This window comes from Urocitellus parryii, chromosome 8 (genome assembly GCF_045843805.1).
Source record: "Urocitellus parryii isolate mUroPar1 chromosome 8, mUroPar1.hap1, whole genome shotgun sequence".
Classification (NCBI taxonomy): domain Eukaryota; kingdom Metazoa; phylum Chordata; class Mammalia; order Rodentia; family Sciuridae; genus Urocitellus; species Urocitellus parryii.
The window spans coordinates 148,062,127-148,134,215 of NC_135538.1; positions in this window are offsets into that span (position 1 = coordinate 148,062,127).

A 72,089-nucleotide genomic window follows, 5' to 3' on the forward strand; every position below is an offset into this window, starting at 1 on the left:
ATGAAGGAATGTTCCATCTCTCTTCTAAAAAGTGGGATATGTCAATATTTCTGATTAACAGGTAATACATAATATCCTCCAAATTAACACGGGCAAAGGACCCACACCAGTTCTTCCTTATTCTCTGTTCTTTTGTGTCTTTATTCTCCTCTTTAACCACATCTGCTCATTTGTCTTCTCTCTCTCTCTCTCTCTCTCTCTCCCCCCACCTTTCTCTCTTACTCTTCCCCTTCCTACCTTCTCTCAGACATAATGGTGCATTTTAAGATATTTTCTCCCACCTTTGAAAATGGATATTCCTAGCTGTGGTCATTACCTACTCAGTGTTGCAAGGTGAGCTGTGCTTCTCCTGTGCTCAGGAGAAAACAAGCCATCTTGAGGAAACAGCCACATTTTTGGAAATAATAATGTTCATTGCTAAACTACTCCTGTAAAGTTTTCAAAGACCTCTCCTTTACCTGATCTTGTTACTTGTCAAACGCACCATCATCTCCACATCAGAGATGAGAAAGATGCAGCGTCTGGGGGAGGCCCAGTGAAGGCATCCTGTGGAGTGTCTGAGCAAAAGTCCGAGACACGGCAGGGAGCCCTGGATGACCCTCCCTTTCCCTTCTTAGGTGGACAGTCCAGTCTCAGTCAACCGACTTCTTACAACAAAGGACAAACTCTGTCCACATTAACCCACAGCCCCCAGGACAGAGCCCTTGGCCACGCCGTGCATTTCTGGACTAGAAGGGCAGGAAGCCATGTGTGGTTGTTTCTGTCTCCTGCGTCTACTGTCGGAAAGCACTTCTCACATGCAGAGGGCGGGAGGTGCAGTGAATTGGCAACTTGCTGGAAGGGAGAAAGCACACACTTCTGCTTTGGGTTTGTTTTGTAAACGTGAATTTCCCCTACACACATCTGTAGGGACGGAGAGTTTTCTGTTCTATTGCTTTTCCCTCTCCTCATTTATCTTACACGGACTGCCATGCAGAAAACACCGTAAAACGCCTTGTCCTGCGGGGCCCTGGTTTGAGACACGCTTGGGGATGTGGGAGCCACATACACGAATACGATGTGAGCGGTGGCGCAGGACGCCGAGCGCCAAGTGGTCATTTTTGTTGGACTGCTTCGCAGGACAGATGGGCTTTTATGAGTTCTCTGAAGTTTGTTATTACAAATTGAAACTGTTGTTCTGAGGATTCTTTTCTTCCATATCCATTTTAATATCTCTGCTTGTGCTTGGTGCTTATGAAATGCAAAGACGGATCCCCTCGGAAAGAGGCATCTCGGGGCAGCAGCAGCCTCCCTGGCTGGGCTCGGCAGAAGTGTCCACTCCAGGTGCTCCCGACGTCTGGCTGTAGAGTGTCGACCACACCAGGAGGTATTATTGGTCAGGGAAGGTCACACTGCACAATCGAACACACCGCCACATCTCCTGATACACCGAGGTTTGTTTCCTGATCACAGGTTCCAATCCAGGTCGTAGGATGCAAGCCAGAGGGAGAGATGGCAGCCTTCTCCACGTGGTCACTCAGGGATCCAGGCTGACAGAGGGTCCACATTACCACATAAGCCTTTAGGGTCTGCTAGACCAAGAAAAGGAATACCCCGGAGAGTCAGAAAGGAATTTCCATTTCCCTATCTCCTGAATAACTCCTTTCCAAGGTTAACTGGCGCGGACTTGCCTGTCTTCTAGGGGAGGGGAAAGCACAGTTTTCTCCGATCAGGAAGGAATAATAGAAAGTGGAACACAATCTTTTTCCCAGCCTTATTTGATGTTTGCAGAGATGACAAGTTCACCATTCCTGGGAATTGCGCCAGGAGCACACACTTTGCAGTTGCCTCCATTATTCAAAGACAGAAACGCAGATAATAAGAGCAATCAGATGATAAAAATATTTTGGCTGCAAATTAAAATACTAATTTAACGTAACTAAAATTTCTACATGATAGTCACCTTTTAATAGTCATTTTCTTAAATAAAACAACCTTATATCTTCTAAGCACACAGTGACTAGTCAGGACCGAGCGTGAGATGCCCTGGGTGGCCAGGAGAGGTTAAGCTATTGTGAACAGACACATCTTGGTAGCAGGACTCGTGACATTCCAAAATTTAATTTCATGAAATTTTTGGTATTTCCTTAACCACTCCAGGCTGAGAAAGTTACTTTGGAGTAGTTTCTTTTAAAATCCATATTTCTACATACTCTTAAATATAGAAAAAAATATAGTCAAAAAATTTAGGTGCAGGGAAACCACTTGTCCCGTGCATTTCCGGTGGCATTATACATTAATACAATCCAGCCAAATATATCGAAAGCTTGGCAAGTGCAACATTGCTACCCATTTGTCGTGTTGGAGAAGTGCTCATATCTCCCCTCTGGGAACCTAATTCCGAGGAACACAGTAATCCCTTCTCAGTGGTCTCAGGTGGCACTCAGGACAGACCGTGGTTGGCCACTGCCCAGAACTGCTTTGATAAGGTCGTAACTTCATCAAAGTCAATAGTTTAGGGATAAAGATAGAGATTTTTTTTCTCCCCAAGGCTAGGCTATTTTGCATAAACCCTATTTCTTCCATTTTTCTGCAAATTACTGTTCACTGTGAGTTTTGGCAGCAGATTGGCCCAGAAATTTCATTGGCTGTTGACCCTCCAATTCCAAATACCCTCTCGCTGCTCAGAGGTCTGTCACTCCCACTCTTTATGTTTTAGGACCCAGTTTGGGCAGGAAGCTTGAGGCGAGCAGACCCTGAGGAATGGTCATGTTACCTGTTGGCGCATGTTTTGAGTCTGGCCTCCCACTTGTACATGAGGAATGCAGGCCACGTCTGAGCTTCTCATCTCCCTGCCGCCTCCACAAGCTGCTGCATAAGAAATGGCAATTATCCTTCTTCCCCGCTTTTGGTCATTTTTGGTTGTTTTTTAGGGGGTCTTTTTTTAGGGGGCTGGTTTGAATGGGCTTCTTGGAGAAAGAATGCTACTTTTAAATTGTTTATTTATCCCTAATCTATGGTTTTTAGAAAATTACTACTTCGGGTAGTTTGGGTCAGAAAGGTCTCTGGCTAAAAGCATCATTGATTCATTTCAGGTTTATTAAATTTAAAAGAAAATTAAAGTACTCTCCCCAATATCTATAAAATTTTATTAGAAACAAAACAATTTGTGATCTACTACAGGATGATGAGGCAACTTAAAAAACTGATATAAAGAGTGTGAAAAGAGAGTCTACAGAAAATCTTTGCCACCTGAACCTCAGATAGGGCATTAATTTACAGGACATACAAAGAACTCAAAAAGCTTAAAACACACACACACACACACACACACACACACAAACCCCAATCAATAAATGAGCAAAGGAACTGAACATATCCTTCTCCAAAGAAGAACTAGGAATGGTCAACAAGTGTATGAAAACAGGTTCAGCATCTCTAGCAATTAGATAAATGCAAATTAAAACCACACTGAGATATCATCTCACTCCACTCACACATCACTGTTTGGACTGCAAGTTGGTACAACCACTGTGGAAAGCAATATGGGTTCCTCAGATAACTAGGAATGGAACCATCAGTTATCCCACTCCTCAGCATATATCCAAAGGGTTAACATCAGCATACTACAATGATAGAGCCACATCAATGCTTATAATAGCACAATTCACAATAGCTAAGCTATGGAACCAACCTAGATGCCCTTAAATAGATGAGTGGATAAAGAAAATATGGTACATTTATACCATGGATTATTACTAAGTCATAAAGAAGAATGAAATTATGGAATTTGCCAGTAAATGGACGGAACTGGAGACTATCATGCTAAGTGAAATAAGCCAGTCCCCCAAAACAAAGGTCAAATGTTTTCACCCATATGTGGAGACTAACACACAAGCAGTGGGAAAGAATAGCAATTCAGTAGATTAGACAAAGGGGAATGAAGGGAAGGGAGGGGGCATAGGAATAGGAAAGACAATAAAATAAAACTAACGTAATTCTCCTATGCACACATCTGAAAATACCTAACTGAATTCCACCGCTGTGCCCACACACAAGAATGGGGTCCTAATTAGAGTAAGATACCCCACACTTATATAATTTTATCAAAAATGGATTCTACTGCTATGTATAACTAAGAAGATCCAATAAAAATATCTGTAACAAAAAGACTGTGAATAACCCCTTTATAATAAGGTAATTAAAAAATAAAAATAAAACAACAGCCACTTCCATTGAGCACTGACTCTGTGCCAGCCAAGCTCTTTGATGCCCTGTTCCAACTCTGATTTCAAAGTTCTTATCCTGGAAGATACTCACCCCTGAGCGGCGGAGGGGCCTCCGGTGGGTGAACCAAGGCTTGGGCAGCACCGCTTCCTCCCTCTGGGGCCTTCCTAAGCCACTCTCCATTTCTGTCTGGATTCTGAAAAGCTCAGGAGCGTTCTGCGTCTGGAGCAGGAGGGCGCAGGCCTCGCCTCTCCTCCTCACAGCCACAGCCCCAGTGCAATCCTGAGGTGGCGCTCAGAGGCCCCCTGTGAGGACTGCTGAGCCACACAGGGTGGTGGCTGGCTCTGCTGGGTCCCGTGGGACGTGTAAAATTCAATTTGCACGTTGATGCTTTTAAAATGATATAAAATGAAGCGAGAGGCACCCCAGAACAGGAAGAGTTCGAAGCAGGAGGGTTAGCAGGCGACCCGAACCCAGGCTTTTGGAACAAACCCAAACAGGAACACACTCACAGCATTTGCTTTCTCAACAGGATGATGGTCTGTAAGCTTCACTGATGGAGACAAATACAAACCAAAGTCAGAGGTTTCCTTCTGAAAGTATCTAGAGGCTCCTCTCCATTCTTTGGGTGCAGTTTCTTATGAGATTCTGTGAAGCTCATTAGTAAAATCCTGTTCTAATATTGTGCTTCTTTAAGCAGACTCTAAAACATCCTTAAAAAGAAAATAAAATCTATCCATGACAAAACTCGTCCCCATTTTTTAAGAATAACACTATATCATGTCCTGACCCTTAAATAAGGTTCAATTCTCTTATTGAAAAGAAAAATAAATGCCCATTTCCAATTGTGCTCCTGTTTTTAATGAAGGCTTAACCACCGGGGTCCAATACTTCACCCCAGAACACCCAAGAGTTTCTAATTGAGGAGACAAAGTGGAAATTCAAACTTGATGGTTCTTTGAAGTCCAGTACTTTTCAGTCAACCATGAGGAAGATCTGGAGCCTTAACAGTTGTCACAGTTTACAGAGTTCTTTCTAACGCAGGCCTGTATAAGGTAATTCAAATGTCTTTATCATATGATACATGAACATACTGACATTTCTTTTGACGGTTTTCCCAGAAAGAAAATCTTCATATTTTACATTGAAATGACTTCAGGTCTAAAATGAAGCATGGCAGACACCACAAGATTCTCACGTAGCTCTCAGGAAGCTGGAGGAGCTAACTCACTAAATCTCTGGGAAGGCAGAGAATGACAGCTGGGTGTGGTGGTGCACACCTCTGATCCCAGCCACTCAGGAGGCAGAGGCAGGAGGATCTCAAATGGGAGGCCAGACTGGGCCACTTAAGAAGACTCCCTCTCAAAATAAAAGAGGAAAGAGTGGCGAGTGTAGCTCATGGTAGAATACCTGCCTAGTGTGTGCAAGGGCCTGGGTTCAATCTCCAAACAAAACATAAGCACAACAAACATGGCTTTCAATGGAGAAGTCACAAAGCCATTGGAATAATTTGAAAGGGGGAGGGGTAAAAAGAGAGCTATGTGTGCATCACAAAATATTAACTATCAAGGAAGCTATTGTGGTTTCTCACTTTGGAGTCCCCAGTGCATGAATGAGTGGCAGACACCTAGGAAGCATGGAATGGCCATTTGTGGGACACAAAAATAAACATATGCCCAATGATGCATCGGCATGGCGGTGATCATGGGCGTGTGAAGGGTGTTACACACACAGGTGGTTCACAGCCAGAGCAGGGGGGGTTACTGTATTCTGTATTCTTATGTTTTTATGGTTCTTCCTAAAACAAACAAACAAAAAAAACCACTGTCCTTATTACCCATAGCAGTCAGTTATTTGCAGATACACCTAAGTAAATGGTGAAGAGTAATTATGAATGCATCAAAAAGCAGCAGACAAAGCCAGCCTCAGCAATGGCGAGGTGCTAAACAACTCAGTGAGACTCTGTCTCTAAATAAAATACAAAATAGGGCTGGGGATGTGGCTCAGTGGTTGAGTGTTCCAAAAAAAAAAAAAAAAAAAAGCAACATAGGTGATACAGTGAGAAATTCTCATTTCTTTTTAAGCAGCCAAGTATAAAGGAAGAAAGGAAACCTGAGCTTGTGTGTGTTTGGTGTGTGCCTGCACACTGAATGTTGGGCTGAGTGTTTTACAGACATTAACTCACTTGAACTCCACAATGCATGAGGAAGTCATTTAAGCTAATTCTTTTTATAGAAAACAGAGATTTAGATCATTGAAGTAAGCTGACCCCAAATCATATAACTCGTTCGCGGTAGATCTGGGATTTTCAGCCAGAGAGCAAGTCCAGGACGTTGGTTTCCAGCTCCTGGACTGGACCCCTTTGTTTCAGGAAGATAATCCTTGCCTGGGCTCTTGGCTAGAACAGGACAATTTGAATAGGGTATGAGAAGTTGGGAATAAAAGAAAATTCAAAGAAAACCAAAAATGGTAAAAATGAATTTCACGGTGGCTCACTGAACCCTGAACATTTTTTTTTTCTCAAAATGTGACCACTGGAATGTATCTTTGAGAAATAAAGAGCCATCTTTCTTTTCCCTTCATTTTGCATCCTTACAAACTCCATTTCAGTGTGTTCTCTGAACGTTCTAGTATCGCTGTGCTTTAATTAGCAGCTGTTTGCAAGTGTGATAGGTGATTCATGCTAGTCTTAATATTGTATATAATTGGATCTCAAAGGCAAATTTATCTGTCAGAGTAAAATTGATCTACAAGTAGTTCCCTCCAGCTAATACCTAAATTAGTTTCACCTGGACTCTGCCCTCCAATTCCTTCTGAATTATACCCAGGAAGGAAAGCTAACAGCTGGTGGAGAAAGCAGCAATTTTATCCTAAAGATATGAAGGTGAGTCCAAGCCGATTATGAAAGGAGCAAGAAAACTAAACATCTTTATGGGCCAGCATTGGGGAAATCAAGCTCAAAACCATTGTGTTTTAATATATTTACAACCCACTATTCAAAATGGCTACTGCAAAGCAATCCTGGTCAAGACTAATTGTGAGCAACAGAAAACTTTAAGGAGGAGGGTGTGGGATACCATTACAAGTCATTTTTATTTTAATTTATGTAAACATGAACTTGATGTATAGAATCTTTTTTCCTCAATTTCTCTCCTAATTTTAAACAACACCAGGAGACGTTTAAATCTACTTCACATCCTTTACAGGCCACGCACACAGTGGTTTTATATGAAATGGACGATGAGTTCACCTTACTCAGAGGTAGAACGGATAGTGGCCTCTGTGGCACGGGTTGAGGGTCTTCCTTTTCCCAAGTTATACTCCCAGGAGTGTCCCACTTCAGCAGGGGCTGCCTCTGAACCCTGTGCAGGAGCTGTGACCCATGCTCGGTGTCACATCTCCTGCACGACCTTTAGAACCCCAGCAGAATATCCATCTCTTTCTAGATTCTGACACCTATCCCGTGGGGCTTCCTGCACGGGTCTCACCCGACAGGCTAGGAATTGTCTGGAATTCCCTTTTAAATGTCTAACCCCAAGAACCTGCCAAAGATCTGGGATTTCCACTGTTCTTACTAAATGAAAAGAATGCGAGGAGGGGGCTTTCGAGACCCACTTCTAATGAATGGCATTGAGATGTTGGGTTGGGCACTGCATCTCTCTGATCAGATTTATTCATCTGTCAAATATAAGAGATCAACCTCACTGGGTTTTCCCCAAAAAGTATTCTGAAGACGGTGTTTTGTAAGAAGCTCTGCAAATAAAATTAATATGCACCCAACAAATTTGGAAAACACTCACATATTCCTCAGATGTTAGAGGTATATGGGAGAGGCTCTCAGAAATCTGTAGTTGAAAATAATACAATCAGGAATCAGGTTTACTTATATATACTGTTTACCAAAGTTTTCAGACAATGGAACCCTCTTTTAAGAAAATATATTAATATCTAAGCTACAAGGATTCCAAGGGAAACTACAAACTCCCTTCCGACACAAAGCCATCAGAGCTGATGGTCACTGGGTATGATCCATCAGCAGGTCACTGATCATATGGGAATACACGTGCAGAAGTAATGTACAAATTTCTTTCTAACCGAGACCCTTGAATTTATTTTAGCTTAAAAAAACAATTATTTAGCAACCATTATCCTGGAGACACTATACATTTGGCCCTTTGTGTCCATAGGTTCCAAATCCAAAGTTTCAACCCATTGTAGATCACACCTGTTTGAAAAGATATGTCATTTGTATGGAAGATATACAGGTTTTTTTCTTGTCATTTTTCTCTGAACAGTATAGCATCACAGCTGTTTACATACCATCTACGTTGTATTTAGTATTAAACATAATTTAGCGTTGATTTTAAAATGGACAGGAAATGTGTATAGGTTCTATGCAAATGCTATGCCATTTCCAAAAGGAATTGGGTCATCCTCATATTTTGGTATCTGTGGGGTGTCCTGGAACCAATTCCATGCAGATACTGAGGACAATCTTTTTTAGTCAGCTTTAGTGTCACTGTGGCCAAAATACCTGACAAGAACAATGTCGAGGAGGGAAAGTTTATTTGGGGGCTCATGGTTTTAGAGGTGTCCATCCGTAGTCGGCCGGCTCCACTGCTCTGTGCCCAAGGTGAGGCAGAACGTCATGGGGGTCGGCCACAGGGAGGAAAGCACTTCACTTGACAGTTGTGGGGTGAGGGGGACGGAGGAAGGGGGAGGGGAAAAGGGGCGGGGCGAGGAGAACCAGGCTTCCAGGGCATGCCCCTAGTGACCCACCTCCTCCAGCCATGTCCCACCTGCCTACAGTCACCACCAAATCAATCCATTCAAACCAGGATGGACTGAAGAGGTTACAGCCCTCACCATCCAACCACTTCACCTCTGAACATTCCTGTATTAGTTGGACTCCTTCTATCCAAACCACAACCTGAGAGACGGAGACGGATTCACAGTACTTTGCTGAAAGTAGTTGCTATCGAAAGAGGGGATCCAGGTGTGAGCTGCAGGAACAATCGAGGACTCCAGTGGAATTAGGGGCACAGTGCTCCGGAGACCCTGAGCGTCCACCCAGGTGGGGCGAAGCTTGTCAGGGATCAGAAAAAGAAGGTGAGAGTTGAAAGGAGGCCAGGACTGGTCCAGGGAGAGCAATGAGCTCAGCAGAGCATGCTCCTCCCAGCCATGGACGGAGTGAAGGAGACGGCAGCCAGCAGACCCTGGGGGGGAGAGATCCAGAGCATGGCCAGGAAGAGCCCCAGGCTCTCAGTGCTCTGGCCAGGCAGGCTAGGGGACAGCGGGAAAAGGCCCACAGACGGGAGACGGCTCTCCCTCAGACGAGGCTGTGATAAAAAACAAAATACGTGTAACAAATTCTGATTTCTAACCTTAAATATCCCGAAAGCTTGCTTTACATGATTTAGTATAAAAGGATGACATTACATTCAGCTGCTTCATAAAGAGAAAATTACCTTTCCTTTTCGTCTCGGCTTATCCATACCTTGAGGGGATCTAAAGTGTTTCATAGCAGGCTGTATAATACGTTGCCCTGAGGGAGATAAATCCAAAGATGAAGCCAAATCTAACTAGTGCAGAGGTCTGGCCTGATTTTAAAACACGATTTTCTAGGGAAAGAGAATGCATTTCGTAATATATATTTCTAGAGAGATAGCATTCCCATCAAAGAGACCTATATTATTGTAAATAGCAAGCAATCCCAGCTCTCCATATTCTCTCTACAATTTATTTGCCTCGAGTTGATAATAATAATAATGCGTTCACTTCCACAGCATCTCGAATCCAAGGATTTCTGAGTGCTTTGTAAATGTGAATCAATTCTTAAGTCGCTCCTGGGAGGCAGGTAAAAACCGTTACTAATATTTTATAAAGGAAATAATAGATGAGGGACTTAGCAAGTTCATTTCATCTGTTGATGCCAGTGCTCCTGGAGTGGAGATAGCCACGTAGGTGCACACACACACACACACACACACACACACACACACAGGAGTGGCCCTGCCTTCGGTGAGGCCACAGGAAGAGGCTGGTGTGTAAGGAAGTCACTGCGGTAACAGAGAAGGTAGGTGCAGGGTGCAGTCCTGATTCAGGAGACTTGAGCTTCAAAGAGAACAAGACTTTGGGTCTCAATCATGGAGGATGACAGGGGTTCAAGACACGGAAGGTGAATGACACAGAAGCACAAAGTCACAAAGATGTGGAATTGTGTGATATGCGTAAAGCATGGGCAGGGGTCTCACATGGCTACAAACAGAGCCACAAACGGCAAGGCAACCACCAGAGTGACACAAGCGCTCCATGTGCAGACCTGGTCACCTGTGCACCCGCCATTGCCACTGAGAGCAGGGGCTGCTGCTCATTCCTAGCTGCCGCGTGGCCCTGTGGGAACTGGACGGAGAAATGGGCAGGCGGAATACAGCTACTGTTCTGGACTCTGGCCTCACTGTGGCCACACGAGGCATCCCCGCTCAGCAGCACTGGCTTCAGACTCAGCTGCCAGAGCCAGGGCAGAACGGTGACCTTGGAGCAGGTAAGGAGCGAGCAGGATGCACTGGGAGATGAGAGTCTTGCTTCTCACCCAGGCTCTCACACTAAGGGAGGTCGGTGTTCAGTGGCTCAGAAATGGAGACTCTTTGTCCCAAACATCCTGAGATGCTGGGGTGGGCAGCACTCTCCCCTTGGCTCAGGAAGACTTTTCCCGCAGCAATCTCCTAAGCACTACTTGTGAGAGCATGTCACCAGCCATCCTCTCTGCTCTTGTCTCCTTAGTAGTAAAACTAAGGGACTGGGAAGGCAAGGGCCCTCCGACTACCATACAGCTCTCAGAGTAGAGGTGTTCGTTGGCATTTACCACCCAAGAGGTCCAGAGACAAACTTTTCATCCCAATACAGCTTTCTTTTTCCCAGCTCTATATCAGTAAATAGACTAACTTAAAGTGTGAAGAAATAGATGAGAATGTTCCCTTTAAATGCAGAAATTGTCCTAGTAGATGGAAAGCCAGACCCAACCCTATATTATTTAGAAAATGCATATTAACTGTATTATATAGGCAGGTTCAAAACAAGAAGATGAGGAAATACATTATGCAATCCCCAAACCCGAGTTCTGGCCACTGGTGTGGTGGCTATGACACCGGGTAATGTAGATGTCTGGAAAGGTGCGTCACAGGGAATGAAGGGGGCAATTCATCTAGAAGACAGAATATGCCCAGATGCTTATGCCCCTTAATATGAGCTTAAGAGGACATGAAGCAAACCAGGAGAATTTAAAGGAGAAATAAATTCACAATTATAGTTTAAAACATAATATTCAATTTCAGTGTTGTACATAACAGGTAAGGAGATAATCCTGAGTACAGAGAAGACTCATGAAACACTGTCAACTCACCTGGCCTGATTGACATGGATGGAACACGTGAGCCTAAGCCACCAGGTACACATTCTTTGTGTCAATGGAACATTCACCAAGATTAGCCATCTGTGGTTCATGAAACAGCATCAAAAATTAAAAATGATTGAAACATAAAAAATGTTATCACAACAAATGGAATCATATTAGCTAACAGAAAAACATCTGGAAAAATCCAAACCCTTTACCTTAAATAGTGTTTTTTTTTTCTTTTTTGAATCATCAGAGAAAAAAAATCCCAAGGTAAGTGTAATCCAAAGCTGGTTCCTTGATAAGATCATTAAAATTAATTGATGAAACTCTGCACTGGTCATGAGAAAAGACAGAAGACACGGTAACCTATGTTGAGTTAAAAATGGAGGAAAACAGAACACATGTGGTGGCACATGCTTATAATCCCAGCAATTTGGGAGGGTGAGGAGAGAGGATCACAAGTTCTAGCCAGCCTCTGCAATTCAGTGAGACTCTGTCTCAAAATTAAAAAAACTAAAAAAGAGCTGTGGATGTAGCTCAGTGGTAGCATGCCCCAGGTTCAAACCCCGGTACTAAAACAAACAAATAAACAAAACAAAACAAAACCTTCTCTGTGGGTGAAGTGGCACATACCTGTCATCCTAGAAGCTGACCTAGGATGACTGCAAGTTCAAGGCCAGCCTCAGCAACTTAGTGAGAACCTAAGCAATATAGTGAAATCCTGTCTCAAAAACTGAAAAGGGATGGGGTTGGGGTTGTAGCTCAGAGGTTAAGCACCCCTGTGTTCAATCCCTGAGACCAAACCAAACCAAACAAACCAACAAAACAGCACCCAGTTTCCATAGACATTAATACAACAATAAAAGGAATTTAACAATAGATGTATGCTGACAACTTTGAAGAAATAAATTTTTGAAAATAAAAAAATCCCCAAACTAATGCATGAAGAGAAAAATCTGAATATTCACATGTCTATTAAAATAACAGAAGGAATATTTTAAAATCTTCCCTCAAAGAAGGCTCCAGGACCATCTGACTTGACTGTGAAATTTTATCAAGGATTTTAAGAAAGAAAGAAAATCAATTCTACCAACTCTTTTAGACAATAGAGGATGAGGAAAGGAATTCAAACTCATTATAGTCCCAGTATACCAAAATAAGAAAAAAAATATTTATGATTTTAAAATATGGGTTAATAATTTTTGTCAACCTAGGAATAAAAATCTTAAAATTTTATAGAGTTGGCAGTATATAAAACATGACGAACCAAAACCAGGTATTTTTTAAGTCAGAAATGTAAGATCAATTTAACTTTTTATACTGGTCACATGATTAACCCAATAGGTCAACAGAATAAAGAAGAAATTCCAATATTATTTCATTATATGCAGAAACGTTATTTGAAAGAAATTAAGACTCAGTCACAATAAACTCTTGGCAAACTGGGCATAGAAAGGAACCCTCTTAATCTGATGAACAGCTTGTCAGAGAAACTACAGCTGACAGCATGTAGATAATTCCCCCAGATAATAATTATATACATGACACATCCTGCCCAAAATCATCTACGTGAAGCCAGTAGGAAGAGAACATGATCGAGGAGTGAGCACATTAAGGAAAAATTCAACCTGGAGCCCAGGCTATAGTCACCACCTGGCAAAGTTGCTAGGATGCAGGGTAGATGACCTCAGGGACAACAGGATGGTGTTCAGAGCAGACACAGCTGCTGGGTCATGAAGCGGGGAGGGGCTCTGAGAGGAGGCAGATGAGGGATCACCAGTATCCATACTGGTGTTTGAAAGTTTGTCTAAATATCTGACCCCCTGAAACATGTAGGCATAGGGAGACTCAAAGGACTGAGCTGACAGCTGAGCCATTGCTAAAAAAAAAGAAAAAAGAAAAAAGAAAAAAAGTTTAATACTTGAAACCAACCAAGTTAATTGCCTATCAAAACAAAACAAAACAAAAGCTATGATAAAGAATGAGACTTTTTAGGGAGTTGGGTAGTGGTGTTCCATTTTGGTGTTTAGAGATGGGTTCTCACTATGTTGCCTGGTTGGCCTGACCCCTGGGCTCAGACAGTCCTCCTGTTTCACCCTCCTGAGTAGACAGGACGACAGCCTTGTACCCTGAGCCTTTTTGAAGTTGTGTTTTCAACAGAGAAATGTGTCATCTGTTCAATGCTACCTACATCATGAGAAAGCAGCAGTTTGAGCTCCAAATTATGGAATCTAGGATTAAAAAGTCATGATACAGAAAAGGGCCAAGTTTCCAGCCTGGCCAAACTTGAGCACAGTAAATAACAAGTTTAATGAACTAAAAGTTTTCTTAATGTGTAAACGAAGTGACAAGACTAAACATCTGTGCCTGGCAATTTCAATCTCTCCCAAAAGCTACCCAAAACTCACAGACACATTGTACCATTTACCGGTCGGTATGACCATTCATCTTTTTTTATTAGGTGGTGAAATGGGGGAGATTGGGCAACAGGTACAATGTTATAGTTAAAGAGAATAATAATTTCTGGAGTTCTGTAACATAACACTGTGAATACAGTTAACAATGTTGTATCATACGTTTCAAAATAGGAGAGACGATTTTTGGATGTACTCACCATAAAGAAATGATAAAGGAGAAGTGACAAATGTGCTCATTTTCCTGTCAAAACATCACATCACATAAACATGTACAAATATTATGTATCCATCAGACAATAAAATCAATTCTAAAAAAATGAAATAAAAACCCTAGAGCTGAAAAAACTATAATATCTAAAATAAAAATGTATTTGATGGGTTTGGTAGATATGCCAGGGAGTTTATAAAAATGAACATAGATAAATAGAAATTTTCTCTGTGAAGAACAGAAAAAAATCAAAATAAAAACAACAGACGTAACAACTCATTGGTCAATATTGAAACACCTAACCTAGAGGCAATTGTCTTCTCGGAAGGAGTGAAGAGAAAAAATTACATCAGGAAAAGTATTTGGAGAATTAATGACCCCAAATTTCCAAAATTTGTTGAAAGATAGAATTTAATTTTAAGAGGCTTCATGAATCAACAAAAGATAAATAAAAATAAATCCACGATGAGGCCCATGATAATCAAACTAATGAAAACCAATGAGAGAAAAAAAAAATTTGAAAGCAGAAAGAACTTGTGACACAGTTCATACCAAGGAGCAGCATTATTAGAAACTGCTGACTTCTCATGACAAAATATGGAGGCTGGTTGACAGTGGAACAATAACTTTGATGTCCCTAATGAAGAGTACCCTAAATCCAACATTCTTATCCAAGGAGAATATCCTTCAAGAACAAAGACAAAGGCATTGAGCATGTTAATGATGATTGATGGAGATTCACTGTAAAATATATCCTCACTGAAGGGTGAGAAGGAACTTGTATTTGAAATGTCAGTAAGAAATAAATCAAATATAAAATTTGAGTGACTCAGTAGGCTGAAGAAGTTGGATTTCAAGTTTAAGGCCAATCTCAGCAAGTTGGCAAGACCCTGTCTCAAAATAAAAAATTAAAAGGCCTAGAGATATAGCTCAGTGGTAAAGCACCCCTGGGTTTAATTCTCAGTAAAACAAGACAGAGGAGAACAAAACACATCAGGTGCTATATGCTGTACCTTGAGAATGTTTCTTCATTTCTCCATTTCCTTTCCTCTTGGCTCCTGCTGTCCTTTCTAGGTCATTGTCATTGCTAACCTAAGTGATGGCACCAGCCTTCTCATTGGCTATAGTCTTCCATTCCTGGAGAGATCTTTTTTAGAAGAATTTAATCCATGGCCACATTGCTCTTCTAATTTAAACACTTCAGTGGATTCTCATCAAGTTAAATAATAGTCCAACTCTTTTGGTAGGCATGGATGGCCAGCAGCCTGGCTCAGCTAACTTCCCCTACTCTTACCCACTCACTCAGCATGACACAGCTCTTCTGAGCTTGTTTCTACCTGGGAGCCATTGTATTCCTTCTGCCACCAAGGTTGTTTTTTTTTTTTTTTTTTTTTTTTGTCTCACTGAATGGATTTTTCTTTCAGTTCAGGTCCCGATGCACGTGTCTCCTAGGAGAGGTCTACTCGGACCAGCCTTTTGAAATTAACCACCAACCCCACTTCATGCACCAGTTACTATTACCTGTTTTTTTTTAATAGTATTACACAACTTGAAATCATCTAATTTGTGTACTCATTTAGTGGTGTATGTCTTTTTACTTGCATGCAAATGTGAAGGTCAGGGACCATGTCAGGTGGAGCCACTGGCACATCCTGAGAGTCAGAACCATGCTTTTCCTGGAAGGCTTCCCATGGATATTTGTAGAAGGAAGTAACAAAGTTGTCAACCAGCACTTTGATGAAATGTAGGAAGGAAATCAAGTAGACGACACTCAAAAGGTGCTGTATTTTCTAATTATGAGGCTGTTGCAAGATACTGGGGTGGAGGTGAGGAGCTGGTAACAGCAGTCAAAATGAGAAGGGATTAGATTCTGAGTACAAATCTTGGGAGATAATATGTTTTAGTTTCTTTGTGCTGCTCTAACAAGATACCTTAGGAAAGGGGATGCTGTTGATCTGATGGCTGTCTTCTTTCTCTGTGGGTTGCTGGACACAAGTTCCGTTTTATGTTCCTAGCCAAAATAACCAGGAAAATGAATGATGAAAAGAAACAATCTAATCTCGGTTTATAAGGAGAAATTGCATATGATCCATTTTGAAACAAGAGAACAGTAGTTATTGCAACTCGAATCTGCAAATCAGAAAGTCTGACTTTTCTCATCACCTTCTGCTGGCCACTGAAAACAATGTAATAGTGATAATAAGCAAGCCTCGGTGATTTCTTGAGTATGAGTTTGGGCTAGAGAAAATGAATCTGCTTTTACTCAATTTTCAAATAAATCTCATGCATTTTGGGGGGGTTGTGATTGCTATTTGAGAAACACTGTTCTAGAATTAATAATAATATATAGTTAAGTTTGTTGAGGTGTGGTGCTGGGGATTGAACCCAGGGCTTTGTGCATGCTGAGCTAACAGGCTCTACTACCGAACAACATTTTAATGATAGAAACATTTAAACATACACCAAAGTGAAAAAATAAAAAATATCCATGTACCTAGCATTATCAACATGTCCAGCCTTACTTCATTCATAGCCCTTCTGTATCCAGACCTCCTCTCTTCGTTAGCTGAAGCAAATCTTAGAAATTATATAACTTTATCAGTATGCATCTTTGAAGCACGAGGATATTTCTTTCTAACATTGCAAGCTTCTCACTTTAACTTCAGAAAATGCAGGGTAGTATACTAAGGATGCCAAAAAGACCTAATTGGCAAACCTCAGATGTTGGACATTTTATAATATCGAAACTTGGTTTCTTTAACAAACAAATTGCAACAGATAAAATAGGATTAGGGAAAAAGAAACCTATGAGTTAAAAAGAGACTAAGATTTTGTTCTTTCTGTCCAACTATTATGAGACAATTGGGAAATTTGAACAGACTGGGTATTTTATGGTATTATGTGATATTAAAGAATACTGTGTTCTCTCCTTTTTTTTGGTAGGTAAGATGATGTTTTTTCACTATGGTAAGAAATAACACCTTTTAATTCCTTGTCATAAAAAATCAACAGAGAATCTTCATTTATCTAGAAAAGTTGATAACCCAGAATGAGTCTTCTCTGAAGGGTTCCAGGTAGCTGTCTTATTTCTGTGGCAGTTTTTGTAGTCTGAATAACAAGATATGAAAAAGAAGTAAGAAATAGAATGTCCCTTGAGTTCTAAGTCTCATAACTGTTGTGCAGAATGTAAAATATATACACATGTATACAGGTGCACACGTGCATATGTCAACTATGTCTAGAAAACAGCCCCACATTTAGCCATGCTTTTCCGCATTTGTGAGTTTTGCTTTGTTAAAAGCAAAGGAACCGGTTCTTTTGCAAATCCAGTTCACACACCCTCCTCTGTTGCAATGGGGTGACACAGGACATTTGGAAAAGGGACAGGGAGGATTCATTGGCTGTTTCTCCAGGCTTTTCACACCATGCCATCTCTTTAAATAATAGGCTGAGATGGGGGGTGATGAGTCTCCCATTAGAAGGCTCATTAAGAATAAAGGGCAGGAAGGGGCTCTGAGAAGAGCCTGCTCTCCTGGTATTTATTAGGACAAAGCACGCTTGCTAATGGGCACCTGAAGAGCTCTCTGCCACAGTTATTATCCGGCATCGGTGCTTTTACCAACTTTGGCTTTGCCCTTCTCGCTGCCTAGGTAAACAGCTGTCAACAGCTCCCTCGTTTTGCAGGCTTCTGGAGAGAGTCTGTCCTCCCTTTTCCAGCCTTTCCTCAGGGGTCCTGTGCCTCCAGTCTGAGAGGGCACTTGACCCCACCCCCTTCCCTTCCTCCATGCCACAGGCATCTCTCTATCTTGCCTTTTCTCTCTTTCCAAGGCAGCATTAGGAAGTGTTTGTGTTAAAGGACCGGGTACTACAGAGAGGAAAGATTTTAAGCTTGTGGCCACAGGGTCTTTGCTAAAACTCTGCTGTTGTAGAGCGAAAGCAGCCATCGATGGCACCTCAGTGAAGGGCTGTGCTCCAGTAAAACCAGTGGTGGGCCAGATGTGACCCCCGCAGACTGCAGTTTGCTGGCCTCTGTTTTAGGGAGATGAAAGGGAATTGCATGGACAAATAAAAGTAGCTACACAGAATTCTCAGATGGCTTTACCCTCACTGGATCGGTGACTCTGCAGGCAAGTCTTTCCTATCTGCCCTGTGCCAGAGCATGCGCCAGGGAGCAGGAGGCGCTAAGGGGACTGGAGGGGGAACAGCTAGAGGAAGATGGCAGCAGACAGGGTGGAAAGTCTCATCCTGCTAAGGTGCTAGGATCTCATCTAGGGGACACGGGGAGCCACTGGACAGTCTTCAGCACAAGAAGGCCGTGGCCACACTGACGTGCTCTTCAAGGAAAATAATGCCGGAAACCCCATCCATTGGCTTTGACTTTGAAAATTTTGATGTTTCTCCTGAGAGTCTGTGAAAACAGAAGTTCACAGGAACCAGCTCTAAAGTGGCCTGGACGCCCTCCCTTCCTGTCCACTTAAGATCAAGCACCCTGGCAGTGGGGGGTCGAGGGTCTATTTGCTGCAGAAATAAAACTCTTAGATCTTGGACAAGAGGAGAGGAATCTTTAGGGCTGTTAATTTCAACATCTCTAGAAAAATAGCTTCTTTCCAAGTATGATTTGAAGGCTGCTAGGAATCCCCTGCCCTGAAACACCACATCCCTCCAGGCTCTAGAGCATCTACAATCATCACACCAGGTTTGATTCCTTAAGGCTGAGCCTTCCCCTCTTGGGCCTCGTTGTTTTAAAATGCGAACACCCCCAGGAAGAAGGATACATTATGTTAATCATGACCTGGTGTGGGAGACCAACCTCACACGTGACTGGGTCACACTCCCCGCTGGGTGCTGAGGCGCTCAGGCACAGAAATGTGGCAGAGCTTTCCCCACCCTTCTTGGGTGCGAGGGTCAGTGTCTCGTGCATGGGTGTGTCCTGCTACAGCCCCGTGGGTGGAGCTATGCTCACCTGTTCCTTTGTAATGTAACCCCTTGCCCTGTTTAGGATAGAATCTTCCATGGAAGTGCCTTGTGTGTGTCCCCTCCTCTTACTGTGCCCTTGGGTGTGGCCTACCCAGGTGTCCCTCAACCTGCTGACAGTGGACATCATGAAGATAGACTCAGCCCCCTGAAACCTGACCCCTTGCCTCATTTGAATACTTCTCCTCAATAAAAGGGGTCAGCGCGTGCTCTCGCTCTCTCTCTCTTTCTGCGGACCCTTAAGGTCAGAGGAGCCATCACAGCGACCCCAAAGAAAAAGGTATTTGTGTCTCTTGTGTGGTTATTTTGTGCAGCCCAGTCAGCCCAGTTTACCTGGAGTGACCCCTGAGCCTTTTAGTCGCGAGAACAGAAACCCGGCAACCTGGTAAGAATGGTGGTATCCATACGACAGAGACCCTGGAGAACCCCTGAAATCCATCACAAAGGACCAGGGATGCAGGAAGCAATGGACCAAGACCAACTTGGCCTACAGCTCCCTATTGCCCGGGGCAGCACTGAGTGTGAACAGGTGGGCACGGACAGGCCTAAAGTAGCAGCTGATTAATAAACACGGGCAGGAGAAGGGTGTATTTTCAGACTCAATGGCATTTTACTGCCTACCAATTCCAGAGCCAATTTGTAAAGCTGTCTGGGAGCGTTCAGTGTGTGAGAAGCAGACACAGGAAAGGGGAGGGAGACAATTAGGAGGCGAAAGATGCTTCAGACAAGGAAAGGGCTTAAGTGACAACTGAATGAAGCCCCCCTCTTACTGCTGGCAGCTCTGATTCTCCTCCCAACAAGCTTCTGCTTGCTGATTTGTCTTTCGAATGCAAAATGGAAGTGGTTGGGTGAACAAACAAGAGCTCTCTTTATCAAGGAGAGGCAGCGCCCTGTCTCTGTGGGTTTGGGGCATATTCTTGCTGGATGCCCACGGATTGGAAGCTGGTGAGAGCCGAGAGGGTACTTGCCTCATTGACGACAAAGCGACTGTGTCTGGGACCACGGACCGAGAGTCGTCAGGGGCTATCCATCTATGGCTGGTATTGGGGGGAATCCCAAAAGACAATTCTCAAGTTGCTTCCTGGCTGGATCAGGCCAGATCGAAACCTGCATTCTTGGTGGATTGATTTATTCATGCATTAAATGTTTAACCGCACTGATTACAGATCTGGTTCCTGGGAAGGCCCTGATGAGGTGCTGAGCTGATTCACAGGCGTGCGCCTGAGTGGCTGCGACGTGAAGTGGGTGCCCAGGGGAGCTGGAGAAGGGCTCTCAGGACCCCAGAGGAGGTGATTGTCTGCGTATAAACGGGGGAAACAGAGCGCATGACGTTCTTCAACCGTAGCGGCAACCCAAGAGAGTCTACAAGTTTGGAAGAAGAGGTTATGCCATGACCACGGTGTCATGGAGGTGGCTGTGGGATAATATGAAGGAGACCGATTGGAATGTGAAGTCCTTAAGGAAGTGGAGACTCGATGGCTCTGCCCTGTGCAGAATGAAATCCCAGGATCCCTGTTCAGATTGCAGAGTGAAGAAAAGACATTTTAGGGCCTTTAAAATCGGAAGATCTGAAATGCACTCCTTCCTTCCATGGTCTAGCTCTTGACCTGTCTGTGTTTGTTGTTTGTATTCAATGTCATGTTCCTGGGGCCCAGGGATAGCCTGTGACCAAGATGCTCACAGATACCCAGCCCCATGGCTCAGCACACGAGGGCACGTGGCCATCGCTGCCCCGTCCCAGTGGCTCTCCTAAGAGCCACCTCACCTTTCTGTGGGTCTGCCACCCCAAACACAGTGCTCAGAGACTCCCAGGAGATTGTAATTTCCACCTGGGGACACCCTGTCCCTGGAGAGGTGTGGCCAAGAGGCTCATTTCTATAGGTCACTCCACCATGTCATGGCAGCCATCCCATCCCATCCTGCTCTGAAACTCCATGGGAACTTGTGCTGTACTGCAAGTGTCCCTGTAGGCCAGAGCTGACACCCACTGTACCAGCAGTGGCCGAGGACCAGGAGTGGGAGGTGGGGTGGGACCTTGGGTCTCAGGACATGGGCTTGGTGGGTAGCAGCAGGTGCTGGTCACTGGGGACGTCAGGAAGGGTGACCAGGGGGGACCCTGATGAAGAGGCAGGAGGGTGGGCAGGCCCTGGGGGACAGCAGAGGCTCCAGCCCAGGGGCTTCTCCCGTGTCCCATGTGCTTCACTGAAAAACAACCAGAAATGATATTATGAAGAATTTCAGGGAGACAAGAGTAAACCCTTCTGAATCTGGGCCTCCGAGTGACACAAGGTTCCCCCTCCCTGTGTGACAGTGACTCTGGTTGAAACCTGTTTGTGTCATGTCCAGTCTGAGAGGGAGATGAATTGAGGAGGGCAGCTTTTCCTAGGAACCTAGAAGTAGGGAGTTAAAGAGTAGGCCCAGGCAGAGGTCACCTGGCACTGCTCAGGGGACGCTGGGGCACTAAAGGGTGAACTGGCCTCGGGGCAGGGGTGTGCCAGACCTCTGCTCAGGGCCTGGGCAGCAGGCCTCACCCCTGCGGGGGCTTTGCTAGGGTCACACCTTTAGAAGGAACTACTAACCGTCCCAGGTAACAGCGCTTCTAGTCATGCCCGTGGTCACCCAGGGTAAAGGGACTTCTCTCAGCCTCTTTTCCAGCCATGAGGGGGCCAGTGGTCATCAGGGAATGGCAGCTCCCCTGCGCCTCCCTTCAGAGGAAGCTGTAGGCAGGGCCTGGGCTCTTTCCTCTCCTCTCCCGCCTCCCTCAGGCTGCTGGGGAGGCGTGCGTGGCAGCCTGTCAGACCCGGACACTGGGTGACACAGGGGAGCAGAGCGGTGGTGTGTCCAAGGAGCTGGGGACTTGGTGGGGTCTCGCTTCAGGTGCAACCCTGGACCGTATACTGGGGGGTGGCCTTCCTTTGAGGTGACAGAGAAAAGAGTACCCTGTTCAGCACTGATGTTTCCGTAGTCCTTCCTCCCTGAACTAGCCCTGACCAGCCTGCAAGCACATCCATGTGGCCGTGGACACTCTGCAGGAAGGAATAGTTGTCTCACGTGGGATGAAGGTCACCTCTCCTAAGGTAACGAGTTGACCTTAGGGTTCATCATGGGCACCTCATATGAATTTCATTTGTCTAGATTAACATCTCTGAGCCATTAACTTTGACTAAGGTGACACAATTTCACTTCCAGGTCTGAAGAGCAGTGAGCTTGGTGAACTCACTGAGACCCCCCATGAGTCTGCGCTGTGCCGGTGGTTGACACCCCGTCTCGCCCCCTCTGCCTGCTCTGGTGGGTGCCACAGATGGGATCTGGCCCAGTGCTCTGTGAGGGTAGGGGGGACCTTGGAAGCTGGGTCTCCGAAGACAAGCATTTAACCGAGGCTGGGCCTGGCCAGACATGCACGATTGCAGAGCTGCGAGATCCATGAGCAGAGGTAAATGGAAAAGTGGAGTAAGATCAATTGGAGTCCGTACACCCACAAGATCCCTTCTCGTGCTCCCCAGCTCCCAGACACCCAGTGGGGCTGCTCGTTCAGATACGCCTGGGAGGCTGTGTTGGTCAGCTTCACATCACTCTAATGAATTACCTGACACAGGCTCTTAAGAGAGGTTTATGGTTCTGAAAGTTCAACTCCGCGATCAGGTGCCCCCATTGGTTTGGGTCTGTGGTGAGGGCGGTGCAGCATAGTGAGCCATCATGTGAGCCAGGAACACAGAGTGACCAAGAGACTGGGCTGCCACAGTCTCCTTCCAGGTCATGTTCCAATGACCACAGGACCTGCAGCAAGGACCCACCTCTTACAGGTCCACAGCACCTCCCAACCCCACCTCTGGGAGTCGCAGAAGTTACACCAGGACCACAGTAGAGGTACCGCCTCCCCTCCCCGTGCCTCGGGATGGGGTGCTGGGCTGCCCAGCAGTGGACCTCTATGAGGGTGCTGATGTGCCCAAGTTGGGGCGGCTCTGTGGGCTCTCGACTGCAGGCTAGACCTCCCCAGGACTTGTGCAGGTCCTTCAGCTAAACCCAGATCTTTTCCATTTCTTTCCCCTTAGAATTTCACCTCAAGGCATTTCCTTATTAAGTCCCTTATGTAGGGGCCTCTGTCTCAGGTTTTTCTTCTAAGGAAAATGAGACAGAAGTAAAGGCTGAGTCAGGTGTCCTTGAGGCTGGGTTGTGATACGGGTTAAAGAGAGAAGTCACAGCGGACCTCGCTGGGAAAGTGAGATGTGATCAAAGGCCTGAAGAAGCAGAGGAAGAGCCACAAGGAGCCACACCGCAGGCAAAGGGCTTGATTAATGCAAAGGTCCTGTGGTACGTGGAACAATGCCTGCATCTTAATTGGCAGAATCTGGGAATGTGCAGGGTTATGCAGTAAGGTGAGTGGAGGTTGCAGAAGACTAAGGGTGCCCATCAGCTGACCTCCATAGAGGGAAACAATCCTGGCGACCAGGTGGGCCCCATGTAACAGGGACTTTAAAAGTAGGAGGGGGTGGGATGGAAAGGGAGGTTGGGGGCAAACGGACTGTGGAAGTGAGGCACAAGAGTGTACTGTTGCTGGCTTCGTGGATAGAAAGAGGGCGAGGACCAAGGAGTTTGGACAACCTCAAATCACTGGCAAAGACAAGGACATGGGACCTCCCTCAGAGCCACCAGAGGGAACATCTTGATCTTGAGCCCAGTGAGACCCACGTGGAACATCTGGCCTCCAGAACCGTAAGTAACAAACGTGAGCTGTTTGGAGCTCCTAGGTCTGTTCTGCAGCCTTCAAGGACTACGGCCCTACGTGTGTGTGCACGTAGGATGGCCGTGGGAGGCCACTGTGGCTAGAGCGAGTGGCAGCAGAGTGGAGGTGAGGAGGCCTGGTGGGCAGTGCCCCACGGGCTGCCAGCAGGTGGCCTTGTTCCCAGTAGGGACAGCTCTGGGATTGTCCTTGTCATTCTGTTTGTGTGCAGTGCTGGGGCTGGGACCCAGGCCTCACGCACGCTGAGCAGCATCCCCAGGCCCCCGCAGGTTGGAGTGATGGGATCTCACAGTCCTGGTACCAGGCTTCCTAGGAGCCCAGGAGCCCAGGCCGCAGGGGCGAGGAGGCCACCCCACCGCCTTCCTACAGAGAGAAGTGAGGGCAGCAGGGACCAGGGAGGGGCAGGGCAGGGGTCACAATGAGTGCCCAGACTCCTGATGTGGGAGCCTGAAAGGGGTCAGGCAAGGGTGCTGCAGGGGTCTCTTGAGTAACTGGACGCTGCCTTCCTGCAGGATGGGAAATGCTGCAAACACTGTTTTGGAGACGGGGCAGGAGACTGGGCGTCCTTTGGAACTTGTTTCCTTCGGGCTGTTTAGGATATCCCAGGAAGACGTGGAGGACGCAGTCTGCATGTACGGTTGCCGAGTCTGGAGACTTCAGAGCTGGGCGTGTTTTGAGAGTCACCGGCATACAGAGACCGGCACACAGAGACCGGCACACAGAGACGATTCAATGCCATGGGACTGAGGGATAGGACCCTGGGAAAGAGGAGACGGGAGCAATCAGACCTCGGGAAGGCTGACAGTCAGAGGGCTGGGAACCCTGATTTCAGGGGAATGGTGCAGACAGAAGCCTAATGGGGGAGGTTGAAGAGAGAAAAGTAAGACGAAACTTGGAGCCAGTAAGAAAAGATGAGAGTTTCTAGAAACTTGGAAATCTGGAGACAGGCTGGCAGGCTGGAGACCCAGAAGAGTGGGGGTCACAGCTGGTGTCTGAAGATGGCCCGGAGGCAGGATTCCCCCTCCTTAGGGAGCCCCAGTCATGGCTACTAGGGTCCTCCACTGATTAGATGCCCTGCCCATGTTCTGGAAAGTAATCTGCGTGGCTCAAACTCCACTAGCCTACATGTCAATTGAATCTGCACACACCTTCACTGAGATTGGCATTTAAGCAAAAATTAGATGGCCGAATAGACTACCCAAGTTAACACAAGAAATTAACCATAGTCGTGGTAAAGAGAAGGTTTTGTGTTCAAACTTCTGAGATGAAACTAGATTTGTACGTTAATCAAAATCATCTGAGCGAGTACAACTTTTAATAATCTAGAAGAGGGGCGGGGGGAATGTCTGGAAGGCTGTCCCTGAGCAGGGAGAGTGTGGGATCTGCTACCTGGTGGGGACCTGAGTTTAGATATGGTAACAGCTAGTTCCTCTGCTGTAAGGAAGGCTTGCACAGTACTCAGGTCCTAGTGCTGGTTACTGTGCAAAGTCCCCATGGCTCAGATTTCTAATAAGGTACTTAACAATTCAGTTGAGTGGGCAAGTAGAGAATACATGGTGGGAGACAAGGAAAGAGCAAATGGTGTGGAAAAACCCAACCAGAGAGGGACAAAGTGCACGGAGAGGCCCCAGAGTGAGTTTGGTGGCAGCATGGATACCACCTGTCGTTCATGATCAGGCGTTTACGTTGGGATCGGTCAGTATGGACAGCCACAGGGTGTCAGCATGACTAGGAAGAATATTGTCATTCTAAGTGGTATGGTGAGAGAGCATGGGCCAAGGAAGTGAGGGGGTCAAGAATTGTGCAAGGAAGTGGCTATAATAGTTGGCTATGAAGTCGAAATGGACAATGGGAGTCAAGATGGTGGGGACATGGGATACAGGGGATGCGAAACCAAGTGGTAAAAATGTGGGACTGGCACTGTTGTGGGGACAGTAAAATGACCAATGCAAACCCTAATGTAAAACAGTGAACTTTAGTTAGTAATGATGACTTAAAAATTATAGCAAGTGTACCATAAACAGCATGAGTATGGTAAAGAATATTGAGGGAGTTGCGTTTTTTCCATACATGTAAAATTGTCCTCCAAAGAATATTATTGTTTTTAAATGTAGGACATGATGTAATTCTCCATGAGGCCACTTTCAAAAAAATACTTTGTCTGCATTTACCACAGCGACGAAGCAGCCAAAGCCAGATTTATTAGGTCATCGACAGTGAATGCAGTTAGGTTAAATCCCAAGTTGTCTCCTCTAGACCAAAAAATAAACAGGGGCATAGTGTCGTCACTCAGTTAATTGCCTTTTTGCAGCAGTGAGCTTCCAACCTGGAAATGCAATGATTGTACACACAGGAAACCAGATTAGCTACTGGGCCACATTTTAGAAATAAGGAATTTGGTCTTTGGGTGAGTAAGCAAAACATTTGAAAAATTGATTCTGGGGTTTGGGAGGTTGGGCATGTACTTTGGTACTCAAATGGGGAAAACGAAGTCACTTTAATGTCAATGGAGGCAAAACGAGGGAGGCAGAGGGCCTGGACGGAGGTAGCTCAGGCTCAGTCTCCCCACCCACCCACGGGAAAGGCGTTTTTGATATTCTCTCCAAGTCCTTTCCATGGATCTAGAAGACGTGGACCAGGAGGACTTCCCCGGGGCCTGAGAAGGAAGACCTACTGAGATCACATGTTACTACCACTCTACCCTCTTCCCCAACCCTGACATGCATCTCCCTTTACTGAGAATTTAATGGTGAGATTGTTTTACTTAAATGGAGATATTAGTTCAAATATTTCCATAACAAGGACTTTACTAAATACTTTGAAATTCTCACATGGCTTAAAAAATAAAAAAAGGCTCTGATGGTAAATGACCTTGAATGACCTTGAGACGCTGAGTCCTCCAGTGATCAAAATATACAAAGGGTGAATAGCATATTGAATGAAGTCGCCTCAGCATGTTAAAAAGTTTTAGGTCCAATTGTTCTTTTAGAATATTTTTAGACAATGTTTTTTCCAATTGTTCTTTTAGAACATTTTTAGACAATGTTTTTTTTTTCGATTGTTATACCCTTTATTCGGAAGTCGTTGTACTTCAAAAATTAAATGGAAATGATAAAAAAATTAGCAGTGGCATTGGATGTATATTATCTCTACCATCCACTCCCAGTCACCTTGCTGTAGACTTGTCATTGAATTAATTGTCTGTTTGCTGCAGTGAACTTCTTTCTGCCTTGGAAATGCAATGATCATACACACAGGAAACCAGCTCAGTTATTGGGGCCACATTTTAGAAACGAGGAAGCAGGTCCTGGCTGTGAGGAGCCTTCTCCAGGAGAGCCTGGAAGATTGCTTTTCATCTAAATCCTTCCAACTACTGCCCTGTGTTCTAGAGGAACATGGTAGCGAGCTCAGAGACATCGATTCTTCCTCTGCTGGAGAGAATTTAATTCTTTTTTTTGTTTCGATTAAAGACAGATTAGGATGAAGGAGGAGATGAGAGAGGGCTCATTCAGTCTTGCAAAGAATTGGTGTGGTTTCTGAAGCTTTTAGGATTGAACTTGCCCATTCTCACTTTTGGTGGGCTCTCTCAGGACACAGAGCCTGCCATGTGACCCTGACTGGTGACTCTCCTGAATGCCACCTGTTGCCATGTAGTCCAATTCTCACCCAATTCCTGGAGGTAGAGAGTAAATTTGTACCAATTTCTAAGTGAAAATCTTTGATATATTTGAAGATAATCGAAGATGCCCTACTCACTTTTCTTTTTTCCTGGGCCAATGGCATTTATTATTAATTATTTGGGTTTTGAGTATAAAGACAACCGCAATCATCTTTGCGGTTATCTTTATGTTGGTTCTCACAGTTTCCTGGGCCTATAGATATTGTGGCATTGAAAATTAGACTTATGATTAGTGGGATGGTAACATCTTAGTTCCAAAATACCACATCTATTTGTAAACACTATAGCTGTGTTGTTTATATCGAGGATATTGTACTGGTTTCCAAAATTCATCTCTGCAGTAGAGACCTTGATCATTGATCATCTCCTTTTATTTTTTTTTTGTCTTTTGTTTTTATGTGTATGCATTTCATAAGTTATCACTCAGCAACTCTTGGACAATCTTGTGTAATGTGAATAATTCTCTATAATTGTGAAATACAGTGGATTCACTATTTCAATTTTAAATCTTTGCAGAAAATATGAAAGATAGTCCCAGGACTTTATTTGCAATGACTTATTTAGGTACAGGTTGGAAGCAAGCACAAAATTACAGATGTGCCTCCTGCCCCTTTTGTATCTTATTCTGTCAGTGAAATGATCATCTAGTACCTCTTACATATCAGAGAGAGATCAAGTCCAATGTCATCTTTGCCTTTTTTAGATGGCTTTTCATAAAAGTACTAAAATATATCTTTATAATTCGAGCTATCTATCAACTATCTATCTGCTATCTATCCTCAGTGTAGCTAAAATAGTAGTCCATGTAAAGAAAAGCTTGACTCTTTTTGATAAAGGGAAGTATTTCCTTGGTTCCTTAGTTTGTCTTAGTCCTACATACTGTAATTTGTAGGGCAGAGGTCTTTAATATTGTGCATGAGAATCTAGTGAGATCCAGGCATTCCCATCTCAATGTATCTAAGATTTCAGGGACTTCCTATTCTCCCTGGCCCCCACCTATGCACTCTAGGATAAGAATTACTGACAGTCCAAGATCTTTACACTTAACCCACTCTCAGCCCACTCCAGTAGGGGAGAGAGGGTGTTTGTTAAGGGCCACAATGCAAAATGAGATTTCAGTGACCCATATGAGACCCCAAAAGGAGAGATACTGGCAAAGTCGATAAAATTCACTTTATCTTCCTTCACCCATGAAGTATTAAGATGCAAGAATCAACGATGACCTGAACGGTTCCTAGGGAAGTGACTTAGCAGCTGGAAGTTCAGGTTGCTTCTAGTCTAAGTGTTAAGCTAAAGGGAAATAAATGATCCTTGAGACTCACACGTTGTTCCAACTGGCCCATCACTAAGACAGGGGAATTCAGAGCCAAATTCATCATTGAACAGATATTTTTGAGTGGCTGGCATGAGCCCAGCACTTGGGGAAACCCAGAACCTGGTATCATAGAGCTCAGTCATCTCCCCTTGTCCGTCACTGAGATAGCAGAAGTGAAAATCTGCTTGGGGTGGCTGAAATTCCTGATCTCAGCCAGCTCTGGCGTGACCATCCGTTGGTGCTCCATACATATCCATTGCCTGGTTGGTTGGTTTATTACTTTCCCTGATGTGTTAGTTTTGCTACAGAATCAGAAAACAGCTGGGGTTAATAAAAGAAAAGTTTAGTTTTGAGAGGGGCACAAAGCTACACACACTAATTATAATAAAATATTAAAGAGCTTCTTTGGGTAGCACTTAGGAACATGAAGTGCATACTAATGTGAGATTCGTTTTGATGTAGAGCATTTTTAAAATCAGCTATCTATCCTCCAAGTAGCCAAAATAGCAGTCCAGAGACAGACAAGGAGCATTTCAAATTCAGCAGTATGCTGTCTTATTGGCCCAGGGACGGTGATAATGCAGGCGGCAGCTGGTAGGAATCCGAGTCTACTCTGACTAGATCATGCTGCCTGGGAGTCTAATTTTGCTCAGAGTGGAAAACGGGTATGTTCCTGTAGCGCCAACAGACCGGATCCTATCTCCAGTTTGTCTGATGGGGAAACTTGGTCCTGTTCCCAGATACGACTCCCCTTCATGGATCATTGAATTACACCAAGTGTTTTGAACAAAATCGGCTTCAAAACATACTGCTTTCCTCCCAAACCTTGGAATTTCTGCTCACACCAGATTTCCAAAGAGACGATCCCCTGCACACGCAAGCCACCACTCACTCCCCTCTCTGCCCCTCATCAGTGGGGAGGCGAGTCCCCAGGCCCTTTCAGTGTCTGAGATTCAGGATTTTACAGTGAGTCCTAACTGCTCTCAAATTCTGGAATTTGTGCAAAAGTCTGTGTGTGATTGAACTGCAGACTGGTGGATAAATAAATGTTAAATACTTTTTGTCCAAAAATAAACAAACAACAATAGCAAAAAAACCCCAGAACTTTTGAATACTCTTTTGCTTTGGTGAGGGAATTTTGATACTTCCTTGTGTTCCTTTAGGAAGTATCTTAGCCTTCTCTTTCTTTAGGAAGTAGCTCTATGTAAAAGGACCTATTACTTTGTCCTTTCTTTTTCTTTTTCTTTTTTTTTTTTTTTTTTTTTGAGTGTATTCCCAAGCAAGGGCTCACTGCCTCTTTCTTATTCGCTTGGTTTCAAACCCTCTGGTCCTACGTAATGAGCCGTGAAGGAGACCAGGTTAGAGACTGACCCAGGGGGGACTCGCAGCCTCCCAGGGCCACTGGGCTCGGGGCCCCTCTGAGTGGGCTGCCCTGTCTTGCAGTGTGTGGGCCTCTGTGCAGCTGCCCTTTGCTGTGACCAATCGGGAACCTTGCTCCAGGCAGACCAACCATCTTCCACTGCAAAGCTGACTTTCTTAAAAATGAACCTGAACATTTTTTGCAGATAATCTATTTCCCCTCTCATCCGTATCCCGGGGACACGAGGCTGGAGGGAGGATTGATGGGCAGCCCTGACTGATGTTCTACGCAGGGGCCCATCTATTACGCCCACCTGGGTGATAGAGTTCCTGCCCACGCCTGTGGGCATGCTGGCATCGTCCCTGGTGCTTCCTGGTCCAGTAGGGCAGGAAGGTGCAGGTGTGTTTCCTGGATTCTCAGAGCTGGAGTCGGCCCCACCTGGAAGCCCATCCCGTGGTGGGGGATGGGAGGACAGCAGGAAGGAAAGGATTCTGAAAGGGAGCTCCCTGGGAGAACTTGGGAAAGGCACATTCCCCTCCCGCCCTCACATCTCCCCTGCTCCCAAGGGTTCTCATCCTTTTTCTTTTCTCTTTAATTTTTCCAAGTCCAGGAAGATGCAGTGTGTAGGTGATGATGTAATTTAAAAAGTTTGCAAAACATCGATCGGCTTGCTTCCTTTAGTGCCATTCAGAATGGGAGGTCCCTTTTGGGCTACCCCTGGGAGCAGGACTTTACTCAGTCCTGTCTGTGAGACCTGAGCTTCCAGATTCCTTGGCGATCCTGGCTGGACAGGGTGTGGCGCTGGGAAGGCTCTGGAGGGGGATGGAAGGCCCTCCGCATCATGCACACGTGCTGCCCCAGTGGCTCCCTGGGGACTCGGGATGAACAAAGCCAGAGATCCAGTGGGTGAAGCTGTCCCTCCCGCTAACATTTAATTCACCTGGAGCACAATAATCAGAGAAAGCATCAAACACTTGAGGATTTTGCTTCAACAAGCACAAGCTGCATGTTTGTGCCCTACTGAAAAGTGAGGCTTTCCTTCAGAATCCAAAGGAAGAGAGGGTGACGGAGGCACTGAGGAGAAGCCAAAGGGAAGACTGCTCTCCTTCGTCATTGTCACACAATAACAAAGTTGGAGACAGCTTCGAAATTCAGTCCATGAAGATGGCAATTGATCAGCTGTTGTTTGATAGAACAAGGTCAGTGTGGTCCAGATAAAGGATGGGGTGGTAAAGCCTTAAAAAAAGGAAGGGGTTCTTGAAAAGTTTGTTATGGAGAAGAAAGCAGCTGACGTAATAATCAACAGTAGGTGGAGGGAGAGTGTGTGGAGTCCAGTACAGAAGTTTGAGGATCAGGGAAAGGGCAGGTAATGCAGCTGTCCAGAGCCAGATCACCATGATGATTAGCTCCACCTGTGCTAGAAACGCCTGCTCCCAGGCTGCTCCCCAGTCATTGGCATTTATGGCCAGGCAATATGTCCTACGAGTTATCGTCCCTTCTGAACCAAAATCGATATGCAGCTGTCTATTGACAAAACTCGGGTGTGCGTTTGATTCATCTTTGTCTCTCAGCAGCTGACATGACACCCGGCACGCAGGGCTGTTCAAGTGCATGATAAATGAACAGAGTGGCACGTCTTTGGCACTCTTGGGTTCTGGTTTCAAGACACATCTGTCTCGTTTCAATTAATTGTTTGCTTCAATGAGATCATTTTGGTCCATGGAAATCTGGCACTGGGTGTCACGTCTTTGTCATGATTAATAATCGGGCATTTAGAAGCTGATGTCTGCTTTAGATCAAGCTTCAGGTAGTCATCATGATGAAACATGGAATGTTTAGGTAAAATGACTAGATTCCCAGAGTGTCAGAGCAGGGATTACATATTTTATATTATGTACAATATTATCATATTATAGTTCTGGTTATCATAATTATATCCTATATATTATTATATATCATGTATATTATATTATAATATAGCACACCTATATATTATTATATAGGTATATATACTATATCATATATATTATATATTATATAGGCTGATTCATAGTGGGTTTGGGAAGTGAAGCATGGGAGGATTAGACAAACTCTAGACAGGGCAAAGGGGAGAGAGGGGAAGGGAGGGGGCAGGGGGTTTAAAAAAGATGGTGGAGTGAGATGGACATCATTACTCTAAGTACTTGTATAAAGACACAAATGGTGGAATATTCTTTGCATACAGCTAGAGATATAAAAAAAGTGCTCTATATGTATAATATGAATTGTAATGCATTCTGCTGTCATATATAACAAATTAGAACAAAAATTATATATTAATAATTATATATTAATAATTCATATAATATATAATATATTTAATACTATATAATTTAAATAATTATGATATAAATAATATATGATACATATAATATTAATATATAATATTACATATTACACAACTATATATGTTTATATTCCCTGCTCTGACACACTGGGGATATTGTCATTTTACCTAAACATATTATATATATTCTAAGGCTAAGGCTCAGGACATTTGTACAGTTGCCCAAAAACAGATATTCCCCAGAATAGTGCTGGAAAGTTTTGCAGAAGAGTATTGTCAAGTGACTTGGAAAAGTCCATATATAAAACACTGTGGCATTTTTAAGGACTAAATGAGGCAATGCTTATAAAATGCTTTGAAGAAGGTCAGCCAAATAGTCACCCACAAAAGTAATACATGGACATCAGCAGCACCATCGTATTTCCCTGTAGCATGAATCTTTGCGGGGATTCCCAGAGGCACTGGTAGCTGGAGTTGGCATTTGCACAGTGAACGTCTCCTGGGGAAGGAAAACCTCAAGGGCTGGCTCAGATGGTGTCTTGGGTCTCCTACAATGACCGTCAAACAGCTGGACAGAAGAGCCACATGGGAAAGGCCACCTAGGGACACTTGGTGGCCACTGCTGTTGATTATTTTCCCGGGGTTTTGGTGTTTCTGATTCACAGAAGGAGGCGCATCAAGCCTCTATCAATGAAAAAGCCCCATCTGGACATCAGATGATTCCTCAATGAAGTCCAAGAAGTGACCACGTGATCGTGATCAGCTTGTAGAATGTCCAACCCACTCTGAGCATTAAATGGAATCTATTTATGAGCATGACTTAAGCCTGTCAATGGCTTATTGAGTCCAGCTCCATTTTCAGCTACAGAAATCTGCGGACAATGATGATGATTTCTTGAAGATGAGAGAGCAACCCCTCAAGAAGGCCCGATAAATAAGAAAACCTCACAAACGAGAATGTTCTGAAAGTGCTTTACTCAATGTCTTTATGCAAACTGCACTAATTAATCTCATGCAAACATGGATATTTTTGTAAATCATAAGCCCAAGTGCCATTTTATGACCATGTAATTTACAAGTCCTCAAATTACATTAGAAGCACCACACACAGTGTTTACAGTTTAATTACATGGTTATTTACCATCCCCAATCAAGTGTTATTCATACAGTACCTCTTTGCCTGATCTTACCTAAAAAAGAAAACACTTTTATGCTGGATTTGAGTGGTAAACATTCAAACGTGGCAATGCGAGAAGGCTACAAAGACGTGATTTGGAGTGAACTAGCTCCATTGACAAAGTCACAACTTCCAGGGAACAGAGGATGGGAGGAGACTGCAAAAGTGTTTCTTTAATTGTTTTTGTTCTACCAAAACAAAAAACAACAAAAAAAGAAGATAACTTAGGATCCACTGCCTGTGCTTTATGGAAGCCAGGTAGATCTATCATTCGTATTTTGTCTGTAGATGTAGAATGCATCGGTCAAGAAATGGTTATCGAACCCAGTCCTGTGTTCCAGATCCTGTGATAATAAGGGGGGAAAGGAAGTCTGGCCCCTTGATGAACTCACAGACTAGATATGCACTAAATGCGTTACTGACAGTTCAATGCAGAAGAGATGTTCACTTCTGGACTTTTCCTGTCCTTTGACAATGCTGTCCTGCAATACTCTCCAGCACAACTCGGGAAGAGCCATCTTTTGGCAATTGCATAAATGTCCTGAGCCTTGGTCTTTTTATCTATAAAACGGAGGAGGGGGAAATGATAATAATAATAACCATAATAATAATGCCAGTTTTCCCCCTGTAAGACTAAAACCCTTTGCAGGTTGCCTCTCAGGATGATTTACATCCCCCAAGCCTGGTCCAGCTGAATCTTTACTTGTTTTGCCATGTTGCCTGGCAACCCATGTGATGCCTGGTGCCTCCCATCCTTGTTAGATGACCAGACAGTTTAACCAGAAAACATTTATTTGACGAATTAACTAGAAGGATGCTTAATTCTCAAAATGTAATTTTCAATTCTGTTCTCTGGGAACTAAAATTCTAACAAAGTGGTCCACGTTCTAGAGGCCTCAGATCTCGTGCAGTTACCATTTGGCAGCAGCCTTGGTGAATAGACAACTCACTGTCCACATTTTGAATAAGGAGACATATTTAAGCTGGTTAAATAATTTCCCAAACTTATTCCACTTTTCCAAATGAGATTCAAATTGACAGCTGCCTGTTGGCCCCTCCCACAACCATTCTGCCGTATCATGCCACCTTTGATGATTGATCCAATTTCCCAAACCCTTGTTCGATTTTCATGAAGGCTTGGAATCTACAAGGATGCTAATAAAAATTAGCTTTAATTCAATATTAAATCACAAAAACCTACAGACCACGTCGGCGCAATGTACAAGTCACATAGAGCTAAACACCCACCTGCGTTTTCCTCTAATAAAATGGGAGCGACACATGGAGAATGGCACCTACGCTCTGCATTACCACTTTCCCAGCCAGTGTCCCCTTCTGTCTGCAATAGTTTCGAGTAAAATGTGGCAAACGGAACTAGGAGGATCACCTCTGGAAACGGTTGGTCCCAGGATATAGATATTTAAATGACTTTCAATCTGGAAAGCACATTAAACATATGACACGTCATTACCATCCCACATTATCCAAATGGAATCTGAAACCTAAAACTATTTCAGATACTAAGGCGTTGGAGAAGGCTGGAAAGATACTCGTAGAGGAATATTAGCTAACTTTGTGCAGTGGGTTTCGATAGTTGAGGAAAGACTGTCCTTACCAATTATAGTCTATTCCTCCTCCTTTACACTGGTTTTAAATTAAGTAAAGAATAAAATGAGAGTACAGGATTTAGAATCAGTCAGATAACCCGGGAGAAATAACCAAAAGAGTTTTTGTGGAATATGAGCAACAGGATTTTCTTTATGCTCTGGCGATGAAACATTACGCCTCCGTTGGGAAATCATTTAGTTGACAGTCCTATAGGTGATGGATGTATTATAAAGCACATATCAAACATACACATGAGGGCTTAGGTGCAAAATAGGTGTTCTACCAATCAATAAAAGACAATAAAGATTCTTAATGATGTCCTTTTAATCACTTTTTTTCTAAGTATGTGCTATCGAGTTGAATTTGTGGATGAACTGTTATACAGCTTGATTTGAACATGTTGTCGCTAATACTTTAATCTAGTAAGTGAACATTAGAATTAATGTTTCCAGAGCTGGAACACCTTCACAATGATCTCTTCCAACTCTCTTGATTTCACAAGAGAATAGACACAGGGATTGCTTTTGCTGTAGTTGCTCAGCTAGAGATGGGAGGGAGAGCACCTGCAGATCCATCTCGAAGAGGACTGGTTTCAAAGCCCATGTTTTTCATGACAGGGGTACAGGACCATCACACAACAGTTTTGTGTAAAACAAATTTAAAAGACACAATTACTTACAAAAGTTCTTTTTTAAAAAAATGGATATATCCTTCAATAACTTGCCGGATATTAAAGGGTCCTATTTATACCTGCCGTATTAAAAACTACCCTGTATGTATTGAACATTGCTTTAGAGGGCCGGCACCATTATGTCAGGAAAAAGGAAGTTAACATGAGGTGGTGGTGGTCTTTTTTGTTGGTTTTGTCTTAAGATCATACTGTAAGTGAAAAAGCTAGCTTCCATATTACAGCTAGCTTCTGTGTTTAGACCCCTCTCCTTTTGGAACACAAGTCCTTTCTTCCCGGCTGAACTACCTCTCAACAAGACGAGTTAAGGTGACAAGAGCCTTATAATACAGATCAACAAAGAGATAGTTAAAGAAAAACCCAAAACATAGAAAACAAAGAAAAATTGAAAGTACAAAAAGCACAGTTATAGTAAGCACAGAGGATGGGGAGATGATGGGGACAAAACACAGGAAAGAACATTCCAGATAAAATGCGATAGGTTTTGCCCGTATTATCAAGACTTCCATCACCATCTACGTGTAATTCATTTGAAGACTCTCCATACTGTGCATAATGTAGAATATTACAACCAACTTAGGAGTTACCATAATAAAACCCCTAGGAAGAATTACGATTAACTTGAGTCAATTAGATTTCTCAAGGATCCCTGACCCCAGCTTTGGCTAACAGAAATCCTAATGAGACCATTAATGTTAGCTAATATCAGCTTGATTGATTTAAAGGGTATCTATGATGATATGGACGTGTGCACAGAACAGTGTGTGTTGCTGTGTTAGTGGATCTTATACCAATGCATGGAACCCAGAATTGATTCTCAAAATATTTGAGACAAAAAAAGACGGTTATTTCACGGATAGAAAGCTGAGGTTTCCAAGTCACTTACTCTGCAGATCAGAGGCAAGGTGAACAACATCAGAAAACCAGGCTCGGGTGTGAGCTAGTCGGTTGAAAACTTGGTATAGTGAAATTAAAGGAGAAAGGCTGGTGAATAATTGCCAAGCACACATCAGTCACTTTGAGGAAATTATCTCTTTACTCTTCACAGTCTTGGAGGAAACTGTCATTATCCCTCCTTTACATGATAGAAACGGAAGTCAAACAAGCTTATGTGATGACCAAAGAGACTGGTGGGGGCGGCAGGACAGGTTGTGCACTGCCCAAGAGCATCCCATGTGGCCGAGGGAGTGAATGGGACTGCCATGAGTTTGCTGCCCTGCTGGCCAGGGATGACCTGATACAAGGACTTGCTGTGGCAGAGGAAGCAGGTACCTTTCTTTAATTTGCCCAATGGCTGGAAACTCTTTGTACTCCAGATTGACCTGGATCCACCAAGCTCTTGGCACTATGTTGAAGCTTCCCCACAGGAAGATGCACCCATCCACGATGTCACAGGTAGCTGGTGTTCATCTCATGGGCAGGAGCAGACGATCAGAATCACAAAAGTCACTGAAGACAAGGAAAGAGAAAACCATGCAAGTGTCCCCATGACCCCTGTCTTCTAGACAAAACAGTATCTGAAATTTGGATGTGGACACAGACAAACTTAGTGTGGGCTGAGTACTTCCATTTGTATGAGTCTCTGAAATAACAGAGCCGCCCTGTCGTAATTCACCCTTGGTGATTGAAAAAATCAATCAGTGACGAGAATCGGCACGATTCCTCCCACACAGTCGGCTTTCGATTCATGGAATGACCAGGTTGTACTACGTGAGGTCTGCGGTTTTCATCAAGAAAGCGTCTGAGGAGAAATACTCTCCTTGTTGATCAAGCATCAGCGTCTCCAACAGAGAAGGCGATGGGAGTTCATCTGGAGACGTTACAGATTTCAGAGATGGAATCACTTGACCCTGGGAAGTTGGGCTGGCTGCACAGGGGTCAAGGCCCAGGAGAGGGGCTGGAGGTCACGTTTCCCAGTCTGGCATTTGGCTTCTCTGTGTCTTCCACTGGCCAATAGACTCCCTGGAGGTAAGGCCGGTGGAGAATCCTGTTTCTCTTCAGCAGTTCACGCTAACTGAGCGGTCTGTGCACAGTAGGTGCTTAGTAAATGCTGTAGGATGACTTTCTTTCTCCTGTGTCTCCCGATGTTCAGAGTCATGAAGTCAGGCCTTGTATTTTAAGTTGGGGAAACAGATTGAGCTTATTTTCTCCGAGGACTGCAGAAGAGAGGCATTGCTCTGCGCAGGAGCTAAGAGAGGGCGAATCTAACCTAAAGGTGGAGATGATGGGGACAAATTGTGCAGGAAGAAAGATCAGCGTGGTGCAGAGACAGGGCTGAGGAGGTGAGTATTCAAGGAGCCACAGGGAGAAGTGATTGATCTGGGGTAGAAAATCTTCATGGGGGAGATGAGCCTTAGAATCGTAAAGCCACAGGACCCGTACACACGATCTTCAGCTACAGTGAGAAGACTGGAGTAGGGCTGGGGCCACAAGTAGCTGGACAGTTTGTTTTTAATATTCAACACAAGGTGTTGGAGAGGTGACATCGAGATTTACTGAGTTTTGTTTTACTCCACCCAGGTTAAATATTTCTCCCTTAATGATGACCTCATCTCAAAGTCAAGAGGAGAGTCTGAGGGTTGGAAGGAGAAACTGTTCAGGACTTCAGGTTTGTGGGGCCCTTAAAAGCCAGCGCCTAGCAGGGAAGTCGACCTGGAAGTTTGTGCAGCTTGCTGAGTTCCTGGAGTTGCATCCATTGGCACACTGTATGTCAGAGTAGGATGAGCACGGACCTGGGCGGCCTCTTGGTGTCACCAGGGTAGGCATGGCCAACACCCTGAAAAGCCACACCAGAGCCACCTGTTAACACCACATGGTCACTTCAGGGGCCTCACCTTTGTCGTCCTGCTCCCGGTTAACCCAGGGCTCAATGGGCCTCACTTTCATAAATTCATTTACAGACAATGTGACATAAACACGTCTAGTCCCAGATCCACAGTCAGCATGGAATCGTGCTGCTCTGTTGGCCTACGAGTATGTGCTGTCCCACAACGAGGTAAGTAGACGCTGGCCTGGGAGTTGGTGACTGAGGTAGAAGTCAGACCTCCATCATGGACCTCCATCATGGACCTCCATCATAGATCCTCCACAATGGATTGTCCATCATGGACCCTCCATCAAGGACCCTCCATCAAGGACCCTCCATCATGGACCCTCCATCGTGAACCTCCACCATGGACCCTCCACCGTGGACCCTCTACAATGGACCTCCATCATGGACCTCCATCATGGACCCTCCATCGTGGACCCTCTATCGTGGACTCTCCATCGTGGACTCTCCACTGTGGACCCTCCACTGTGGAAAATCCATCGTGGACCCTCCACCATGGACCCTCCACCGTGGACCCTCTACAATGGACCTCCATCATGGACCTCCATCAAGGACCCTCCATCATGGACCCTCCATCGTGGACCCTCTATCATGGACCTCCACCATGGACCTCCTTCATGGACCTCCATCATTCCTACATGTAAGGATAACAGATTTGAAACCCCAGTATGCTAGAAGAAACGCAAATGTAAACTGCTTTCTTTGAACATTGGTTTTGCCATCAATTTGTTCAAGGGTCCCAAAGAGCAAGTTGAGGCACACACAAGTTCCACAAATGTGGGAATGGCTGACGGGCCATAAACTGCCTCTTGGTTTTATATTTACTTGGATAAATCACAAGTTAGTGACATTTAGTATCCTTTCTTTCAGAAAGTTGTAAGTGTGATGAGGCCAAATGACACAGTTCACACTTGAGTGCTGTGCTTCACCTTCAGTGATCACACAGCAAACCTCCACCTTTGGAGTAACTGAAGGTGGTTTGGGGAACTAACAGGCATCCAGAGGGAGGACCTGTGTGTCGTCTGGCCAGAGAGTGATGTGGGTGGAGAAGGTCAAGGTGCCTTTAGGACACGAAGAGAAGGAAGTTCTGAATGAACCCGGGACTTAATGGCCTGACACTGGATCCTCTTCTGAGCTTCCTCGTTGTCTCTGATGTTCAGGAGCGGTCCCTTGGGTCCTCTGTGTCCTAGTGATTCATTTTAAAATCGGGCGAGGAGAATTGAAAATGCTGGGCTGGGGGACTAATGGGGATCAATTCCATTTTTGGATGGGCAAAAGAATGGATCCCATTAAAAACCTCAACAGAATGATATTTCCTCTTAAAGTTGGGTCTATTATTAACTTACATGCTACCTTTTGATTCTAGACGCCCCCCAATGTCTCCCTATGAAATGCCAATGTCATTATGAAAGACATGTTGTGTGAGTGTCAATCATTCTCCTTGAATGCAATGGCCGAAATGCTCTGGGTGGATCAGAAGCCATCCGTGCTGTCAGAAGTGTCATTCTCTGTAGTCCCTACCATCGAACCCGTCTTCAAAGGTTTTCTGTGGACTGTGGCGTATCCTTTATATATGAATGGAGCTGGTTGTTAATTTCTTTTTATTTCCCTTTTTCTCAGCGGAGCTTTAGTTATGCACAGTAGTTGGGTTCACCCTGACCAACTCAGACCAGCAGGGACATCGATTTCAGTTTTATGAAACTCCTTGAGCACTTTGGGGCATCCTGGATGATTTTCCTTGCGCACTGCACACAGTCACTGTGACAGGGTGGTTTGTCTAAGTTGCACTTCCTTCCCTGAGGTTCCACATTCCGGTGTGCCTGGTGATCCTGGGGACTGGGGAGTTGGTGGGGTTACAGATGTTCCTCTTAGAGGAAGAAAGGGACTGTGTCCTCTGTCTAGGGGCTGGGTTATTACTGTTGTCCTTTAACCTATGATTTTATCCATTGCTTCACTGCAATTAGTCGGCCCTGAAGGTTTTGCTTTCTGAAGGGACTGATGTTCTGCCCTCTCCCTGGTTTGTGACCTCGGGGCTTACCTTGTTAGCAATGACTTACGTTCTGTGAGCATTCAAGATAAAAGGGAAACAGAGATGGTGCTTCCTTTGAACACCACCTGGGTGCTCTCAAGGTGGGCCGCCCTTTTCTTCCGCTCGGCTTCCTCGGACCATCTGTGAAACTCAAATGGACAAGAATGATTTCCAAAGTGTGCCTGCACAGAGAGCCCAGTGTGAGGCAGAGGCTGGGAGTGGAGGAACAGATGTAGCAGGTGTAAACATGTTTCCTTATCTTGGTTCCTGGGTTTTACATCCTCCTGGAAGACTCCGTACTGCGGAAGAGGGTGATTGGTACAGATGGTAAACTGCCGAAATGCCCAGAAGGTTCAGGCTCATCTGCGCTTTTAAGGAAGGGGAGGTTTGTGCAGCGTCTGACTCACAGGTGTTTGGAAGGCTCCAAATTACCTTCAGGTTTTTCTGTTTTACTTTGCTTTAACAGATGTCTTGGGTTCTGTGTTGGAAGCCTCCACTCCTGATGGTGTCCAAGTGTTTAAAATTGGAAAGAGGGTCCCAAGAGCCAGGGGGTGGGGCCGAGCTCTTGGCACTGGAGCCCACGCACTCATCGCAGATGGAGGGTCTGGGCCTCTCCGGTCCCTGGACGGCTGCCACGGATTTTTTCCTCTGGTCACTGGCTCCTTACTTCCCTGCTCTGCCGAGTTCCTCGTGTGCAATCATCTGGCACAGACACTTCATTGTTCCTGAACCCTCCCGTCCCTGGTTCTGTCTCGGTCTCCTACAGCCTGTGGCTGCAACAGGTGCAAACAGGCGATGGCCTCAGGCCTCCCGACGTCCTATCCCAGTGGTTTCTGTGAAGGGAGCCGCAGAGCTACCCTTCCGTGGGACCTAAAGAGGGACACAGATGCAGTAGCTTCCTCTCCTGCAGCAGGAAACTGATCTCCATGAATCCTGTATTCGGTAACTGAGGCCCGTAACGTCGTTCAACCTGCTATGTTTGCCCATCTGCGTTTTATCTTCCTATTTTGAAGAAAAGGTAACATTTCCTAAGAAGAGTATTTCCTAACGTGCATTCCTGGCAATATTGAAAGGTCACATTTAGGGATAAATCCCCTGCTGTCAAGAAGTTGGAGAAGTCCTGGGTTATATGAATGTAAAGGTGTTTTAAACCTGGGGGTTCATGGGAGCATTCAATGTTTTGATTTGCAAGCTAAGGTTCTGATAAATATATTATGCAGAATTTACAAGAGGGATGTGTGTGTGTGTGTGTGTGAGTGTGTGTGTGTTGAAGTATGTCATGAGACAAATGCTCCTTGGAATACACTTTTGGAAACGTTTGCTTAGACAAAACAACAACACCCAGGAGATCCTCAGGTAGCAGTAGTTTGGCCCGGGGAAGCTTAACACCAAAGTAATGATTTCTTTTTTGTTCAAGGGTAAAGGGAGCTGACTTTAGTGGATTTTGTGGACTCACATAGACATTTTGGTTGATTCCCTAAGACCTCTCTCTTCCCTAAACGATTGAAGTCATGCCCTTTGAATTTTCCCCATTCTCAGCACCAATTATGGACTGAATTGTGTCTCTATAATTCATATGGTGAAGTCCTAACCCCTCATGTGACCCCTAATGGAAGACCTTACAGAGGTCATCACAGCCGAGCAAGGTCATAAGAATGAGCACCTAATCTGGTAGGACTGGGATGAGCTAGAGACGTCGGGGACGCCTGTCTGCACAGAACAGGCCTGATGAGCAAAATGGCGGCCATCCGTAAGCTGAGAGGCCTCAGTGCCAACATCCTGGTCTTGAGCGTCTGGGCTCCAGAACTATAATAAAACAAGTTTCTATGGTTAGAGCCACCCAGTCTGGGTTTTGTCATAGCAAACCTGGAAAAGGGATCCAGCATTCTTTGGGACCTGAACTGGCCCCCCAGGAAGTCCATTCCATGACTCCACCTCATTGTCTCCGACAGCCCTGACCTTAGCCTGTGGGTCTCCTATTTCCCTGGATACAGCAGTTGGTTCAGGGGGGTCGCCTACTCACCTCATCATTGGGGCTTTTGTTCAGTGATGGGGAAGCGTGCCCCTTGGCTCCTGATGCATGTGACTCAGGAAATATGTAGCTTTGGTGGCTGTGGGCAGCCATCCTGTGAAGCCAGTCAGCGGGTAACAGATGGAGCAGTCACAGACGAGGAAACAGAAGAAACGCATTTGGAGCTCTGATCGATCCTCACCTGAAGACTGAGCTCTTCGGTTCCATGAAGCATAACGAGTCAGTCTCTGGGGTGGCCTACACCAGCCACATTGTGCCATGTGCTTACCTGCAACGGGAATCAGACCAGCAAAGCCCAGGTTGCACAAGCCCCGGTGAGCCACGGTTCAGGCCCAACCACATGCTCCAGAGCAGGTCTCGGTGCCCAGATTGTTGTGTCTCTGGGTTGTCATCTTCCAGTGCCTCACAGTAAGTCCAGCTCGTAGCTCACTGTGGGATCCTGCTTGTTTACATACAAATTTAAAAAAAAATACTTATGTAAGTCCACAGCGTGTGAAATGGGAGGTGAAACACTGGTAGTTTCATACTGTGGCCACTTGGCTCAGCTGCAGGAATGTTCCTCAGACTTTCCTTGTATGGTTCCTGGTTGCAGTTGAACAGAAGCTGCATGTGGGCAACACTGGCCCAGGAGCAGCCTTACTGTCACATCATGATTAAATGCTGTAAGACGGAGGTGAGGAGGTGCCAGGATTCTGCCTCCTTTCCCCCCTTGCTGTCTGTCCAGATCTTCTTCCTGACTGCGTCCTGATACTCTTCAGCATCCTCAGCTCGACCAGCAGAGGCAGGAGTCTTCTGGGACTCCACCAGCCCCCCTGGAGCGTCCACTCCAGCAGGACCTGCTGTACCTTACCTCCAGAACTCCTCTGCAGGATCCTTCTGGTCCACCTGCCACCCGGCATCAGTGCCCCGGCGTAGGACTTTTTCTGTCTTCTGCCTCCCTCTTGGGTGCTTTCTTCCCAGCTTCCCTGGGTAAGGTCTCCCTTCAACAGCCAGGTCCAGGCTGCCCCTGTGTTCCTGCTCCTCTCTCTGCACCCCGCAGGTACGAGCATGATGGAAAATCCAGCAAGGTGGGGAGGAAGAATGTGCTGTCGGGGAATGCACCACAGTTTTGAATCACTCAGTGAGGGAGCTCCACACTAAGGAGAGGCCGGAACATAGATATGAGGTGGGAGAGAAAATAATGGTAAAAGCCTTTCTAAAGCCCACGAAGACTTATTCAAATGATAATCAGAATAATGAGAGATCTGGCCCAGCACCACCTGTAACAACATACCTCATAATTCTCCTAAATACAATCACAAAAATACTGTATGATTTTCTTTAGAGCCTTCTTTGGAAGCTGTATTTGCTAAAACCTCACAGCATCTTGCTGAGGTAAAAATCAAGGCCAGAATCGTTCTCTGGGCTTTTTAGAAGGGAGAGTGCTCCGTAGGTAGGGAGCCACGGGAAGAAAACACCCTCGTTAGTCCCTTGGCTCGGCCACTGCTGGAACTCGGCCGTGTGTTTCCCCAGCCCGGGCTCTCGCTTTGCAAGAGGCAGCAGGAAAATAACTAGAGTGGACAGAAAGCCGGGGACAGAGATGGTCCCCCGAAAGGGAGAAAGTGACAAGGACCCTTTCCCCGCTGGGATTCCTGAGTTGAACTTCTTGGCCTGGGAACCTGGAGACAGGATCTGCACTCAGCAGAAACCATGTGACCCAATAGCACAGAAGGGGACCTCTGCCCAGTGTCCCTGACAGCATCAGCCAGGAGCTGGTTTCCTGGCAACGCGCCAGGTGAGCTCCCTCCGTGGAGCTGGGCGGCCTCTAGGGGGAGCCCTCGGCCGTGCTCCTCCAGGGACCGCCCCTGGGGACGCCAGGATGGCTCTCTCCGCAGGATTAGAGCATCTGGCAGAGAAAGATTTCTTTGAGGCAGGTATGCTGTGCATTGGATAAATTGGTGTCGACTCCCGGGTCCAGGCACAGCCAGTTGTGGGTGGACAGCTTCCTCCAGACTCTGAAGTTGAAAGAGAAATAGAAGAGGGATGAGTGATGGTGGGAAACAGAAGTCTTTCCTCACTGACATCAAATCTGGGGGGGGGGGGAACAACCTATTTTGCAATGAAAAATCCTTGTTTATTTTGTTTTTTAAAACCAGTTATTCATTAGTTGCAATGAATGTGTACTAATTCAGTACATTTCAATGCTGCAAGACTGTGTGCCCATTTGCATGTGTATTCCACCACCTCTAAAGTGGTCTTGGGGAGCAACACACACACAAACCAGAAGGTAGGCAGGCAGAGACCAGGAGTTTCCAAGGGGACAGCAGAATGGGATTTTCTGTGCACAGAGGAAGGAACTCGGTCAAGGAAAGCGTGTCTTGCCTCCGGTGATATGTTCTTGCCCTCTGTTCCCTACGTGGACTTCACTTTTGGACCCACTGACGTGTCCCACACTACCTGATGCAGCCTGGTGCCTCCGGCCGGGGGAGTCGGGTCCCCCGGCAAACTCCCCCAATGACTCCAACATTGGGAAAGCAGGGAGGACATCAACACCCAGGCTTGGCACCAAGCCAAGCTCACAGTCACGGTCAGCAGGGGAAGGGTCTCTTTACTTTGGTCTCCTCCCCACCTTCTCTGTTTAACTCTTCACACATTCCTTCAGTCTTGGATTCCAGAGAAAATGCTGGAACACGACACGGCGTCATCAACAATTTCACTGAAATCACTCATGAAATTGAATGAAGGCAAACAAGTTTGAAGGCACCGTTGGAAGTCTAGTTTTTATCTTTTGAAACACTCAAGTGCATGAAACCCAGAAGAAGGTACCAGATGTACCATCTCTCGTCCATGTTTCTTACCTGACAACACGGGTTAGATGTGTTAATTCTTCCCAATATCTAATACCAGTTAGCTCCTTGGAGAGAATAGGTGAACAACCAACATTATCCTTGGATTCCATTAATATCCCTGAGTGCCGTGCTACCCTGATTCTGCATCTTCATGGAGTGAAAGTCCAACCTTTCCACCTATGATAAGTGCACATCACCCGACAGGTAACGTGATCCATTTCAAGGACCAGTGAGTGGATACTCACTCTAAATACCTCTCTGAAATGCTGGCTCTGGCTGGTATCGACAGTACCTTAGAGTAAGAATGCCTCATTTATGTTTATGTCTGAAAATACGATTGTTCTCACAATCCAGAAGTACAATGACATTGAACAAATGATTTCTAAAGGGAGAACAAATGATCTTTACAATTTCCCCACCTTCCACTTGCTCTGATTTGGATGCTCTGTGATGTTTACACGTCTTGGATACTAGAAGCATGCTGGTTTTTTTCTTTCTGATAATTATTCATGAAATTCAATTAACTTGTCACCAGTTGAACGGCTATGTTATCTTGATATTTTTCCCCCCCAACTGCTAGACTTCCTGTGAGTTATCTGAGTCAAATTTTTGCCTTATTTTCTTCTAAATTATGCCCTTTTTTAAAAGATGTAATTTTTTCATTGGCACGCAGTTGTACAGAGTTATAGGAGGCAATGTGATATTTCAATACATGCTCTTTATGAAAATTCAGCCTTTAAAAAAGACAACCAAACATCATTGTAAACAAAGTCTTTGCAAATCAGAAGAACTATTTAAAACAACATTTAGAGAATATAAACTTAAAGGTTTGTTTAACTTCCTTACCTAACCCTCTTTTCCATAGAGATTTCCCAGAAATCACCCTTCATGTTTCCATCTCTGATAAACAGCATTTGGGGCTGGTATGGAGCTTCAATAATACTTTGGGGCATTTTTCGACTTGTTGTCAAGGACCCTTGTGGCAGGGGAGGCATGCCGATCTGGTGCTCACTTTTAAAAGCTGCAAAGGCCTAGCTGATTTTCTGTAGTACCCTGATCTCCCTGTTCTCCAAACCAACTGACTCGGAGAGAATGAACAAACAAACAAACACAACAACCTAGGAGTGGAGGAGAGAGCTAGCATTGAAACAAAAAGCCAGGACTCATGCGTTGGTGTACTGTTGCTGGAGTTTTGAAAGACCCTACATCAGCCTTGCCGTCATCAGGGTTTTGGCCCTTCACAGGAGATGGCTTCTTTGCCCTTTGAAACCAGAATTGATGTCTACTAATTAATTGATATGGAAAGGTCCCTTAGCCACCACTGGGAACAGGATCTGTTTTCTCTGCTCTCTGGGTTTAAAGGTACATTTCCTTTCCCAAGACAGCACTGTTGGCAGAGGCCAGCAGAATGCAATAGTATTCCAAAGACAGGTGTCAGGGGTTTTTCCACAGTGCCCAAGGATTCAAAGATGTTCTGGAAATCCCACTGTGGCTATTTGATATTGAACTGAGCTTTTCATGATATTTAATTTGTAGTGATTATTATACTAGGTGGGAAGACCTTTGAGTCAACAAGAACTCGTTGCCACACTATGTATATGAATATATATTTATTGGTTTATTGCCATCTCGTACTCAGAGTATACAAGATCTACAAAAGGTTTTGTGGGGGGAAAAGGCACACTCATACATTGCTGGTGGTTGTGCAAATTGGTGCAACCACTCCAGAAAGCAATGTGGAGATTCCTTAGAAAACTTGGAATTGAACCACTATTTGACCCGTTATCCCATTCCTCTGTCTATACCCCAAAGACTTAAAATCAGCATACTATAGTGACACAGCCACATTAATGTTTATAGCAACTCAATTCACAATAACTAAGCTATGGAACCAACCCAGGTGCCCTTCAACAGATGAATGGATAAAGAAAATGTGGTATGTATACACAATGGACTATTACTAAGTCATAAAGAGGAATGAAATTATGTTATTTGCTGATAAATGAATGGAACTGGAGACTGTCATGCTAAGTGAAATAATTCAATTCCAAAAAACCAAAGGCTGAATGTTGTCTCTGATATGTGGATCCTAACACACAGTGAGGAAGAGAGGATAGAAGCTCATTGGATGAGACCAAGGGGAATGAAGGAAGGGAGAGGGATGGAAATAGGAAAGACAGTGGAATGAATTGGACATGACTTCCTATGTTCATATATGAATTCATGACCAGGGTAAGTCCACTTTATGTACAACCACAAGAAAGGGAAGTTATACTCCATATATGTAAAATATGTCAAAACACATTCTATTGTCATGTATAAATGAAAGAAATAAAAATTAAAAAAAATATCTACAAGGAAATGTTTTTTTGTCTGTTTTTCTCATTGCATCCTGAGACTCTAGTCCCTGGCAAAGACAATAAACCTGTGCAGACTGAAAAATCAGTAGATGAATTAGTAACTTTAATATTTTGATAAGGGCACAAGGGACAGAGATGATCAATGTTCCATTGTCAGGATCATTCATCTATCTAGAGATATCTTGGTTACATCCAAGCTTTGGATTGTGAATAAAGTTGCTGTCAACATCCTGTGTGCAGGATTCTGTACAGATGTAAACCCTCTGCTCCTTGTGTGGATGCCACAGAGTGTGGTTGCTGGATTGTGTGGTAAGAGTCGGCTTTGTTTCTCAATAAGCTGCCAAAGTCTCCTCTGAAGGGTCTTGGCCATTTTGCTTCCACCAACGAGGAAGTTTCTGCTGCTCCACCTGCTCATGAGCACTTGATGGTGTCAGCGTTCTCTATTGGGGCGTTCTGAGGGTATGTGATAGTATCTCATTATTGCCTTAATTTGCATTCCCCGGACGACAGATGAGGTGGAGCCCTTTCCACGTGCTGATTTCCATGGGCTTACTTGCCATCCAAACCCACGTTTTCTGTATATTCTTGATGATGATCTTCTATCCGATATGTCTTTTGTAAATAGTACCTCTCTGTTCTCTCCTTCCTTTCTTTATGATGTTCTTGCAGAACAGAACTTTTTAATATTAACAAAGTCCAGCTTACCAATTCTGCTTTTCCTGATCCATCCATCAGTGTCTTTTCTGAAGTCACCACCAGTGCATGTGTGTGTGTGTGTGTGTGTGTGTGTGTACTGGATTACTAGATGATGTCATCTTAGGAATCTTAGTTTAACCACATTTCAAAGGATCTTTATCTAATTTTTTTTTCTACATTATCTTCTAGGAATTCTACATTTTTGCATTTTACATTTAGGTCTGTGATCTATTTTTGAGTTAACATTTATGAAAGTCTAAGCTCTGAATCTAGATTCTTCTTGCTTCTTTCTTTGTGTGTGTGTGTGTGTGTGTACACACACTGTTTCAGCATCATTTGTTGGAACCACTGTCTTTTCTCCACTGTATTATATCCTTTACTGATTTGTCAAAGATCAGTGACTATCTTTGTGTGGCCCATTTCTGGGCTCCTGGTTGGATTTGTCTGTACTCTTGTCAATACCACTCTGTCTGCATTACTGTAGCTTTATAGTTTGTCTTGAATCAAGGACAGTCATTCACCTGACTTTGCTCTTCTTCAATACTGTGTTGTATATTTGGGGTCCTCTGCCTTTCATATAAACTTAGAATCAACTTACTGATATCCACAAAGTTACTTGCTGGGATTTTGACTGGGATGCATTGAATCTATAAATCCACTTGGAAAGAACTGACATTTTGTCTGTATCGATTCTTTCTATTCATGAACATGGACTACCCATTCATTTATTTGTTCATTTTTTTTCTTTCATCAGAATTTCGTAGTTTTAAGTGTGATCTGGACCTAATCTTTAGGCCCTACATACAACTCACATTATTAAACAGCCAAATAAGTCGATGCTCCAACTACCTTGCTTACAGGTGCTCATCCTCAGGGCCTTAAACACATTGCTGGATACCAGAGAACAGGCAACCCCACACCTCAATGCCTGCTACGATTTTTTAGATTAGCCAATCCTAAACCAAATCACCCTGTCTGGCTCATCCTTTCTCTTGCAAGCTATAGTGCAGGTGCTGCCCACAGTGGGCTTTCTCTCTCAGCCTGTGACTGACTCCAAGGCTTCCCCTGATGTTCTGGGTGGTGTGCCATATTCTTCCCAGTGAAGTGAGGGCATAAAAATCTATGACAACTCTCTCTGGTTTGCTTCTCTTGATCTGGTTTCACCAACTTCACCCACAGGTGATACAGTTAAAACATACCACTGTGGTCAGGGCTTGATGGGCAGTATTGCACTTCTGTGTACAGGGCCAGTCCCCTGTTCCTGGGGCCAGCTTTGCTATTCATGTGGGGGTCTGGTCCTGCAGAACAATGTCCAACCCACCACCAATGGCTAGCGGGGGTGGCTTTACCAACGCCCCATCTTCTTGTGCCTCAGACCTTTGAACTTGGAGGCATCTACTTTGTGCTGGCTCTCGTGCGTGCCCCAGCCACACACAGCAAGCCCCACTTGCTCTCATCCACAGCTGGACAGCCATGACCTTGGGCTGCTTCTCTTCACCACCGTCTCTCGTACCTTTTCCCTGCCCATGTTTTCTTTTGCCTCACCCACAAACCACTTGGACCTTGCTTTAGTTTTCTGTGGCTGCCATAAAAAAAAAAATGATCACAATAGAAATTTATTCTCCCCTAGTTCTGAAGGCCGCAAGACTGAAGCCGAGGTGTTGGCAGGAACTTGTGTCCTTTGAAGGACTAGAAGAGATGACTGGCTGGCCTTTCCCACTTTCCCAGGCCTCTGGGCATCGGCTGGCTTGTGGCAGGATTATGCCCACATCTGCCTCTATTAGCAGACATGGGACACTGCTCTTCCATAATCACAGTGTCACTCTGCCTCTCTCTTCTAAGGACCCGTACTGTGTTGGGGATTCCTGTAATCTCGATGATAACATCTTAGGAATCTTTTTTTAATCACATCTTGAAGGCTCTTCATCCAAACAAAGCCACATGCAGGCTCCGAGTGAACGTGAGTTTTGTCCACACAACTCACCGAAGACCTACATCCTTGGTTTAGAGTCTGAATCTGGGGGGACCCAAACTCGGATTTTTCTGTGATGCAAAATGAATTGAGATGTTTCTAGAGTAGCTCAGGGTTCTCCATTTAGATAGTGGGATCTAGACCATCTTTCCTTGGCCAGTGCTCTCAGAAGGCTGCTTTTGCACATGGAAATCGTTTTCTCAGGCCAAACTTGGCTTCTATTCAACTGAAATGAGTAATAACAAAAAAAAAATTCATTCTTACCTGTGAATTTTTACAGCCATTAGGACATTTCTGTCGTGATGGGAGACGTCAACATCATAACGCTATTCTTCGTCCTCTTTTCCCTTTTCTGCCTCTTTCTTTAGAGCCGACCCTTGTGCTGCTACGGGTGGCGACTCTTCTCCTGATCAAAACAATCCACACTCGACACTGAGCTATTTCTCTAATGTTCACAGAATTCTGTGTTAATGCTCATATTCATAGCTTCTGGGGGAACACCTGAAAATAAGATATGCCCAAGATACCTAGTGGTTTTGACTTAAAGATATCATTACATATCATCCCTGACAATTTCCTAATTTTTCAGATTAAATAAGACTTAAAGCCCATAGACTAGCAAGGATGTAGCAAGGAGCAGTTCTGAGTGTTATGGTGACCTAGGCAATGTCAGGCTTTGATTGGCTACATCCCTTAAGTGAATGTCAGTTAGAAAATGCACAGGATTTTCCCCAACAAGGATTAACTGCAGTATGGAAAATAAGACTTCTTTCTTTATCAAAATCTAAAATCTTTGGTATCAATAGTAGCCCTCCTTCTCTCTGCCCCTGAATTTTGGACCTAAAATAATTTGGACTTTTCTTATCTTTCCTTAGGGCTGGTTGACATCTCAGAGGTACCAGTTCTGATAAAATTATTTTGACTTGAGGTTTGCTTAAGTCTATAGGTTAGTCAGATCCTCATATGAAGCCATATATAAGGATACACTTGATTTAGCATATGTAAAAGTGTCACTAGGCAAGTCTTCCATGTTTTCATGATGGATTTTTACTTCTATCCTGAACTCTCACTTCTTATCTGAGATTCCTGGGTGGTGTTCCATAAGCTCAAACATTATCCGAGTTTGGGTTGCAGGAAAATGTTATGGTGCCAGCCTGGTCACATGCGTGGTTTATACCTAACTCTCTTCTCGGTAAGGTTCTGGGGTGGGGGGTGCCTGGATTCTGTTTGGGCTGCTGTTCTCTGTCATCACCTTAGCTCTCCTGACTGGGCTCAGGTACGTGCTGGGTTTTCTCACCAGCTGCACTGTGCAGAGTGACTATTTCTCCCCATCTCCTTGGGATCTGGTGATGATCTGACCTGCCCAGTGCTTACGATTAAACACTGGCTTAGAGCATCTTTCTACCTACTTTTTATTTGGGGCTTCCCAGGAAATTTCCCAGGTTTCTTAACCCATGGGGACACCTACAGAGAGAAGCATCACATATGAATATAACTAATATAACTGAGTTGAATATAACTCAATTCAGTTGGAGTTCAGATGCCACAGAGGGAGGGGAGGGGACAGAACTGGAGAGACAGGCAGGTGCCAGATCAAGGGCTTAAGATGCTGATAAAGGAAATTGGTCTTAACCTGCAGGACACAATGAAATGCTTTAAGTAGAATATGGCATTACATGCTTGCTGAATATACGGAAGCATGTCTGAATTCAGCATCCCCGGCCCTTCCTTTTGGACAGGTCACTGCTTCTTAAGAACAATGCAAATTCCTATCTTGCACAAATATCTCTAATCAGAACCAGACAAATACCAATCAGGTTCTTTGTGCTGTGGCTCTGTAGGCTGCTATTAAGATGATTGAAAACCAGACCTGTGCTTCCCGCCAGCGCTAGTCCTGCCCGGCCCAGCCACTGCCCCTGATCTTCTCTGCTTTCTCAGCTGCCAGCTCGGAATAGCTGATCACGGGAAGAACAACAGGTACTGGAACTCAAACTAGGATGGGGGTAGAGGCTTAGTTTTGAAACTCTAGCTTGGGAGTGTACTATTTGTTTTCTCTGTATCAAAAACCTGCGGATCATGGTTACTGTTCATTCAATTTTGGCTGTTCTTAAAGAGATAACTAGAAAGCTTACCTTCCATGTGCATGAGGATGTGCATAATCAAAAAAGCCATTTTGGCATGCTGCATCATAGGGGGGAGTGACACATTCAAGAGATTACCAGGTACTTTATTCATAGTGTACAATCACAGCAGACACTGTATTATGTGTATAATATACTATACAGTATATTATACAGTCTATATATTATGTATTCATATACACATATATACACTATAGGTATAATAAATATATATGTTTAATATATACATAATATATACATGTCATATCCATTATAAATATACATATAATATAAATATTAATATGTAATTAATGCAAATATTAATGTATAGATATATAAATATACATATATATTATACTCATGTATTATATATTATATATACATATTACTTTATAAATAATATCTCAGCATATATATTTATATGTATATGTGCCCTCCTAACCCCCCAAACTATGGGATATAATAAAATAACAATTGTTTTAAGCCTCTAAGTTCTGGGGATAATTTGTTAAATATCAGTCTATAGTCAGAACAATGGATTTATAAAAAGGGAAGTAGAATGTGTTTCCTTCATCAGTGAGTATTGTTCATATGAATTCCGAGGACACACTGCAATCTCCAGGAAACTAGGAATAAGCTTTGGAAAAAAATACAATATTTTTAGCAACTAGGATAATTTGTAAGTATTTCCTGGCAATCTGGTATACACCTGGGGATAGTATATTTAAAAATATTTTTTTTTATTCCTCAAAAATATTTATTTTCCAGAAGATTATTATGAGGATTTGATTGAGACCTGTGATATTCCCATGCCAGACTATAAACATGATAAGCTAACCTTGATCTTACTTAAGCTGTAAAATATTTCTGAAATAATTTTCATCCCGACCAATTCAGTGTGGTTCTGTTTACTGTAACGGTGCAGTGCAGATGCGAGTGATAAATAAAGGTCTGTGGGACCCCAGGTAATATTCTAATACTGCTGATAATAATCTTTACACTTAGGAAATAGATACCAAAGGGCAGGGAAGAAGCGGGCGACTTGGGGCCGGTGGGTGTTCGGACAGGTTGGGAGCATGCAAAATAAAGCAGTTGAGAAAAATGGCATCTAAGCTCCTTGCTGGGAACCTTCTCCTCACCCCGTGCCCCAGCTGCTAGCCATTCTCCCTCCCTCCCTCCGTACTACACACCTCCCCCAGGGGAGGAGGTGGCAGCTTCTAGTCTCAAGGCTGGAGTCGTAGAACTGCATTGGAAGAGACCAAATCTATGTGGCCAGTCATCATTCTTTACCACGTTCCAGACCCAGATTTTCAATAGCACAAAAATACGTCCATCCAGATAACCCTGAAATACCTAAACCAAACAGCTTCAAAACACGAGTTTTAAAGGCTCATTTGTTCAACTGCATAACTGCTCACGTCTACCAAGCTCTCAACTCTAAAGTGACTTTCATCCCCTGCTCCCTCCTGGCATAGGCAACGGAACTTCATGGCCCATGTCTCCTTTGCACACAGGTAAGACCTCATCACCGACTTATCCCTTTTATGACCAAGTCTTTTAATAAATATAAGCTTTTGATTTTAATGTGGACCCATGTATCATGGTTTTTCATATTGGTTAGTATTTGGTAAAAAAAGAAAATCTTGGCATAGGAAATGTTATTTAGTATAAGATTTTTTTAAAAAAATCTGTGGTCCATCTGGAATTTACTTAATCTTGTACATGGAATGAGGTATGAGTAAGAATTTATGTTTTTCTAAAATGGTATCTAGTGGGCATAACATTGTTTATTGAAAAGTCCATTTTTCTTCACAGAAATATACAGTCTTCTTATAAATCAAATGTTACTGCATGTGTGGGTCCATTTCTTTATTTCATTCTATTCTTCTTTATTACATTGTTCTATCTAGCTATCCTTATAATATCACACTGCCTGAGTCATTATAGCTTTATCATATGTCTTTTATACCTGAAGCTCTGCTTTCTTTCATCAAAATTATCTTGTTTGTTTTTTTTAACCTTAACATTTGCACAAAACTTTCGAATAGGTTTACTGAGTTTTCCAAAATATCATGTATTTTGATTTTCATTGCTTTTAGCTATGGTTCAATTTAGGAAAAAAAATGGTTATCTTTAAAACATGGAGCCTTCCAATCTATAAATATAGTGCATTCCTTCATTTAGTTAGGTGTTTGTTATTTTCTTTCAATGTTTTCCATCATACATATCAAACTCGATCTTTTTTTCTTAATTTTAACTTTAGTATAATTATTAGCACATGCTAATTATACAAATTCATGGGATTCACTTCGAGATTTCCATACATGCATAAATTGTGAGTTGATTGTTCTACACATGACTTTCTTCATCCATTCATCCCTCGACAGTCACCAGCACTGACCGCACATCATAGCTGTTGTGCATCTCTAGTATTTTCTGCTTCAGTACTTTGAGGGGCTTGCAGATCTTTTCACATGAACAGACATGTGCCATTGAAGCATTTTTCCAAATGTGTTGAACTTTATAACATGGCTGGATTATAAACAGCTACTTCTTACTTCCTTGTTTTGGGGTGCAACTTTTTGCCCTAGTTCTCCAAAATTTTCTTCTCCATGCCTTGCAATTTCCCAGCACTAGTTTAAACAAAGCTCATTTCCCATTGTCTGTTAAATCTTCCCCTTGCAGAGTAAATTGTATTGCCCCAAGTTCATTGATAACACTTTTTTATGTCACTACATTTAATTAATTCGTATCACTGTGTCTTTCAAAAAACTGAACTTCTCAAGGGTAGGGACTGAATTTTATTTGGCTTTGTGCTACCAGTACCTAACACAACTCTCAGCTGAGCAGGAGTTTATGCATCACTCGCTTAATAAATAGATGGGTGTCCCCCATTATCTAATCACAATTCAGGTACCTGGGAACAGAAAGACAGAACTTCATGTGCCTTTTGGGTTGAAGCAATTCTCAGGGTTACCTGGTATGCAAAATAAGCGAAGACACAGGATAATAAACACACCTTAATTCCACACAATAACTACATGAGAATCACGTGCAATGAAATAGTGGCCTTTTACCTAAGCCTGACCTGGGACCTAATGAATCAGAAATAAGGCACCTGGGACTCTGCATACCGATGAGTCCTTCAGATGACACTTACGAACGCTGACTTCTGAGATTCATGAGCCTAGAAACAGCGTTTGGGGGGATTCTTTTAAAAGGTAGCCCTAGAGCTCAAGCAAATCTATCTTCTGGGAATTATGGCTTTAGGATCCCTCCCTGAATCCCATTCCCTCTGAGATGTTGGAGAATCATCTAAAATTAGACTGTGGGAATTAGGGTAGTCTGAGGGCGTTAGCCGCAGTGTTTCCACTGGAAATGGAGTATATCTAAGAATCTATCAGACGTCGGGAAAAGGGAAGGCACAAGGAAACTCTGTCCTTATTGTGGAAATCTCCCTCATTGGATCTCAGCCCAGGTTTCAGGGCGATTCACTCCTGGGTACATGCTTGCCCTACTTCAATCCTCATGTTCCCACCTGTAGCCATGGGGCACCGTCCCAGTATTGGCATTTGACATTTTATTTCAACAATAAGAGGTCAAAGAACAATCCCTGAGGGTGAAGGCCATCACTAGTGGTCCATATCAAGGCAAAGAAAGCAGTGTGTAAGGAATTTCTTCCCCATCCAGGGCACAGTGGCCATCTGGATTGTACACAGTGAAATTTATGTGCACACACTCACGCACACCTATATATCTTTATATCTCTATCATCTATTTGTACACATACACACATGGAACTTAGGGTGTGCCCTCTTTCCACCTTAACAATGCCAGCCATTGATTCTACCCAAAGCTTCGTCATTGAAAGGGCCTCGTTTGGAAAGCCCGATGAGATAACAGCAGAGAATATGAGGTTGTGACACTAAAATGCTAATTTTCACAGAAATGGAAATCGCCTAACTTGTACATAAACAGATTCCGAACAAAGTAAAAAATATTCATCACCCTGAGCCAAACAGAGGCGAGAAGAATATTTCAGCAACACTTCATTATGATGAGGAAGCTGTATTTCTTCATTATCAATATCTTTCCACCCTCCTTTTAGTTTCCTGGGGTTTGGATGCTCACAGAGAGATGAGCAACTGCAAAGAGAAAGACAACTGCTTAATTCAGAACTAAAGTGCTCAAATCTCTGGGAGAACCCAGTCCCCAGGGCACATGCTGAGACCGGAAGGCTGATCCAGGTCCAGGCAGAGTTCTGGCACACCAAAGCCACAGAACAATCTGGATTTGATGTCACTTCTAGCAAAGCCTCATTTCAAATTCAGCTGCATGAAGATCCTGCTCAAAATAGATTTATAAGAGATCCAACCAAAACCATGTCATAAAAGGCTTCTAGCAAAGACCACATCATAAAATGAGTAACAGTCTCTGGTTCTAAAGACTCCTATCATTATTATCAAGTCAAACTACCCAATAACTTCACACCAGTGCTTCTGTTGCTACTTGAAATATACTGAGCCAACTAATGCCAGTTTTAATTCATAAATGAGAATATAAAGATAAGGGAATTCTCCCCTGGTACTTCCCCTGTGTTCTGTCATGATTGAACTTTGGAAGAATGATAGCAAACTTCCCCATACTATTCAAAAGACCTCCCAGGATTAGTAGATATTAAAGAGGGGTTGAGTACGAGGGTCCAGGATTACTTAACTCCAAGTGAATTGTTTTAAAAACCACTAAAATGTGACACTCAGCAAAGTTAGCATTTCCAGCAAAGGAAAAGGGACCCCAATGTTCATGAAACCATGAACTATCCAGGGCCAGTTCAAGGGCGAGATTTGTTCCATGGAATGGCGTTAATATTTGCACACAGTAGACTATTAGTTCTCAAAATATTGTGAAAGCAAATATGTCAGAAACATCGGAAGCAATTCTCTTATCGCTGACACTGTATTCATCTTAGTAAAGGTATGATTGAACCTGAAATCAACTTTGTTAATTCCATACGTGAAACAAAGATGAGGCATCTAATGTGCATCCCAGCTGTGGAGAGTGGAAATATCAGGCTGCATAATGGATCATTTGATGCCTAATGTACATCATAATCATTACATCACTGGCACGGCCCAGGCAGTGGCTCTCAACCCAGGTAGCACACGCTGGGGAGCTTTAAAAAATACTGATGCTTGGGTTTCACCCACCTCGTTATTACTTAATCAATCTGGTGTGTGCAGTGGACATCAGGGTTTTTTTAAAGCTCCCCCAGGTGATCCTAATATACTACCAAGACTCTGCATCACAAATCACTAGGGCAAGATGTTATTTTGCAACTCATTGAAACCACCCAAGAAACTCTTCAAAGTTTCCATTATAGCTTGGGCTCCATCTTTGACTAATTTAATCTGAATGGGACATTTCTGTAAATATATAGTCATTTAAAAAATATTTACATAGTTAATTCTATTTTGCATCCAGGGTTGAGAATTACTCCTAGATGCTTAGCTTTCTCACAAAGCAAGTTAAACACTCTTTAGTAGCTTTCTAAGTTAAAAATCATATAGTAATTTTCATTTGTATGAGAAAACTTTCTTGGTTGTCAGGAACCAGCCACACACCCCCACATCCTCCTGCCACCCCCACCCCCACCCACACCTTCACTATGAATTGGAGCACAGATAATTTGAAAAGAGCATAGTCTTATCTTCAAGAATTGATGGAGAGGGCATATTGAGCTTGAATGTTTCCATCAGAATTCCAACATCAGAAAAATTGTGGCAAAAAAACAAAAAGGCATTCTAGTTATTTGTTTTCTAATTTGTAAAACTAGGACAGATGACTCTCATCTCAGGTTCTGTGAGTAGAAAATCTCTCCTCCAGGAGATATTGTCATTCCGCTGCTCAAATCCTAATGTGCTTGAAAAACGCTGATGTGATAGATACTTTTTCCTTTCCAAAGAGGTTACTTATGAAACATCTAAAAATGAAGCATAAAACAAAAGAGAGAGTCAAGTTATAATTGCTCCGTGGAAGCACTTCATGCCAATCTTTATGGCAGATTGGCGACTCCATTTGCAAATCTCAGAATTTGAAAGTCAGCAATTCTTAGGAGTGCGAAATATATCAAGGGTTATGTCACTGATCTTCCAAGTAGATTTTGAACATATGAAAGACTGAGTAAGAGATCTTTTATTGGAACGATGTGGTACCAAACACACCACTGGGTGCTTTTAAATCTTTTACATGTGTAATCTAATTCTTATGACATTGCTGTGATTCAGATATTTATTATACATGTTTTAAGACTGAGAAAACAGAAGCCATAGAAGTTCAGGTGTTCTCTACACATCACATAACTTTTTGGATCATTTACTAGTTTCCCCTAAAAGCAGTAATTTAGAAAAAATGAAGCTAATCAAAGCAACAGGCAGGTATTTCAGTGAGGGCAAAAGCAAGCGTTTACTTTTCTGTATCTTTAGTACATAGGAATGTCTTCCATGCACCAGGCGGTTGGCAAATGTTTGTGGGCAATGATGGTCACTTCCAATATGGCCTGCCCATACAACTCCTGCTTCTCTCCCTGTTTTTAAATTTTAATCCCCAATATGCATATGCAAAGATACCCCATTAAGGAGGGGAAGGAAAAACTCCTGTTAAAGATATGACCTTGGAGACAAACTTCCATCATCTTGAGAGACTTTATATTCCATGACCTTACAAGGAATCCTTCCAAGTCTGGGTAAAGGATGCCCAAAGTGAGCATCTGAAAACAGTTGGACACTCTTGGAAATGCCTCTCCTGTTCATGCCTGTCCTCTCCCACCATATTTGTTTTCTATTTACAACACAAGTCTATTATTTTGGAGTCTGTAGTTCAGAAGTCTAACATGTTCCTGCTGCCCTAAGATAAAGGTGCTGTCAGGTCACTGCTTTGCTGGAGGGGGTGAGGGCAGAGTCCGAGGCCTTGTATTCTCCAGTTTCTAGAGAATGTCTGCATTCCTTGGTCAGGGTCATCTTTCAAAGTCAGGGACATCACACGCTCTCGGATCTTTCTTCCATGGGCACGTTTTTCTGACCACAGCCTGGAGAGGTGACTAAGGTGGAATTACTTGGATAACTCAGGATCATTTCCCCATCTCACCTACATGCTACCTGGATTTAACTTTCAAAGGCCCCTTTGCCAGTTCAGGAAACACATCCACAGGTTTCAGGAATTAGGATTGTGACCATCTTGGGTGGAACCATATTTGGTGGGGTATTATTTCCATAGCCACATCTCCTACAATGTCCTCCAGACGTCTCTCCTTCAAATGTTTTCAGATTTGCTGGGATGTTGTGAGGAAAAGTAGACACTGGCTGCAGCCAAAGAGCAGTGTTATTGATCAAAGACAATTTGAAAATCTGAAAGGTCTCTTAGTGATCTAGAGATAGGGAATTTTGAGGAGTGTGAAGAGTGAAACATTCTAAAGATAGATCATTTGTAACTCACAAGGGAAGACTGAAAGAGAAATCATATTATCAAATAAACAGCTTCTGAGCAAAGGACATGGGTCACCAGTTTCCCTGGAAAGGGACAGGCAGGAGTACTGTTAGGTCGTAAACAAGTCAAGATGGCGCCTGGCATTTTGCCAGAGGGAGTGGTTTGTGAAGTAAGGCCAGCGAACCATTGAGATGATAGATTCCTTAATGACTGACTGCTGTGTCTAGATTATGTCAATTAAGTTAAGCTGTGTGTAATCATTAAGATGATGATTCCTTATTGGTTGACTGCTATATCTAGTTTATGTTAATTAAGATAAGCTGTGTGTAATTTAGTTATGTATATATACCCCTCCTGTCCTACAAAAAAACGGCTCCCACTCCTTCACAAGTTGCTCCTCACCCCCCAGTTACTTTGCTGCAGCTAGATTGCGGCAGAGTACCTTCCCTGGCCCACCCTCTGAAGGCTCTGTGCCTCAGCATGCAGCTGCAGGGCGAGAGAAATCCTTTCTCCTTTACACATGGAGGGAAGTCATTCCATGGTGGTCCCCAACTCTTCAGATGATTGACAAGAACTCTCTTCAGAAAGCCCAGTTGGATGCAAAGAGATTGGGTTTAAACAAAAAAACTTACCTCTTTTCTCTTTTTCCAAGCCACATCTGTAAAATTACAAAGACCCCTTTACACTCTGTAGAAATTGACCTTCAAAGAAGACCTGCATTCTGAGAGGAGGAACAGAAGTAAGTAAACATTTACCAGGTCCCTTCTGTGTGTCAAGCCTTCTTAAATTTTATTTCTTTTAATTCTTCTTATTTTTTATGAGTTAAGTATTGGTAAATTTGCAATTTGTAGGTAAAGAATGTCATCTCTAGCAATTAGAGAAATGCAAATCAAAACTACAGTAAGATTTCATCTCACTCCAGTCAGAATGGCAGCTATTAAGAATACAAACAACAATAAGTGTTGATGAGGTTGTGGGGAAAGGGCACACTCTGACATTGGGACTGCAAATCGGTACAGCTAATATGGAAAGCAGTATGAAGAATCCTTGGAAAACTGAGAATAGGACCACCATTTGACCCAGCCATCCCACTCCTCAGTCAATACCCAAAGGACTTAAAAACAGCATACTACAGGGACACAGCCACAGTGATATTTATAGCAGCACAATTCACAACAGCTAAACTGTGGAACCAACCTAGATGCCCTTCAGTTGATGAATAGATAAAGAAAATGTGTTATTTATACACAATGGAATACTACTCAGCATTAAAAGAGAATAAAATCATGGAATTTGCTGTTAAATGGACAGAGTTGGAAAATATAATGCAAAGTGAAGTTAGCTAATCCTAAAAAAACAAATGCTGAATGTTTTCTCTGATATAAGGATACTGATTCATAATGGGATTGAGGGGAGCATGGGAGGAATGGAGCAAAGGAGAAGGAGGTAAAGGGAGGAGAGATGGGGGTAGGAAAGATGGTGGAATGAGATGGACATCACTACCCTAGGTACATGTATGAAGACACGAATGGTGTGACTCTATTTTTTGTACAATCAGAGATATGAAAAATTGTGTTCTATGTGTATATTATGAATTGTAATGCATTCTACTGCCTAACAAATATAGAATAAAAAATTTTTTAAAAAAGAATGTGAAGATGCATACTATTTGAGAAGTAGCAATGCAAGATTTGAATGTATCCTTTGATTTCAAAGCCTTAATCTTTCCTCTGCTCAAATGACTTGGCATCAAAGCACATATTAGCTGAAATTTGTAATATAGACTTCAATTAAGAAGTAAGCAAAAATGAAGACTTACTAGTTTTATATAATATTTAAAACAAACTTAAGAACAGTATTTGGACATGGTAGCTGTTGGTATTTATAAAATTGCCTCAGATTATAGTTAAAGCCTTTCTTCCTGCTCACTAGAAATGTCACCACGATATATATGTAATAATCGATTTTTCAGCCAGCTATTTAAAGGTACAACGATTACATACAGAGATCCAAATTAATCTTGAAGGAGGCACAAAGTAAAAATAGAGATGCCTTTAGCCTCATATATTATACACTCTAGAAGAGAATCATACAATTAAATAGTGGTAATGACCATGAGGTGGAAGTACAAAGAGTTTTTAAAAAAAGGTTTTCTCCCAGACATTCAGGATGGGTTTCATAGAATGGAATGTGTTTGATCATTAGTTATGATCTATTTGCAATATTTACAAAAGAAAAAAAATTCAGTGAAGGAGATGGAGACGGTCATAAGCAGAGGCTAGAGGAGACAGATGGGGAAGGCTGACTCATGAGGCTTCCTGGGGTTCTCATGGTCCATCCGCCACAGTGAGTCACAGGGACGAGTGAGCTCAGCAGAGGAAACTCCAGATCCCCAATCTCTTGGAGTATCGTTAGTCCCCCCAAATAAAATCATGGTATAAAGTCAAGTTTATGTAATTGATGAATTTTTAAAATGACCCCTTTTTCCCCACCACTCTTGGCATCCAAACGCTTTGCAAGGTGATGCAACAGTTTTCCTCAGGAGATGGAGGGAGAGGCAGGGGTGTATGTTTTTCTCCAAACCCTGAGTAGGGGTTCACTCTATGACTTGCATTGCCTAAAAGAAATGCAAGTAGAAGTGTGTTTCAGATCAAGGAGGCCAACGACTCTGCTTGCTCTCTTTCAAAAGTGCCACCATCGTGAGACGAGCAGAGAACTCAGAGTGCAGCTGAGTCAGTCTAGTCATCCCAGCAAAGACGGGAAGCATAGGAGAGAGGCCAGCTGAGCAATCAAAGACGATTAACGGATTTACAGATGACCACCGTGAATGAGCTGCAGCAAGCTCACGCTGCTCAGCAGAGCTGGTTACTCAACCCAAAGATTCATGAAAAAATATGTGGTGGTAGGCTGGGGATGGAGGTCAGTGAGACACTGTTTGTCCAGCATGTACAAGGCCCTGGGTTTATTTCCAGTAACACACACACACACACACACACACACACACACACACAGTTGTTATTTTAAGTCACTTAAATTTTAGGGTAGCTTGTTATGTAGTAATGACTAACTGGCACAACATATGTAGCCACCAACTTTCTTCCTGAGTAAATAGTATGGATGATAATGAATAACCTCCACACCAAGAAGAAAAATAATAATCTAAGACTGAAAATCAATCAGTCCTTTGGGAATTATTCATTTGACCAAGACAGACAAAAATTTTGAGTCAGACTTATTTTCTGCTTTGTAAAGATAATATTTTCCTCAGAAGCATACAAATTTGGAGAAGTCACTACCCATTATATCTCTTTGAAAAGAGATGTCACATGTCTGCCTGCAACTGTAATGAACATTTTATCCTTCTATTACAAAAGTCTATAAAAGAGGGTACAACCAGAAAAACAAAAAACAAAGTCAAGCAAATGTTTCAGATATTAGATAAAAAGTAAAGCAAGAAGCTACTGCTCAGAAGGAACACAAGGAGCGGGGCACGACAGCCACCCCGGATTTATGTTTGAGGCACTCTTCAGACCTCCACACTGGTAGGGCAGCCTCCCCAAGACCTGGGGTAGAGAACACTCTGAGCATGCCATTGGCAACATTTAAAAAGAAAGTTTGAAGCGATAAAGCTGAACTGCCAGTAACTTAATCCCTGCCAGAACAAAGTCCAAAATTCTTTAATGGAAGACAACAAAATCTAGCATTTAACAATATCAAATTCACTGTGTCTAGCATCTAATAAAAATATACATGTGAAGAAGCAAGGAAAAAACATGTAATGAAGATTAAAAAAACAGAAATACACAGAAGTTATGAAATTAGATAATTTAAGATAGCTTTTATAAAGGCATTCAAGTATTTATGGAAAACAGGAATCAAATAGGAAGAAATAGAACGAAACTAACTCTAGAGATGAAAAACATAATTTGTAAAAAGCCACCGAATTAGGTAAAAAGAAAATTAGACACTGCCAAAGAAAAAATTAGTGAAATTGAAAATATAGCATTAGAAAATAGAAACTATCTAAACTGACATAGACAAAGGGGAAATGAAAATCATAAAGAACAAACTTTAGGTAATCTACAATTGAGCATACTGGAAATCAAGGAGAGAGGAGAGAGGTGTAATTATTCTGTTTTAAGGTTTTTCCTTTATTCATGAAGTGATCTAATATTGTTTGAAGGTAGACCATTATAAGTTAAGGATGCAAATGACCAAAAGAAGTGATGATTGAGAAAATAAAATTATATTAGTGTAAATAAAGTAGAATAGTAAAAATATTCAGTTGGTCCAAAAGAAGACAGAAGGAGAAGTAAAAAAGGAAGAGAGACCAAATAAGAGTAGTAGAAAAAGAAATCAAGATGATTGATATCATCCCAACCACATGAATGACTGTGTTGGATATGAGCAGTCTAAACACTCCAGGTAAAAAGCGTGCTGTCGAGCTGTGTTATTAAGCAAGAAAAACATTTTCAATATAAATTTACAGATAGTTAAAAGTAAAAAAAAAAAAATGAGAAACATTATGACCTGAAAACTATCCAAAAGGAACCTGGAAGGTTGTATTAGCACTGATCAAATTACACATCAGAAAAAGGAACATGAATATATTTTCATATATTTGTTGATTGATTATATATCCTCTTCTGAGAAGTGTCTGTTCAGGTCATTGGCTTATTTATTGATTAGGCTATTTATTTATTTTTTTGGTGTTTAGCTTTTTGAGTTTTTTATGTACCCTAGAGTTTAGTGCTCCATCTGATGTGCGAGGGCGAGGATGTGGGGAAAAAGGTACGCTCACACATGGCTGGTGGGACTGCAAATTGGTGCAGCCAATATGGAAAGCAGTATGGAGATTCTTTGGAATCTGGGAATAGAACCACCATTTGACCCAGCTATCTCTCTCCGAGGTCTATACCCATAGGACTTAAAAACAGCATACTACAGGGACACAGCCACATCAATGTTTATAGCAGCACAATTCACAATAGTTAAACTGTGGAACCGACCTAGATGCCCTTCAGCAGATGAATGGTTAAAAAATGTGACATATATACACAATGGAATATTACCCAGCAATAAAAGAGAATAAAATCATGGCATTTTCAGGTAAATGGATGGAGTTGGAGAAGATAATGCTAAGTGAAGTTAGCCAATCTCCCCCTCAACATAAAAACAAATGCTGAATGTTTTCTCTGATATCAGGAGGCTGATTCATAGTGGAGTAGGGAGGGGGAGCATGGGAGGAATAGATGAACTCTAGATAGGGCAGAGGGGTGGGAGGGGAAGGGAGGGGGCAGAGGGTTAGAAATGATGGTGGAATGTAATGGACATCATCATCCAAAGTACATGTATGAAGACACGAATTGGTGTGAATATACTTTATATACAACCAGAGATATGAAAAATTGTGCTCTATATGTTTAATATGAATTGTAATGCATTCTGCTGACATATATAAAAGTCAAAAAATATTTATGCATAAAATAAAAAAAAGAAACAAGAAACATGAGCAGGAAGAAAAGGAGTGCTTGATCAGGGGTAAATTCCTCAAGATGGCATAACAATTTTAATGCATGTGTCCTGAATAACAAACTCTCAATAACGCCTGGTAGAAAACTTGACCCACATGCAGTCATAAAAATCAATCAGATATGGAAGATTTGAAAAATACAGTAACCAACTTTGCTGAATTGGCAGTATTGATGGGAACGTAAGGTGTTCCAACAACTGTTGGAAAGAGTTGGAAAGTTTCTTATCAAGTTAAATGTGACACATTACATAATCCTCTAATTCCACTCTTATGTATTTATCCCAGGGAGATGGAGATGTATTTACACAAAGGCAGGTTGGGAATATCCTTAGAAGTTTTATTCATTATAGCCCCAGTGGACACAAGTCTATTCCAAGTGAGTGAACAGGCGAGCTGTGCCAGGTTCATACAGTGGAGATCTAGTCAGAAACAAGAAGCAAGATCCATGGCACAAGGGAGTCTAATCTCAAAAATGTCCTGCTGCATCCAGAAGCCAGGACCAGAAAAGCTGACATCCAGAAAACATCAGTGACAGAGGCAGGTAACTATGTTGTTTAGGATTAAGGAGGGATAATGGGTCCAAAGGGGGCATAAGGAATCTTTCTGGTTTTGTGGCAACGTCCCGTACCTTGATTGTGAGGGGGTAATACATGGTGTCTACAGCCTCAGAATGTATTAAAGCCTACACTTAATTGGTGCAGCTCCCTACATGGAAGTCACACTTTAATAAAATTGATTTTTTTGACAACAAAGTGGGTTTCTTACTCTATTCCTAATACCAGCCTATGGAAGATGTGAATACAACCCTCACCTAGTGTGCTGATTAGGAAGAGCGTTCTGTGGAATTAAGGTCTGATGAGGTGGATTGATGTCTTAAGATTTTTAATTAAAATTTCATTCTGAAATGAGAATGTGAACAGAAATGAGATTCATCCAGAAGGGAAATCTACAGTCTTACACCTTCTATTGTCCAAGCAGATGAGACACCAAGAGAGAGCAGAGAAGCACCCGGGTGAAATCGTACGGCTTTTCTTCTGTTTCCCCGAGGGCCTGATGAATGGAGCTGGTTATTTTAGCTAGGAAAGAGCTAAGCACAAACTCACTGTTTCTGGCTCCTTCAGCCTTCCCAAGATGAAGGATAAAGGAGAGAAAACTCAGGGTGATTATTCTAGGTGGTGCTTTTAATTGGATTGAGAGAGATCAGAGAGGGAGAATGTTGGGGGAAAGGGAAGACCTAACTCTGGTTTCAAACATGTTAAGTGTGAACTTTCAGTTGGAGATACCCAGGTATAAGCTGATATAAGCTGGAGCATTATTGAGAGCCAGAGGAGCTTCTGAGCATGTGGATGCGGAAAGAGAGATCAGGATGCTAAGGGGAAAAAGGGAAGGAAATAGTGAATATTTATTGTGAACTTGGTTTTGAAGACGTTATGTGTTGAAAGGAAGATGGAAGAAAGACTTGAGGAAAGCCACCAGGGGTAGATATTGGGGAAATACAAAAAAAGGAAGAGAACTAGATGGATTCAGATTGTCTGTCTGTCTGCACATGCACACACGTAAAGTCTGACGACACGTAGATCAAGGAGGAGAAACGGCTGAGGAGGACATGGTGATGTGAGAGAAGGTATGTGGCCACTGGACATGGGAGATGAGGTTTCATCATGTCCTGGCCTCAAAGAGGGAGATTGAGCTAATGTGTAGATGTGTTCAGGGACTACAGGGCTCTGGAACAGGATCAGCACCAAGTGGCTGCTAGTCCCTTCATAACCCATGCTCTGGGGCAATGGGAGAGGCATAAAGGAGGTGTGGGGGCAGAACCCAGATGTCACACTGTCTTTTCTTTGTTTATTAAAACCTTTATTTATTTATTTTCATGTAGAGCTGAGGATCGAACTCAGCGCCTCTCACGTGCTAGGTGAGCGCTCTACCACTGAGCCACAACCCAGCGCCCCACCCCCACCCCCAGATGTCACAGTTTCTTTTTGCTCTTAAATCTCAAAATAAACCACTGGGAAGAGTAGAGGAAAGGAAATGGCTGTGGGTGGGAGCTAACAGATGGGGCACAAAGTGAAGCTGGAAATCGGTCTCAGCCCTGAAAGAGGTTGCATTTTGAAGGTGATGGGGAGCCACCTGTGGTTCGGACACTGCGAAGTCAGAATTAGGTTCATGCTGGATGTAGGCGTAGGCCCTCCAAGCTGACTGCCCGTTCTGTTTGTTTACTCCTGGGTAAATCTTTTATGTAGACGATTCCAAAGTCAGTGTCATCCTTTGAAAGACTGAGGTTGGTTAAGTAGAACTGGGGTTCTGGTCATCTCTGAGCCAAGGAGTTGTTCACTGGTATTCACTGTGGTTGCTTCCAATTCTATTTCTTACCTCTCTTTTAATATTCACTTGAAGGAGAAAAAAAGTTGTATCCATGCAGTAGACAGCTATGAAACCAATTTTGTTAAGGCCAAGATCTGAGTTCTTGTCATGGAAGTTGTTTCATTGTCTGAAATGTACTTCTGAAGAGCAGAGGGCCCTCAGGGATTTTCTTAAAACAAAACATACATTCCCATTATGAGCTTCCGTGTCTGCTGAGAGTGCCTGCGTTATGTACATGGGAGCAAAGAAGAGCTACAGTGAAACATCTTCTTCCTGAAGGACTTGTCGCCATTACGAACTACTGATTTTGTACGATTCAACTGGATTTTTTTAACCTCTGTGAAATGGTAATGGAGTTTTATGCCTTTCTCTAACTATAACATAATGATGGCCTGAAATAGAGCAAAAAAAAATTCCATAAAATGGTAAATGATTCACAGCCAACTTATGAATTGAGATCTTTCTTTATTACAAATTCTAAAAAGTGAATAGAAATGTAAGTCAACGGGGGCTAGGACCTATTGTATCTTGATCTATCCCATCACTATCAAGATGAGAGTAGCTGATTGATATGAAGGAAGACAGATGTAAGCTTTAAAATTTGTCTTTTAACATGCTCTACTAATGTCTCTCTACCTAGTAATTTGGTGAAATAATTTAGCGAAATGTCTCTACAGTAAATAGGTTTATCTTTAAGGATAATGCTCTTTTCTATCTTAACTGAGCATAAAATTATATCTTTAAAGATCTTCAAGTGAGAAAGGCTTGATACCTCTTCAGCAGTTCAATGTGACATATGGTTTTAAGTGCCACAATTTTATCGGCAGCACACAGTATCTGCAAATTTGAGCTAATGTTCCTGTGAAAACACGAAGAGATTTATGCCCAAAAACTAAAGAAGGAGAAGAAGGAAAATGTTTTTAGCTACCATATGTAGAACACTGAAAAACTGTACATAAATAGAAAACAATATTGACATTTTTACATCTATAATTTTAGGAACATATTTTTATATGTAACTATTCTATTCAAACATTCGTGGTAACAGGAATCTTAAATACAAATTCCTGCAGCGGTCACCTAGGTATATGAGCCCAGTGAGAATTAAGGTGGTCCTGAGAGGTGCCGCAGTCCGGCTGCAGCAAAATAACCGGGGGGTGATGAACAACTTGTGTAGATTGATACAGCAGGAGTGGGAGCCGTTTATTGTAGGACAGGAGCGGTATTTATACATTCCACACAGCTTATCTTAATTAACATAAACTAGATACAGCAGTCAACCAATAAGGAATCTCTACACTTAATGGCTCGCTGGCGCCACTTCACAAACCACTCCCTCTGCAAAATGCCAGGCTCCATCCTGACTTGTTTACAGACCCAAACAGAGAGGGCCTCTGTCTTAAGTAGTCCAGGGTTTCAAAAATCCTATAGACTTTGGCCACAAAATATTATTGGCCCATGGAGGCCAGATCTTCCAGATATTCAAGAGATGCCCCACCATTAGATTTCATGTAAAATCTCACAACCATATTGGCAACCAGATTTTTGCTTAAATAGAATGTGTTCTAAAATCATTCATTCTGCAGGTTATATTTGTCGTGTGGGCCAAACATAACCTGCAGAATGATTTATAACCCCTAATGCCTGATATTTACTGTTAGAAAAATGAAGGAATAAGTGATGGGAGGGTGGGAATTTAAAGGAAAATTAGAAAGAAGGAGAAGAGAGGAGTAATGGGGAAAGAGGGAGAAGGAAGTGAATTTTTCACTGTATTCATAAAGATTTAATATTAATCTCTGTAAAGATGATCACAGATACTAATTGGAATCACAACACAAAATAAGTCTTGTTAATGATTAGACTTTGGAACTCTGTTCATTTCTGATGACCAGCTGGCCTGGGTAGACTCTGGAATTGGTTGTGTGTATGGTGTGAGACAGGGATCAAAATCTCTATTTTCATATAGATATAAGATTAACTTCACACCACATATTGAAAAAATACTGTTCTTTCCACATCTGTCAACAGTATCCCTTTTATTCTAAATCAAGTATTCATATATATGTATTTCTGGACACCATTATAGATGCCACTGTTTACTTGACTGTTGTACCACCCTGCTTAATGCCATCATTTTATAACAAGTCATGTTTGGTAGCATCAGTCTCCCTACATTGGAAGTAGTAGGGTTCTCTGTCCCCTAGAATGTCTGGGGCATACTTGGCCATGCATGTTAACATATAAGTTTTAAATCATCTTGTTAACTTCTAGCCCTTTTGTAAAATATTTTGGCATGCAGCTGAATGTGGGTACTCAGAGGTTTACTGTAAATATTCCCCAAAGTCATACAAGCACCGTGTACCAAAAGTCATGTACACGAATATTCACAACATCTATGAAATAGGCAAAATGTGGAAACGACTCTAGTGAATACACAATAAAAGGCATCAATGACATTTATGCAAGTGAATGCTGTATGCTGCGATGACAGTGACTACTGCCATGGCGACATCATGAGTGACAACACTGAATGGAAGGAGCCAGACTCCTTGGACTTCACCATGATCCTATTTATCCAAACTTCAGAAAACCACCAAAATAAGTTGATGGTAATAAATGTCAGTGTATCTATCGGTTCTCTTTGAAGTGATGACTGAGAGTGGCCTAAAGGGGAGATTTGGGGGCCTGTGGCCATCTGTTTGGTGGTCTGTATGTTAGTTACATCAGCGGGGGGGGGGCGGATTTATTTTGTGAAACTTCTGCAAGTTGTCCATTTATGACTTTCCTACCTTTTTCTGTGTATGTTATGTTTCAATCCAAATTGTTTGAATGTATAGATGTGGGATATGAGCAAATAGGTTCATCTCCCTTCCATTTTGCTTGATTTTTTTCCCTATAATACAAATTTGGGGAGTGAATAGAGAAGTTTGTGGGTTCCAGTAACAAGGTATTTTAGTTATGGTGTAACAGGCAAGGGTTTTATTTCTGTCTTCCATGTCAGTAGAATCTGTGGAAGATCCTAAAGACATACCAGGATTCAGTGAGGATGAGCAGCAGCCGAGTACCGGGTGACCCCCGAAGGCAGCTGTGGAGGACGGAATGGGATAAGGGTGGACTGGTGGGCACCTGTGTCATAGCCAGTCTCGGAGTTACCAGTTCTGCTTCCTTTCAAGGAGAAGTTCTTTTGACTTTCTCCTCCTCTTTCTTGTCTTTCTTGAAACCAAAGGCCCATGTCAACGCAGCCTCCGCTAATGGAACCATCTTTTTCAGCAACATCACAAGAATTCTAACCAAGAACTCTGGAGTTTTTGTGAAATTTTTAGGACTGTTCATTAGTTCGAACAAACTCACAGGGTGAGCAAGAGCCCAAGGACAACTGTACGGACAGGGATTCTTCTGGGCCACAGAGAGTGTCTATTGCTATTAATCTCGAGTGACATTACCAGGTAATAATATTTCTGTGCTGTCCTTTCAAGAACCCTCTGTGCAGACAAGATAACGGATGTTTGGCGCATTCCAATCTTCAGGTTGTGTGAGTGCCCAAGGCAGGCCCTGCTATCAGGATTTGAACTTGGTCAATGAGACTGGCGATTTTTAAATGTCTTTTTGCTCTACAACTTTTATTGTTAAGGGAGATTAAAACAGGAAGTTTAATATAAGAAAAAGATCCAAATGGGGCTCTGAATGCCGCAGCTCTGAGAGGAGGGCTCCTTGTGCCACCTTTCACCGGCTCCTCCTGGACTTTCAG